The sequence below is a fragment of the Monodon monoceros genome, unplaced genomic scaffold (assembly GCF_005190385.1).
Source record: "Monodon monoceros isolate NGI ecotype Baffin Bay Population unplaced genomic scaffold, NGI_Narwhal_1 Super_Scaffold_19, whole genome shotgun sequence".
NCBI lineage: Eukaryota > Metazoa > Chordata > Mammalia > Artiodactyla > Monodontidae > Monodon > Monodon monoceros.
In genome coordinates this window covers 4,481,858-4,543,227 of record NW_021703775.1, presented here as the reverse complement: position 1 = coordinate 4,543,227, position 61,370 = coordinate 4,481,858, and the positions used below count along the sequence as shown (strand labels likewise).

Genomic DNA, 61,370 nt, shown 5'->3' with positions numbered 1-61,370 from the left:
TATGCGAGTCACTTGATATCTTTTATAGTAATGCTAGTTTGGGGGCATAAACCTTGCAAAATGTATCAGTACAGAGGAACCTCACTTAATGCTGATACCAGGGGAAAAGTAATAAAGATCTCCACTTCTGGCTTACCAAGGGGGCCTCAGAGTAGAGAGCCCTAGGGCTCCCTGAGGTCTTTTAAAAAGATCCCTGAAACCAAAACAATTTTCATCGTAATATTAAGACCTTCTTTGTCTTTTTTACTCTCATTCCCTCACCAGTGGACAGTGGACTTTCTCAGAGGCTACATGACATGTAACATCATAAGAGACTGGATATGAGAATCCAACTGTCTTCTGTTAAATTAAACATTAAATAAGAGATTTCCAAACACTAAGTATGGGTATGTAGAGGTGTGTAGAACAATACTACTTGTCTCAATAAGTCTGTTTGTTTTGAAAAGTAGAGTTATTTTTCATAAAATGTATGATATTTATATTAATGTGTAGAGAGTTTGTTATTTTAAGTAAATAAGAAAATAAATGTTTAAAACACTTTCCAGTTTAATTTCTAACATAGTAAATATCGACAGATATAAACCACATAAACAAAACCACTTTAGAATCCTCAATAATTTTTAAGAGTGTAGAAATTTGCAAACCACTGGCTTCCAGCTTATCCCAGAAAGCTTTGCTGTCATCTCCCCTTGCTGCTATGGCTGCTTTTCTCACTGTTGGGAATCCCACAAGGACCGCCAGAAATAGCTTGGCCAGAAATCTGTTGAATGGAGATTACATTTTATATTTTTTTCTAAGTCTCAGTGTCCTCCGGGATGTCTCTGGGTGTCTCCTGATGGCCAGGGCAACAAGTCCCTGTTGATATTGTCAGAGTTGGAAGTTTCAGACAGGAACAGTTTTCCTGCTCCGGGTATTTGAAGATCCCCGTGGGATGTCTGCTTTACAGAAGTTAACAGCACGACCCAGGCAGATAAATAATATTACTTAAAAGCCATCTGGGTCGGCGTCTACTCTGGGGGCATTCTATACAGGCCAATGCAGGGCATGTAATAACTGCTGGAATGGAGTTCGGAAAGGAAGGAATAGCTCATTTGGTGGGACAAGTTGGAATAGATTTCAGCAGACAATGGGGATGGAGGACTTCTTAGCTGCCAGAAAATCCGGCACAAAGCCTTCGAACCCACTTCCTAGTGCGATGGCACGCTTCTTCCTAAGCTAGCACTGGGAAGGTAGGGCTGCCCCGCCCATCGTAGTGAGGAACTAGCCTGGTACGGAAACGCCACGACAGGGCTCAGTCCCGGGCTGTCAGTCTCCACTTTCTACGAGTTGCTGCGCGCTCCGATCCAGTTCTGCAGGTACACACCCGGCTCGCGGAGTCTGCAGCTGAGCAGGGCGCGGGCGGGACGAGGAGATGGCAAAAATGTGCGCGACTGGGCGGGGGCGGCGATCGGGACTCCCGGGCGGCCCCTGACCTGCTGGGCGACCTTGGGGGAGCGGACTCCGTCTGTGGAAGAAGGTGTGGAGCCCGCGTCCACTGCCGGCCCGTCTTCCTCCCTCTTTTCCTGCCGGCCTTTGCCATATAGGCCTAAGCTGCCTTCTCCCGAGTGAGCAGGTTTCCGTTTAGACGGCCAGGCCCAGGAGGAACCTGAGGCTAAGGACGCCCAGGGAAGGCTACGCGCGACGCATGGTGGGCACCCGGGCGCCACCACGGGGGGCGGGGGCCGCGGGCTGAGGCGGGCCGGGTGGCGAGCTGCCTGGCAGAAGGGGATGGCCCTGTGCCCCCAAAGGAGGCGACCGGGCAGCCTGGAAGAGGGGACCCGCCCCGATGCCCACACCGCGCCTCCGGCCCCTCCCGACCCCTCCCACTGATGCCTCTCCCCCCGGATTCTGGAGGTGGGCGCTCGGAGCAAGGGTGGGGCAAGGGAAGGAGCAGTCTTTGGGGGCGCGTCCGGATACAGCTGGGGCCAAAGTTGGAGGGCTCCTCATGGAGCAGGAAAGGTCAAAAGCCTAGCTGGGATCTCTGAGATTCAGAGGTCGCAGAACCCTGGCCTCGTGCCGGGGGAGGGCGCGCTCCGCCCGCTGCGCCCCTTTCCAGGCCTCCCTCTTTCTTCCTCGCAGCCTGTAGGGGAATGCTGTTGTTGCTGCTCTGCGTCGTGTCCACCGCTCTTCCACGATTTATCAGAGCAGGTACGTTCGGTTGGTTCGGGTCTCAGTGGCACCCCTCCCTCCCTGCCACCCTGCCGCTCTGGGCGAGCCCCTGTGCAGACCTCCTGGGGGATCACGTGAGACCGGAGCCTGGCCGGTGACACTTGCCCCAGGGGTCCAGGCAGAATCCCGCGGGAGACGCTCAGCCCCAAGCATCCCCTTTGAGCTTTGAAGTGACTTGAAGAGGGGGAGGAGATGGGCAAATCTGCAAGTCAAGGCTCGAGTTAAAATGCTCAAATAGATCTATAATACCGTCTACTTTATATGACAAATGGACATGTTAGACCCAAGGTAATAGCAAAGAAACCAGCCACGGAACAAATTACTTCCAAGAAACACTAAGCAATTTGTTAGAAACGAACTTTAAAGCGAGCGGAATTGTTTAACAATCCTTTTGGGGAGGAGATACTTATACCTTTTTTTGGGGACGGACTGAATTAACCGGCTAGCAGAGCAGAAGGAAAACAGGTCAAGTGGGGCTCAGAATAGGAACGTTTACTCTGAAGGAGGAAGATGAAGGAATTGAGGGTCTTAGAATAGAAGGGAAAGAGGGGACTCATTCCAAATGGGGAGATCACTTGTTGAGGGGGAGGACCGAGTAAATTCCCTCTTATGGACAGATGTGAAGGACTTCGGGTTATGCTTTCACATCAGCAGATTGTTTCTAGGAAACTCCCATACTGAGAAAACTCTCACATGAAATTTCAAATCAGCAAGAAAATTGAGGTGTTTGTGGAAACTAATAATAACCAACACTAGTGCTCTCGGTTGTGATTATTTTTTTCCTTTCTTTCCCTAGATGCTTGCGAGGACGTGAGTATGCAGGATACTGTGTCAGTGGGCCAGCCTATGGCTTTTCACTGCATATACCCTCTGCCAACATCTGGGAAGGTAGACGCAACATGGTATAAATATCCTAGAAAAATCCCAGTATCCAAAAACATACAGTCTCGAATCCACCAGGACCAAAACTGGATTTTGTTTCTCCCTGTGAAAGGGGAGGACTCTGGGATCTACCACTGTGATACAAAGTAAGTTCCTCATTCATGAGAACTGTCTCTCTCATATATATATATATATATATATATATATATATATATATAAAATGTATAATATTTATATAATATATAATTCTTTTAGAAAAACTCTTGATAAACTCTTAATCAATGTAGAAAACAATGAGAAGAATATAGTTTTGGAATTGTTATGAGGTGGTTTCAATGAACAGACTTTTAAGCAGAACAGGTTTGTAAATCAGTTGTTGGACCGTGAAATGCATCTTTTCCTATCGAAATGATGTCCAAGGCCAGACCAGCTTACAAAGCCTGTTTAATCCCAATATGATTGCTGCCTTCTTTCTTGGAATGCCAAAAGTTTTTGTGACAGGTGGTACATCCAGATAGGTATAAGCCTCCTTCAAGCACTTTTTGTAAGGGTTCTGCTATAGGAATTTAACAGTGACCAAGCATCAGGTATGTTCTAGACCCCATGCTAAGCCTCATGCTAGTAATGTAAGTAAGTGACACAGGTCTGGGGGGAGATAGTTGAGCCTGGTTGGCACTGTGGTGAGCCAGAAAGCACATGTCACACCGAAGGCGGCAGTCTATGCAGCGGTTCAAGTCCATCTTCCAAAATTTCAAGGTAACCCGGAAATTGGAATGAGTGTGTATGGGTGTGTGTGTGGTTAACTTTCCAATAAGCTTTGTGCATGTGTCCTAATTAAGACACATCTGTGGACCAAATTTTGGCTGAGGGCCCCAATTTTGTTATCCTCCTTTGCTAATGTGCATGACCTTCATGAGTTATTTGACCTCCACAAGCCTTGGCTTTCTTATCTGTAAAGTGGAAGTAATGCCGGCCAGATAGGGTAGAAGTTAAAATGACCCCAGATCATGTGTGAAGTAGGTACTCCAGGAATGTAGCTGCATCCTCCCTCTCTTGCGGTTCCTTAGTATCTGCCAGCCTCTTTCTGTGTTTCAGGATGGCCACGTCCTTCTCTGATTCCTGCCAGATTCCTCATTTCTGTGTGATTGACTTGAAGTACATGGTTACTCAGTGGCACAGGTGGAAGTGCCAGTAGCCCCTTCCCCAAAATTTCACTCACTCTGCAGACCAGCTGCTGACGTCTTGAGGGGGTCTGCTCTCCTCTTTACTCCAGGTTATTCATTAACCAGAGTTGGAGATCGTATGCCGCACAAATCTGTCTGGACGTCCAGACTGGATTTATTTATTTTTTATTCTAACCGGGACTTCATTTTTATTTATCTTTATTGGGGTATAATTGATTTACAATGTTGTGTTACTTTCTGCTGTACAGCAAAGTAAATCAGTCATACGTATGTCCACTCTTTTTTAGACTCTTTTCCCATATAGGTCATTACATAGTATTGAGTAGAGTTCCCTGTGCTATACAGTAGGTCCTTATTAGTTATCTATTTTATGTATAGTAGTGTGTATATGTCAATCCCAATCTCCCAATTTATCCCTCTCCCCCCCTTTCCCCTGGTAACCATAAGATTGTTTTCTACATCTGTAACTCTATTTCTGTTTTGTAAATAAGTTCACTTGTACCATTTTTTTTAGATTCCACATATAAGCGATATCATATGGTATTTGTCTTTCTCTGTCTGACTTACTTCACTCAGTATGACAATCTCTAGGTCCATCCATGTTGCTGCAAATGACATTATTTCATTCTTTTTTATGGCTGAGTAATATTCCATTGTGTGTGTGTGTGTGTGTGTGTGTGTGTGTGTGTGTGTGTATACAGCACATCTTCTTTATCTGTTCCTCTGTTGATGGACACTTAGGTTGCTTTCATGTCCTGGCTTTTGTAAATAGTGCTGCAATGAACACTGGGGTGCATGTACCTTTTTGAATTATGGTTTTCTCCGGATATATGCCCAGGAGTGGGATTGCTGGATCACAGGCTGGATTTAAAATATTTAAATATGGGAGCTGTGAAATGGGGCAAAATAATCTTTCCTAGAATGTAGACATCAATACTGTCTGTCATGGAAGAAAGTAAACGTGAATTCTCACAAATCTTTAATATATAGATATGATACATGTTTAGTAAACTATATATTTTTACTTTGAAATAATTCAAATTCATATCACATTTGCAAGAATTGTAGAAAGAGCTCCTGCCTACCCTTTATCTAGATTTCTATTATTTAACATTTTGCCACATTTTCCCCATCATCCCCTGTGTATGTTACACATGGTATTTTTTCTAAACCATTTTATTCCAAATCATCTCAGTTGTCTGCATCAGGTCCCTTTACCCCTTAATATTTCAATGTGTCTTTCCTCTCAGCAAGAATATTCTCTTACATCATCACAGAATAGTTATCACATTCAGGAAATTTAACCATCACACAATACTTTATCTAGTAACCAATTTGTATTCTAAGTTTATCAGTCTTCTCAATGATGACTTTTATAAATGTTTTTCTTCCTTTTCCTGTGGAAGATTGAATCCAAGATCATTGCAGTGCATTTGGTTGTCATGTACTTTTAATCTCTTTTCATCTGGAACAGATCTTCAGCCTGTTTTGTGTGTGTGACATTGACATTTTTAAGAAGTACAGACAATTATTTTATATTGTATCTCTTAATTTGGGTTTGCCAGATATTTCTTTGTGAGTCGGTTCAGGCTGAGCCTTCTTGGCTGGAAGGCTATGGAAGTGGTTTGCATTCTCTTCAGACAGCACACTCAGAGACACCTAGCATCCGCATGTCCCTGCTTGGTGATATTCATTTTGATCGTTTGGTTAAGATGTCCTCCCGTGTTTCCACCATCCAAATACATCTTTTTTCCTTTCGTAATGAATGACTTGTGAGATGTATGCTGTCTTGTTTGAGGCAGAGGGTTTTCACAGTGCTTGGAAGAGGATTTGGAAATATTTGGAGATAAACAGAATTATTTGGTTTTGTGACTGTTTGAGTTTATGAGGTTTCAATCTGTTGTTTTCTTACAGTGATACAAACACCTGTCCCAGAATGCAAGTCAACCTCACTGTATTTGAAAAACATTGGTGTGGTACTTCTGGAAACAGTCAACCGCATGTGCCAGATGAGTACAAACAGATTTTATATGTTGGAAGAGATGACATTCTTGTATGTCATCTGAACTTCCCAAACAGTTTTGATTTGGATTCAGTAAAGTGGTATAAGGTAAAAAAAAAAAAATTTCCTATTGATATTTTCCTTCCTCTTCTTTAAAACCTACTTGTTTTTTTAGTTTAGGCTGTACCTTTTGAAGCAGAACTGGTAAAGAGAGAGATTTGTGTACATAAGATTTGTTAGCTAATTGCTATGGATAATTTAACGCTGCTAATTACTTATTTTTTTAATTTGTAGTTATTAGAGCTTGGTCATAGCTTATTATTAGAATCCACCCCTCCCCCAATTATTCTTACTTTTCAGACTATCCTTCGTTATTCTTTTTAATTAAGATTGATTAAGTAGTTTCTCTGAATGGGTAGTACACACATAGGGTTCAAGAATCACGAAGTATCAGAAGGTATGCCCCGGAAAGTCCCCTTCCTACTCCTGATTCATATTTGCCCAGGCCCATCTCACCTTCCATGACATGTGGCTGCTGTAATTGGTTCCTTGCAGGCCTTGCATTATTCTTGTGTAATGCCATGCAAGCAAATAAAACTATACCTCCTAGTCCTTTCTTTTTTTATGGAAACAGGGCATCCTATACTCACCTTCCTGCATCTTGTGTTTTCACCTTCAAACCTTCTCTTTTCTTGATTGCACTGGCAGATAATAATGGAAAAGGCATAATCCTTGGCACAGAGGTGCACAGGCGAGGTATTTAATATCTGAATTAGTTCTCCCCCAGCTCTGCTTGTTAGCGTTTGCCAGTACAACCATCTGGGTCATGAGTACTCTTTGTGGGAAGGTTTTTTATCTACTGTTTCAATTTCTTTAATGGTGATAGGATTATACAAATTTCTTATTTATTCTTGAATGGGTTTTTGTAGGATGGTTTTCTAGGAAATTGTTCATTTCATTAAACGTTTCAAATACTCTGGCATGAAATGGTTTATCATTTCTCTGCTTTTAATGTCTGCTTCTGTAGTAAGGTTCATCTTTTATCCCCATTACAATATGTTTCTCTCTGTCTCTGTCTCTGTCTCTCTCTCTCTCTCACACACACACACTTTCTTTCTCCTTCTCACTTGATTAGTCTTATAAAAGATTTGCAGTCAGTTCTATTACTCCTTTCAAAGCACCAGTTTTTGCCTTTGTCAGCCCTCTCTGTTATGTATTTCACATTCATTTAGCTTGTTTCTGTTTTCCCCTCTCACAAGGAAAGTGGCAATGAATGCCCTTATCTTGTATTTTATTTTATTCTAATTTTTTTCTTTCCCATTATGGTTTATTACAGTATATTGAATGTGGTTCCCTGTGCTCTACAGTAGGACTTTGTTTATCTCTTTTATATATGATCGTTTGTATCCGCTAGTCCCAAACTCCTAATTCATCCCTCCCCCCACCTCCCCACCCCTCTTTCCCCTTTGGTAACCGTAAGTTTGTTTTCTATGTCTGTGAGTCTCTTTCCGTTTTGTAAATAAGTTTGGTTGTATCGTGTTTTAGATTCCACATATAAATGATAGCATACAATATTTGTCTTTCTCTGTCTGACTTACTTCACTCAGCATGATAATCTCTAGGTCCATCCATTTGCTACAAATGACATTTTTTCATTTTTTGATGGCTGAGTAGTATTCCATTGTATATATGTACCACATCTTCTTTATTCATTCACCTGTCGATGGACATTCTTTCAGTGAAATCCTCATGTGGTGAATCAGATGGAAGGGCTTGAGTATGGTGCCACATTGATCATTAGGCTATTTCAGAAACTGAGTTAGGAAGCGGGGATCATCAAGAGAGCGTGTGAAGTAGAACGGATAGAATGAGGGGGAAGGGGAGGGTGAGCAGGGGGAGGGAACTCATTCCTGCTGCCCCCGATTGTCCCTGTCAAGTGGAAGGAGATGTGATGTGGAGAGTGTGAAAGAGCAGACAGGCGAGCAGGTGGGAGAGACAGTTGAAGGAGATGCAAAGACTTTCTACGGTGAGGACCATGGATTTGTTTATGTTTGTGTGTTTAGCTCCTGTCGTGCTCATCTGGTTGTAGGGGTGTAGGAGAGGGATGGCAGGATGAACTCAGCATGGGGTTTCTCTGGATAAATACACTGGAAGGATGAAGGGTTTCCTTAATCCTTGACTTGAGGACTTAAAAGGAGATCATTCAAGTGATGGCCACGTGAGTCTAGGTGGGACAGGAAAGGAAATGATGCCTGAAGGATACCGGTGATTAGGAGAAATTAGAGGGGTCCAAGGACTGATCCAGGTTAAGATGGAAAAATGGGCTGGATAGCTAGAAAGTTCACCATATCACATGATGGATGTGGTGGGTACAGGCTCCCCATCCATGGGGAGGCTCTTTATATTATAGAGGTTGCAAGGCTATTGATAAAAAAATAAGAACAAAGCACCCAGAACCACACCCTACGTTTTCCTAACCTATAGCTAAGGTTCTGGATGTGGTACAGTTTCTCCAGCTGGCTTCACTGAAAAGCTAAAGTGAGTATGGTGATCTGCTTTTCTACTGGATGTGGGCTTTCTGCCACAGTGTTCCGGGGCCCAGTCTCCAGCTTCGTGGGAGCTGAGAAGCAGTAGGCATGTCTTCTGACTTACTGTTGTTGTGGCTCCAGCAAACGTGCTCGGACTTCACTTGCTGCAGTTGTGTAAGTGGCAACTCCGGGTCCCTGACTTGCAGGTGGTATATCTCAAAGTCTCGATTCCCACCATCAGGATGGCGGTGGAGGAAGCAGCTATCATGCGAACTCGTTCTGCATTGTGCTTCAGCACCTAATATTCTGTTTTAAATCCTTTTCTGCTTAAAAGAGCTAGAATTTTTTTTTTTTTTCCGAAACAAATCCAGTCTGGGAGACATGGCCTCATAGAATTGTTTGGAAAAGTAATTGAAATAATCTATCCACTAAGCCCTTAGTTCAGTGTGGGTACATAGTAATTACTTAATAAATAAATACTAGATATTATTACTTAGTTAAAATAAAAGAAAGAAACAGGTGGAATAATAAGAAATTATCATCAGAATGGTATATTTTTTCTAAATTAACAATTTTTTATTGTGCTAAAATATGTATAACATAAAATTTAGCATTTCAATGATTTTTCAGTGTACAACTCTGTGGCATTAAGTACATTCACCTTGTTGTACAACCATCACCACCATCCATCTCCAGAACTTCTTTATCTTCCCAGATGGAAACTCTGAACCCACTGAACAATAACACCTCATTTTCCTCCCCACCCCCAAGCCCCTGGCAACCACCATTCTATTTTTTGTCTCTATGAATTTGACTATTCTAGGAATCTCATATAAGTGGAATCTTACAGTATTTACACTTTTGTGACTGGCTGATTCTACTTAGCGTAATGGCTTCAAGGTTCATCCGTGTTGTAGCATGTGTCAGGATTTCTTTCCTTTTTAAGGCTGGATAATATTCCATTGTATGTATAGACCACATTTTGTTTATCCATTCACTTTTCAATGGACACAGATTGTTACCATCATTCGGCTCTTGTGAATAATGCTGCTTTAAACATGGATGTACAAATATCTCTTTGGCCACTGCTTTCAGTTCTTTTGGATATATTATCAGAAGTGAAATTTCTGAATCATATGGTAATTCTATGTTTAAGTTTCTGAGGGATTGCCATAATGTTCCCTTTTCTCTTCTCTTCCTCCCTTCTTTCCTTCCTTCTTGTCATTCTAATGATAAGAAGTGAGTTTATGTGTTCAGTACTTATTCTGTACATGGTACATTACTTTCCCAATAATGCTTTTAGTGGTGTGTGTTTGTGTGTGCAAGACAGACACATACACATAAGCTGTCTGGCTATAAAGCCACGGAAGGGACTGTGTATTATTTATTACTCTCCCCCTAAGGTCTATCGTAGTGTCTTCACTCTATTAAAAAAAAGAATGAGGTCTTCCTGATTTCAGCTGAAGAGTTTGATTGATGTTTCTTCCACTGATGTTTGAATGATGTCTCCAAGTGACTGTGTCAGTGTTCAGACAAATCACATTTCACTGTTCTCACCAGACTGGATGAGGCACCAACGTGTGAGTGCAATGCAGTGAGATTTGTCTGTACAGTGACACAGCAACTTGGAGAAAGTATGTGACCATATGGTAGTTGCTATGCTCAGTATGTCTAAGTTCCTGACATTTCCAGTCCCTATTCATTCCCATCCGAGATAAGAACGGCATGAGGAGGGAGAACCACAGCAGTGTGTCCGAGTTCCTCCTCCTGGGGCTCCCCACCCTTCCAGAGCAGCAGGGCGTGTTCTTTGCCCTGTTCCTGGGCATGTACCTGACCACGGTGCTGGAGAACATGCTCATCCTCTGCTCATCAGGCTGGACTCTTGCTTCCACACCCCCATGTACTTCTTCCTCAGGCACTTGGCCCTGACTGATGTCTCCTTTTCATCTGTCACTGTCCCAGAGATACTGATGAACATGCAGGTTAATACAAATCTATCACATAGACAGGGTGCATTTCACAGGTGTATTCTTATATACTTTTTGGTTCTGTTGATAATCTCCTCCTCTCCATGATGGCATATGATTTGTTTTTGTATACAGCATTAGGAAGTGTTCTAATATCTTTCTTTTAAATGTAGCTGTCGAGTATTCCCAGCATCACTTATTGAAGAGGCTGTCTTTACTCCATTGTATATTCTTGCCTCCTTTGACAAAGATAAGGTAACCATATGTGCATGGGTTTATATCTGGGTTTTCTATCCTGTTCCATTGATCTATATTTCTGTTTTTGTGCCAGCACCATACTGTCTTGATTACTGTAGCTTTGTAGTATAGTCTGAAGCCAGGAAGCCTGATTCCTCCAGCTCCATTTTTCTTTCTCAAGATTGCTTTGGCTATTCGGGGTCTTTTGTGTTTCCATACAAATTGTGAAATTTTTTGTTCCAGTTCTGTGAAAAATGCCATTGGTAGTTTGATAGGGATTGCACTGAATCTGTAGATTGCTTTGGGTAGTATAGTCATTTTCACAATGTTGATTCTTCCAATCCAAGAACATGGTATATCTCTCCATCTGTCTGTATCGTCTTTAATTTCTTTCATCAGTGTCTTATAGTTTCTGCATACAGGTCTTTTGTCTCCTTAGGTAGGTTTATTCCTAGGTGTTTTATTCTTTTTGTTGCAATGGTAAGTGGGAGTGTTTCCTACATTTCTCTTTAAGATTTTTCATCATCAGTGTATAGGAATGCAAGAGATTTCTGTGCATTAATTTTGTATCCTGCAACTTTACCAAATTCATTGATTAGCTCTAGTAGTTTTCTGGTAGCATCTTTAGGATTCTCTATGTATAGTATCATGTCATCTGCAAACAGTGACAGTTGTACTTCTTTTTTGATTTGGATTCCTTTTATTTCTTTTTCTTCTCTGATTGCTGTGGCTAAAACTTCCAAAACTCTGTTGAATAATAGTGGTGAGAGTCGGCAACCTTGTCTTGTTCCTGACCGTAGAGGAAATGGTTTCAGTTTTTCACCATTGAGAATGATGTTGGCTGTGGGTTTGTCATATATGGCCTTTATTATACTGAGATAGGTTCCCTCTATGCCTACTTTCTGGAGAGTTTTTATTATAAATGGGTGTTGAATTTTGTCAAAAGTTTTTCCTGCATCTACTGAGATGATCATATGATTTTTATCCTTCAATTTGTTAATATGGTGTATCACATTGATTTGCATATATAGAAGAATCTTTGTATTCCTGGGATAGAACCCACTTGATCATGGTGTATGACCCTTTTAATGTGCTAGCATTTTGTTGAGGATTTTTGCATCTATGTTCATCAGTGATAGTGGCCTGTGGTTTTCTTTTGTGTGTGTGTGACATCTTTGTCTGGTTTTGGTATCAGGGTGATGGTGGCCTCATAGAATGAGTTTGGGTATGTTCCTTCCTCTGCTGTATTTTGGAAGAGTTTGAGAAGGATAGGTGTTAGCTCTTCTCTAAATGTTTGATAGAGTTCTCCTGTGAAGCCATCTGGTCCAGAGCTTTTGTTTGTTGGAAGATTTTTAATCACAGTTTCAATTTCAGTGCTTGTGATTGGTCTGTTCATATTTTCTATTTCTTCCTGGTTCAGTCTCGGAAAGCTGTGCTTTTCTAAGAATTTGTCCATTTCTTCCAGGTTGTCCATTTTACTAGCATATAGTTGCTTGTAGTAATCTTTCATGATCCTTTGTATTTCTGCAGTATCAGTTGTTACTTGTCCTTTTTCATTTCTAATTCTATTGACTTAAGTCTTCTACCTTTTTTTCTTGATGAGTCTGGCTAATGGTTTATCAATTTTGTTCATGTTCTCAAAGAACCAGATTTTAGTTTTATTGATCTTTGCAACTGTTTCCTTCATTTCTTTTTCATTTATTTCTGATCTGATCTTTATGATTTCTTTCCTTCTGCTAACCTTGGGTATTTTTTGTTCTTCTTTCTCTGATTGCTTTAGGTGTAATGTTAGGTTGTTTATTTGAGATTTTTCTTGTTTCTTGAGGTAGGATTGTAGTGCTCTAAACTTCCCTCTTAGAACTGCTTTTGCTGCATCCCATAGGTTTTCGGTCATCGTGTTTTCATTGTCATTTGTTTCTAGGTATTTTTTGATTTCCTCTTTGATTTCTTCAGTGATCTCTTAGTTATTTAGTAGTGTCTTGTTTAGCCTCCATGTGTTTGTATTTTTTACAGTTTTTTTCCTGTAATTGATATCTAGTCTCATAGCATTGTGGTCGGAAAAGATGCTTGATACGATTTCAATTTTCTTAAATTTACCACAGCTTGATTTGTGACCCAAGATATGATCTATCCTGGAGAATGTTCCATGAGCACTGGAGAAGAAAGTGTATTCTGTTGTTTTTGGATGGAGTGTCCTATAAATATCAATTAAGTCCATCTTGTTTAATGTGTCATTTAAAGCGGTGTTTCCTTATTTATTTTCATTTTGGATGGTGTGTCCATTGGTGTAAGTGAGGTGTTAAAGTCCCCTACTATTTTTGTGTTACTGTCGACTTCCCCTTTTATGGCTGTTAGCATTTGTCTTATGTATTGAGGTCTTCTGTGTTGGGTGCATAAACATTTACAATTGTTGTATCTTCTTCTTGTATTGATCCCTTGATCATTATGTAGTGTCCTTATTTGTCTCTTGTAATAGTCTTTATTTTAATGTCTATTTTGTCTGATATGAGAATTGCTACTCCAGCTTTCTTTTGATTTCCATTTGCATGGAATATCTTTTTCCATCCCCTCACTTTCAGTCTGTATGTGTCCCTAGGTCTGAAGTGGGTCTCTTTTAGAGAGGATATATATGGGTCTTGTTTTTGTATCTATTCAGACTGTATGTCTTTTGGTTGGAGCACTTAATCCATTTACACTTAAGGTAATTATTAGTGTGTGTGTTCTTATTACCATTTTCTTAATTGTTCTTGGTTTGTTTTTGTAGGTCTTTCCCTTCTCTTGTGTTTCCCGCCTAGAGAAGTTCCTTTAGCATTTGTTGTAAAGCTGGTTTGGTGGTGTTGAATTCTCTTCACTTTTGCTTGTCTGTAAAGGTTTTGTTTTCTCCATCAAATCTGATTGAGATTCTTGCTGGTTAGAGTAATCTTGGTTGTAAGTTCTTCCCTTTCATCACTTTAAATATGTCTGCCACCCCCTTCTGGCTTGCAGAGTTTCTGCTGAAAGATCAGCTATTAACCTTATGGGAATTCCCACCACAGCGGCTCAGGCCTGACACCAGGCTGGAGCAGCAGGACCCTGTCAGCCACACAGCTCAGAAGAAAAGTGAGACAAAAAGGAAGAAAAAAATAAATAAATGAAAAAATTATTTAAATAAAAAAATTAATAATAATAAAGGAGAGAGCCACCAAACCAATAAACAAGTCCACCAGTGATAACAAGGGCCAAAAACTAAACTAAGATAAACATAAAAATCAGAAACAAATCAGTCACAGATAGTAAAACTCAAGTTTACAGTTGCTCCCAAAGTCCACTCCCTCAATTTTGGGGTGATTCGTTGTCTATTCAGGTGTTCCACAGATGCAGTGTACATCAAGTTGACTGTGGAGATTTAATCCACTGCTCCTGTGGCTGGACAGAGAAATTTCCCTTTCTCTTCTTTGTTCGCACAGCTCCTGGGGCTCAGCTTTGGATTTGGCCCCGCCCCTGCTTATAGGTCACCCCCAGGCATCTGTTCCCGCCCAGACAGGACGGGGTTAAAGCAGCACTGATTAGGGGGCTCTTGCTCACTCAGACCAGGGGGGAGGGAGGGGTAAGGTAGTTATAATTGGAATGCGGGGCGAGCCTGTGGCAGAGGCCAGCATAACGTTGCAACAGCCTGAGTCGCACCATGTGTTCTCCTGGGGTACTTGTCCCTGGATCACGGAACCCTGGCAGTGGCAGGCTACACAGGCTCCCGGGGGGGGGCAGTGGTGGTGTGGATAGTGACCTGTGCTTGCACACAGGACTGTTGGTGGCTGCAGCAGCAGCCTTAGCATCTCATGTCCGTCTCTGGTGTCCATGCTGATAGCCGTGGCTTGCGCCCGTCTCTGGAGCTCGTTTAGGCAGTGCTCTGCCTTCTGTAGGCAGCGGGGAAGGAACCCCTTTTCCTCAAACACCTCAAAACAATGGTCTCTCACCTCTTAGGCAGTTCCAGACTTTTTCCTGGCCTCCCTCCTGGCTAGCTGTGGTGCACTAGCCGCCTTTAGGCTGTGTCCACGCAGCCAACCCCAGTCCTCTCCCTGGGATCTGACCTCCAAAGCTAGAGCCTCAGCTCCCAGCCCCCGCCCTTCCCGGCGGGTGAACAGACAAGGCTCTCAGGCTGGTGAGTGTGGTTGGCATCAGTCCTCTGTGTAGGAATCTCTCTGCTTTGCCCTCTGCACCCCTATTGCTGCACTCTCCTCCGCGGCTCCGAAGCTTCAGCCCCGCCACCCCCCCATCTCCGCCAGTGAAGGGGCTTCCTAGTGTGTGGAAACTTTTCCTCCTTCACAGCTCCCTCTCCAAGGGGCAGGTTCCATCCCTATTCTTTTGTCTCTGTTTTTTCTTTTCTCTTTTACCCTACCCAAGCATGTGGGGATTTTCTTGCCTTTTTGGAAGTCTGAGGTCTTCTGCCAGCGTTCAGTAGTTGTTCTGTAGGAGTTGTTCCACATGTAGGTGTATTTTTGATGTATTTGTGGGGAGGAAGGTGATTTCCATGTCTTACTCCTCCACCATCTGGAAGGTCCCCGCCAGAATGGTATATTTTTATTCTTAAGAATTTAGAGACAGAGTAGTTCTGGATAATGACAAAATCTGGCTTGTGGCAGGGAGAATTGAAGACTCATAGGAGTAGAGGTGGTCCTTGAGATTGGAGGTGTTCCAGAGGAGAAAGTTCAGGTGTTAGAACATCCACGCTCATAGACTCTGAAGTATCAACATTTGGAAAAACAGGAATGTCTCCTTTTTTTCTTCAATTCCAAATTACTCCTCAATACAATGGTTTCTGCCCTACCACCATACTGGATCTATAGTTGCTGAGTTACTACTGGCTTCCCAGCTGCTAAATCTAACATTCATTTCCAATCCTGATCCTGATTTTGATCTCTTGTAGTGTCCATCGCTGCTGGACGTGCCCATGAGCTGAGAGCTTCATCTTCTCTCCCTTCTGAAACTTACTCATTCTTTATCTCCCCACTCCCTGGCTTTTCCTTAGTAATCATTACTGTGTTCTCATTCTCTGGGTTTGGGTCTTAGATTTCAGGGGTTCCCAGTTTCAGCCATGGTCATCTTCAGTTCTTGCTTTGATTGCATTCAGGTGGAAGGCTCATAGGACCATCGCACACAGATGGCTCCCAACTCTCCTTTCTCCCATCTCCAGATACTTCATCCAACAACCTAACATACATTCCATGTAGACATTCCCATCACACAACTCACCAGATTCACCATGTCTAGAGCCACTTTTTAATGTTAACCTCAAATCTGATCATTCTTCTGTATTTTCTTTGCATTCCATCTCCTATCTAAGGACACTTTTGCATCCCTAAGCTGGGACCATACCGGTCCTGTTCCCTCTCCATAGTCCAAATTTGTCACTAAGGCTGTGAATTAGAACTGCTTAAAATCACTGTTTTTTGTTCCCTTCTGGTTATCCCCAGTGTACTGCCTTAGTTCATGTTCTATTCAGCCTTAGTGTGTGGAAATAACTTCCTAAATTGTTCCCTAGTCGTTAGGATTGCCCCGATTTTAATCCTTTCCCACAGAGCAACCAGACAGATTGTGCTCCAAGGCAAATATGCACACCTTGGTCCCTTGCACAGACAGCTTCAGATGCTCCTCCCCTTTTCATGGTTTTCTATGATTGGGCTCCTGACTCCCTCACCAGTTGCATCTTCATCACTCTCCTATGACCACTACAGCTTAGCCAGGATGCTGTCGTCTATTTTGTACCTGTGAACCATTGTACATGCTGAGTCAGAATTGTTCTTCTTGGTGCTAGAAAGACAAAAATTTTCAAATGTAGGCTGCTAATATTACTAATTAAAATCTTATTAGTGAGATATCACCACTCACTTTTAACTAAAAATCAAAGCCTTCTGAGAATTAAAACTCTAAAATAATGCAGCGGATTACAATAGAGACAGTTCTAGTTACTGAAAAAGGACAGAATGGCTCTTCAGCTGTCCTGGGTAAACTTTAATATGATTAAATATTTGTATGTCTTGAATGAGTCAATCAGAAAGGGGACTGATCAAGATCAGAGCATAGAAACAGAGTCCCAGAGCTTGCGCCCACACAAGCCCCACCCAGGAACGAGGTTTCCATAATCCAAACACTCACACTTTTTGTTTGTCCCTATTCTGAAGAAGGCAACATCACTCATATTACCAGCATCTGACTCTTACTAGTAATTCCCATTCTACTCAGTAAGCAATTATCTGATTATAATTTGGTTTCCCCTATAGAGTGTTTACAGAAAAAATAATATAAGACTTCTAGAAAGTTATTGTTCACATGATAAACAAATAAACAAATGTTCATTTTGGCATTATTGAGTTTCACCTTCCACGATGGAAGCATTCACACTGTTCCAATGGTGGAGAGTGAATTCTGACCATGGTTGACTCAGTGAGGAGAGAGCTCAAAACTTGAGTGATTACGTCTTTACATAATGAGGGGTTGTATGTTTGTCTTCTCTATTATAAGGATTGTGAGCTCTGAGGGACTTCATCTTACTCCTGCACGACCAGGGCCTCTCACAATGCTAGCAAAGAGCAAGAAAAATATTTGAGTGAATAAATGGACTCAGTTATCCCAGATGTTATTTTGTAGATTGGCACTTCCTGAAGAAACGGGAAAAGGTTTGAGAAAGAGTTCAGGAGTGGGCCTCTGAGATGGAAAAAACGATTCACACGAGAATGTGAGCTTATGACAGGACAGATGAATGGTGAGGCTTTGCCCTCTGGGTGGAAACTGAGGAGAACGATGAGAAAGGCCTTCCTGAGACTAACCAGCCTTCAAGTTGGTTTTGTGTGAGGCTGTTTCCTTGTTGATGCAGAGGAAGCCTGGGTGACTTAAGAAGTGACGTGATATCTGCTCCCCTTAACCTTGCCACATACTTTGACTATTGCTCAGGCCTCCAGATAGAAGGTTGGTGAAGAGTTATTTTGGACCTCGGCAAAATCCAACCCCTGATAGGTGGAGAAGGTGTGATTGGACCTGTAACACAGATGTCACAGTCCTTATTCACCTGGGCTTGCAGTCTTGCAAAGGGGCTTGGTGCCATTAGACGGTGGTCCATTGAGCGACGTGGAGGACCTTCCTGCCTGTTCACATCCTCCTGGCAAACTCCTTTATGGACTACGTCCAATCCTTCTCCATAAAGTCTTCCTTCCAGCCTTCATAGGCCTCTCTCCTCTCAACTCCCAGTAGACCTCATATTTATAGCTCTCACTGTAACCTGTAGAATATTCTTTATCAGTTTTCTGGGGAGATATGTATATATCTTATATAAATATACATATGTCTTCAATTAGATTGTAAATTACCTAAGGTCTAGAGATCACATAGTTTTCTTGTCTCCCCATGGTTCATAGAATGGTGCTAACTAGGAATGTAACTGATACCCCCAAATACTCTGAAATGAAAAATATATTTTTTAAATTTAGGACTGTAAAGAGATTGAAGGAGAACGATTTATTTCTCAGAGAGGAAAGCTTTTAGTGAAGAATGTCTCGACAGAGGATGGAGGGAACTATGCGTGTCAAGCCACGCTCACATACGCAGAGAAGCAGCACACTGTTTTAAACAGCATTTCTGTGAACATCAGTAAGTACACGCTTACCCATCACCTTGACTGCCTCTTGGCTTTGCGTGAGAGGTTGGCTTTGGGCAGAAGGGGTTCCTGATCTTGATTTTCCTGAGGGTTAGCAGTCCCTCAAACACGTCATTATTAGAATCAGAGGGTAGGAAGAGTGGGGCGAAAGGGCATAGGCTGTTTAGTTTTCTCATCTGAAAAAAAGGAAGACGAAAATTCTTGGTTTATTCATGAAAATTAAATGAGATCATGTCTATGGAGTAGCACCCAGGGTGCCTGGCGAAGTATAGGTATTCAGTAAAGGGCGGACATGAATACCTCAATGATCTTATGCTCTAGTCTTACACTGGTGGCTGAGGGAATTCTTTATAAGATGGAATTTCAAAGGCAAAATGAAGAATACCTTAAGAGATCATTGAGTCCAATAATCTTTATTTTATGTCGTTGCAATAAATGTTTATTTATAATCTGTTATATGCCCCAAATTGTTAAAACCTATAATTAAAAAATTAAAAGAATTCTTTCTTGTATTGAGAAGCTCTCAGCCTGGGTGTAGTGGTGCTAGAAATGTAAATGGATCATCTCAACATTATGTGGTAAGGAGAGTGTTATAGACAGTGTCCAGGGGAGCAGGAAAAAAATCAGAAGTAGCTGCATAGGTGGCAAGTAAATAAATGGTCTTGGAAGCTTTCCAAGAGGAAATGTCTTCTCAGCTGAATTTTGAAGGACAAGCAGGGTTTACAGAAGTAAAGAAGAGGGAAGAGGGGCAGAGAGAAATGTCTAAGGCAAAGCATGGAAGTGTCTACCATGATAGTTTATGTTGGATCTAAAAGTAATTTTGTTAGAGCATAAAAAACTGTGAGCTGAGGAGTGGTGGGAACTGAAGTCATGGAGTTAAACAGGGAAAAGGTCAAGGGGGCTGATTATACGCAGGTTTTACCATGAAGCACTGAAGAGCCCTTGGATGAGTGTAAATGCAGAGCCATGAGGCTGCATTTGTGATGGATGAGATCAGTCCTAAGATGGTTTGAGCAGGAGTTGAAGGGGGTCTTGAGGCCTGGAGACCACTTAGGAGGCTGCTGCAACATCTGGATGTAACCATCTGAACTTCGCTGGAAGTGGTAGGAGATTCTTCTTCAGGCAGTAATTTAGTGACCCTTTACTGAGTGCCCATCAAGGTCAGGTCCTATGCTGGGCAGGGAGAACATGATGGTGAGGCAAACAGCCATGACCACTGCTTGGATGGAGCTTTGAAGTCTGAGTAGAAAGGAAAATATGCTATCAAACAGACAAGGATCTGTTGAGAAGGAAGTGGGTCAGGGAAAGCTTCCCAATAATAGTGATGCTGATGGTCAGGAAGCATTAACTGCTTAAACGAGTGAGGTTTTTTCTAGACTGAGGGGGCAGCCAAAGCGAAGGCCCTACAAGTCAGACCATGGTATGTCTGAAGGACGGGAAGTAGGTAGGTTGGTGGGATGGTGCTGAATAAGGGAGATCACAGTAGGTAAAGAGGTTGGAGAAGCAGTCAGGGGCCAACGTTAGGTAGGAACATTCAGTCCAGTGTGGGAAGCATGGATTTTCTCCTAAGAACAATGGGAAGCAGCCAGAGCAGTTGAGAGCAGGAGAGTAGCATGGTGTAACATGTTTCTGAGAGCTCACTGTGGCCACTGTGCACAAAACGATCCCTATAGATAAGAATGGCAGTTAGGAGGCAGGTGCAGAAATGCAGGTGAGACATCAGCTAGGCACAGGTGGATGGACTCCAGGCATTCTAGGAGGTAAAATCCACAGGTCTTGGTGTCAGATTGAATGTGGGGTGAGAGATATGGCAAGATCCAGGAAGCCAGGCCTTTTGGATGGTAATACGATTCAAGGAAAAAAGATAACTCTGGAGGAAAACTGGATTTAAGAGTGAGATCATGAGTTCGGTCATGGGTGAGCTGAGTACTTGGTGACTTGAGATGTCAAGCAGGTCATGGCCTATGTGGGTCTGGAGCTTAGAGTTATACCTTTTTGCAAAGTCATTGAACTTCAGACGGTAATTGAAGAGGTGGATGTGAATGAGAGTGCCTAGGGAAAGAGTAGAGAGTAGAAAATAGGGTTTAGGTGTCAAGAAAGAGGCACAGACTGAGAAACGCTAAGAGGTAAAATTAGTTTGGCTGGGTGATGATCATATGAAGAGGGTGGGAGGAAAGCTGTTACTTAGAATGACATCTAGATTTTCCATGTGTGTGATTGAGTGGGAGATGGTATATTGACTGGCTGGTGATGACTTCTGTTTGGGACATACAGTAAGTCCCCTACATAAGAACAAGTTCCATCCCAAGAGCATGTTTGTAGGTCCAACAAAATTAGCTTATGTACCCAACTAACACAATCGGCTATATAGTACTGTACTGTAATAGGTTTATAATAATCTTCACACAAATAATACATAAAAAAGAAACACACAAAATAAAGAAAACATTTTTAATCTTACAGTACAGTACCTTGAAAAGTACAGTTGTACAGTACGAGAGCTGGCATACAGGGGCTGGCATCGAGTGAACAGGAAAGTACCAGCTACATCACCGCTGCTTTTACACTTGCTTCTGGACATCCTGGGCTTGAAATAAAGATACTCTACTTTATACAGTACTGTACAGTAAAGTACACAAAAGCACAACCACTTGTAGAGGTTGCACACATGTGACAATGTATGCCAGACACATGAACTAACTTATGTGGACATGCAAACGCAAGTTAGCATCTTTGAAAGTTCACAACTTGAAGGTTTGTATGCAGAGGACTTACTGTACTGAATTTGAATAGTTTGTAGAATGTGCAAATATTATTGCCACCATAAAGGACATACGGTTTTGCATTTTTATAGCTTCCCTCTTATAACTTTTTCACCTCGCACCCCAAATGGAGAGGAGAAATGTGGGATCCAGAGGGTGATTGCTAAATATTGGTAGACAAATGGGGGAGGGAAGGTGTGGAGAAAGACAAAGGGGTGGGGAGTCAATACAAGGAAGGCAGTTATAAAGTGGGGGGGGAGGGATGAAAAAGCTGGAGAATAAGGAGGGTCTGCGAAGAATATGGAATAGCAGGGTTGGAGGATGGAGGAGTGGAACTGAGGACAGACCATTAGGGTCACTCTTTCTTTCTGTCTAGGACCCAGGCCAGAGCTTTGCTTATCACCACTGCTTAAGACGTGTACTGAATGACTAGGCAATGAGAAGTTATTACACAATCTCATCAGTTTATATTTATGTCAAATATTTAATGATGATGTGAACTCTCTTGGTAGCCCAGCTTTTAGATTTTCCCCTTAGCAATTCAATTATTTCTGGTTGAAAAATATGCACTTATGGAGTGATACTTTGTCACATCATGGGTATTGTTTTTTCTTGACCAACGTTTATTGAAGGTCTGCTCAGTACCAGGTTTTCTTTATGTTATTACTGCATTCAAGTAGTTGGGAATGTTTCTAATACAATTTCATGTGGGTATGATTTCTTAGCAGAAAAAGTGGGAAATGGAAGAAGAATCCCTAAGATCATTTATCCAAAAAATAATTCAATTGAAGTAAAACTTGGTGAGTAAACTTATTGAAGCCACTGAAATCCTAAGGGCAGGAATCAGTAAGTCCACACATCCTTGTGAATGTTTTTGAGTTTCAGGAATGAAGACAAATCCCACACAGGTGTATCCAGTTTCCAGCTTTGGATATACCTGAGTTCATCAGGAGAGGTATCAAAATAAAAAAATCACAGAGCAGAAGGCTGGGGAGGTTGTGCTATGAAAGGTCTGGCTGCAATCACTATGGGTCTGAAAGATTACTGTAAATCTGTTCACACAAAGACAAATCCTTCCTGAAAGACATGATATGTAATATCAAACTACTATTAAGTAATGTTGATCAAGAGTCCTGGGTTATATTATCTCACACTAGGAAGGATCTGAAAGGAGCAGGGGGAGTTATCATGCTCTTTTCCTTATTTTACATAGGAAGGGATCAATAAACACTGCCTCAGTTTGTGATCTAAGTGGAGAAAAAGGGATTCAAATAATTTTTTAAAATTTAAAGGTAATCACTAGTAAGGTAAAAATGTGTTGAGTACCTTCTAAAGAAGAAATAAATTAAACAAAGTTTTTATTAAAAGACAGATGCTCGGGACTTCCCTGGTGGTGCAGTGGTTAAGAATCCTCCTGCCAATGCAGGGGACACAGGTTCAATCCATGGTCTGGGAAGATCCCACATGCCATGGGGCAACTAAGCCCGTGTGCCACATCTACTGAGCCTGAGCTCTAGAGCCTGTGAGCCACAACTGCTGAGCCCACGCTATACAACTACTGAAGCCCACCCGCCTAGAGCCCATGCTCCACAACAAGAGAAGTCACTGCAATGAGAAGCCCGTGCACCAGAACAAAAAGTAGCCCCCACTCGCTGCAACTAGAGAAGGCCTGCGTGCAGCAACAAAGAGGCAACGCAACCAAAAAATAAAATAATTAAAAAAAAAAAGGCAAATGTTCAGGTTGAGTCAAATATTAAAATCCAATTATATGCTCTCCTCAAAATACACAGATCTAAAAATACATGTCCTAGAAGATTAAAAATCAGTGCCTAAGCAAGATATGCATAAGATTTGCATACAATAGCAATACAAAGAAATCAGATTCACAATATTAATCTTTCAATCTGATAATATATCTTTCAATGCAAAAAAGTAAATGACAAATTGAATCATTTCATACTAATAAAAATTATCCTTCCCCAAATAAAAATGTTTTTGTGTCAAATAACCATGCATCAAAATAAAATATATAAAGCTAAACTCTCAGAAGTACAAGGACAATACAACAAGACAGTACAATAGTTTCAGTTATAGTGGGAGGTTTTAACATACTCTGTCTTTGACAAATTTGCTAGTCAAATAAGGATCTAAAATACTCTAGTAATATATTAAGAATAATGTATTTAATGGATAGCACTCATAAACATCTATGAAAAACTCAGAGACCCAAAAGAGGAAATTATACAGACCACGTGGTATAATCCCCATGTAGGTAATCTAGAAATTTACAGCTAAAGTCAAAACAATGATAAACCCAACAAAAAATAAATCCACTAATTAAAAAAAATAAGCAACAAAAAATTTAGCTTCTAAGTATTTACTTTCTTGGTTAGATTAAGCCAAAGCCATTGGTACAGAATATTTAGAAAATAATGGCAGAGAGAACATATCAAATTTCATGGAATGTGACCAATGGTGAGTTCTAAACAAGCATGTATCTTTAAATGATTAATAATAAGTGTAGAAAACATTAAAATCCATCATCTAACCATTTAACTCTATAAAAAAGAGCAACTAAACAACTCCATGGAAGGAAATAAAAAAGATAGGCGTAAAAAATTATAAAGTTATTATAAGGAAAACAACCAACAAATAGAATTGATAAATTCCAAAGTTGGTTCTGGGATAGAAGGGTTGGGGCGGGGGTGGGGTGGAATAGAAAAAGAAGATAGAGGAACCTCCAGCAAATCTAATCCCCCCAATGCAGAGAAACTCAAACATTAAAGACAGAAATGAGAAAGCTTACAAAGCAACACATGGAAAGGAGATGAAATCTACTCAATACTTAAGAGACTCTGGACCCACATGTTTCAAGGAGGGTTCTGAATTTTCAAAGAAATAATAATGCCCATAATAAAAGATAGTTGTCTACATATCACTCACCATGTGAATACCCTAGTGGATTTCATAAACACCTAGAAAGGATAAACATACCTGTTATTAACTCTCTTAATTAACGTTGTTCCCCTCTCCTGTCTTTGAAAATTCTAGCCATTGTGTTTAGATAATTAGAAAGAAAATATAAGCCATGAGAGAGGAAGATAATCATATAACTATTAAATAAATTTAAAATCTTCCCACAAACAAAATTCCAGATTCAGTTGGTTTTACTGGTGAATTCTACAAAACATTTAATAAAGAGATAACATCAATTTTCAACAAATTGTTTCAGAGAGAAGTAAAAGAGGAAATAGTCCTTATCTCATTTTATAAGGTCAGGAAAACCTTGACACCCAAACCCAACAAGGACATTATTAATTTTTTTTAAATTTATTTTTGGTTGTATTGGGTCTTCATTGCTGTGCACAGGCTTTCTCTAGTTGCAGCGAGCTGGGGCTACTCTTCACAGTGGTGCATGGGCTTCTCACTGAGGTGGCTTCTCTAGTTGTGGAGCACGAGCTCTAGGCATGCAGGGTTCAGTAGCTGTAGCGCACAGGCTCAGTAGTTGTGGCTTATGGGCTGTAGTACGCAGGCTTAGTTGTGGTGCATGGGCTTAATTTCTCTGTGGCATGTGGGATCTTCCTGGACCAGGGATTGAACCTGTGTCCCCTGCATTGGCAGGTGGATTCTCAACCACTGCACTACGGCCAACTCTCATTCATAAACACAGATGAAAAATGTAAAGCAAATTTATTTTAACAACATACATAAAGGACTAAATTGGGGTTATACGGAGCAATACGAAGTTGTTTCGTATTAGATAATTCACTCTTTTATTTTGCATAAACAAACTAAAGGAGAAAAATAATACACTTACCTTATAGATACAGAAAAGTCATTTAGAAAACTTGAACTAGGAATTCATTATTTAAAAAAAAACCAACTCTTTTATTAAGAATAGAAGGGAATGTCCTTAATCTGATTTTTAAAAATCTATTTTTAAAAACCTATAGAAACAACACAGTCAAGACTGAATTATTGAACACTTTTTCTTTGTTTTGAGGAAGAAGACAGTCAAAATCTTAACAGATTTTGTTTTTTGTAGAATTTGATATATTGATTATAACATTGGTATGAAAACTCAAAGGCTGAATAATAGTTAAGACACTTTCAATGAAGAAGAACTGAATGGGAGGATGAGTGACACCAGATTTCAAGATTTGCTAAAAAGCTGTGGTAATTTAGACACTCTAGTCCTGGTATGAGGATCGACAATAGAACAGAATTGAAGGCCCAGAAATAGATCCATGCATGCAAAGCACTTGGTTTTGACAAAGATGACACTACAGAGGAATAGGGAAAGTGCAGTCTTCTCAATAAATGTTCCTAGACAATTAGATGTAATATAGAATAAAACAACACTTTCCCCCTTTCTCATGCCTTTTATAAAAATAATTTCAAGTGAATTGTAGACCTAAACATGAAAGTCAAAACCACACATTTCTAGAAAAATACCTTTATGATTTGGGGTAAGGAAAGATTTAAAAAATGAAGAACATACAAATTACTAGTATTGAAGGAAAAAATTGGTAAATGAGGCTACATTAGAAATAAGAACTTCTGTTTATTCAGAGAGTGGAAAGACAAGCCACAGAGTAGAAAAAGATACTTGAAATAAGTGAGCAAAGGTCTTGTATGCAGGATCTAGCCAAAGCTCCTCCGAAATAATGAGAAGAAGGCCACCTGGTAGGAGGACAGACAACCACTTGGACAGACAGCTCAAGTAGAGGATATCAACACAGCCAATAAAAAGGTTAAAAAGGTGCTCGATCAGGTGCAATCTAGGGAGATGTAACTTAAATTCGCTAGGTGATATCAGGACACATACATAAAGATGGCTAAAATAAATAGACTGACAATCCCAGGCATCATGGAGTCTGTGCAGTAACAGGAACTCTCACACTGCTGGTGGAAGTGTCAGGTGGTACAACTATTAGAAAACAGCTTGGCATGTCATTTCAAGTTGGAGCTAGGCATAATCTATGATCTCCCAATTTTACTGGTAGATAATTCTCTATACTCATCATGTACACGGGTGTGTATACATGAGGTATATATACACATGTGACCTGGGAGACATGCAGAAGAGAAGAGAGTTCAAATAGGCCATAGGCGGTAAATAATAGAAACCATGCCAGTGCGTATATAGCAACAGTAAGAGAAATGAATAAGAACTAGTAAGTTGGAGACCTTCAAGATCGTGGCGGCGTGAGATGTGGAGATCACCTTCCTCCCCACAAACACATCAAAAATACATCTATGTGTGGAACAACTCCTACAGAACACCTACTGAACGCTGGCAGAAGACCTCAGACTTCCGAAAAGGCAAGAAAATCCCCACGTACATGGGTAGGGCAAAAGAAAAAAAAAAAAAAGAGACAAAAAATAGGGATGGGACCTGCACGTCTGGGAGGGAGCTGTGAGGGAGGAAAAGTTTCCACACACTAGGAAGCCCCCTCACTGGCAGGGATGGGATGGGGAGCTTTGGAGCCACAGAGGAGAGCACAGCAACAGGGGTGCGGAGGGCAAAGTGGAGAGATTCCCGCACAGAGGATTGGTGCTGACCAGCACTCACCAGCACGAGAGGCTTGTCTGCTCACCCGCCTGGGGCAGGTGGGGGCTGGGACCTGAGGCTCAGGCTTTGGTTGGAGCGCAGAGAGAGGACTGGGGTTGGTGGCGTGAACACAGCCTGCAGGAGGTTAGTGCACCACGGCTAGCCGGGAGGGAGCCCGGGAAAAAGTGTGGACCTGCCGGAGAGGCAAGAGACCATTGTTTCAGGGTGCATGAGGAGAAGGGCTTCCTACTCCGTGAGCCTGCAGACAGCAAAGCACTGCCTAAGGGAGCTCCAGAGATGAGCACGAGCCACAGCTATCATCTTGGATGTCAGAGGCGGGCACAGACTGCTACCTCTGCCACCACTGCCATCAAGAGTCCCGTGTGCAAGCACAGGTCACTACCCACACCCTCAAAGGAGCCTATGCAGCACACCACTGCCAGGCTCCTGTGATCCAGGGTCAACTTCCCCAGGAGAACACACGGCACACCTCAGGCTGTTGCAACATCACACTGCCCTCTGCCACTGCAGGCACTCCCAGCATCCCATTTGTGACTACCATACGCCACCCTCTCCCGGGCCTGAGTGAGCAAGAGAGCCCTAATCAGCCACTGCTTTAACCCCGTCCTGTCTTGGCGGGAACAGATGCCTGAAGGTGACTTACACGCAGAGGCGGGGCCAAAACCAAAGCTGAACCCCAGGAGCTGTGTGAACAAAGAAGAGAAAGGAAATCTCACTGTGCAGCCTCAGAAGCAGTGGACTAAATCCCCACAATCAGTTTGGTAAACCCTGCATGTGTGGAACACCTGAATAGACAACGAGTGTTTCCAAAATTGAGGCGGGGGACATTGGGGGCAACTGTGGACTCAGGGTTTGCTTTCTGCATTTGATTTGTTTTTGGTTTTATGTTTACCTTAGTTTAGTTTTTAGTGTTTGTTTTCATCTGTGGGTTTGTTTATTGGTTTGGTTGCCCTCTTCCTTTTTTTTTTTTCTCTTTTTCTGAGTGTCTGTGTGTATGTTTCTTTGTGTGATTTTGTCTGTTTAGTTTTGCTCTTACTGTTTGTCTTGGGGTTCTGTCTGTTTGGGTTTTTTTTTTTTTCTTTTTGTGAGTGTGTGTGTGTGTGTGTGTGTGTGTGTGTGTGTGTGTATGTATGTTTCTGTGATTTTGCCTGTTTAGTTTTGCTTTTATCATTTGTTTTGGGGTTCTGTCTGTTCTTTTTTTTTTTTTTTTTTAACCATCCTTTTATTCTGTGCTGTGCGGCTAGCAGGGTCTTGGTGCTCCGGCTGGGTGTTGGGCCTGGACCTCCAAGGTGGGAGAGCCGTGTCCAGGATGTTGGACAACCAGAGACCACCCGGCCCCATGTAATATTAATTGGTGAGAGCTCTCCCAGAGATCTGTCTCAACACTAAAACCAAGCTCCATCCAATGGCCAGCAAGCCCCAGTGCTGGACGTCCCATGCCAAACAACTAGCAAGACAGGAACATAACCCCACCCATTAGCAGACAGGCTGCCGAAAGTCATACTAAATTCACAGACCACCCAAAACACACCACTGGACACGGCCCTGCCCACCAGAAAGAGAAGATTCAGCCCACCCACTAGAACACAGACACCAATCCCCCCCACAAGGAAGCCTACACAAGCCACTGAACCAACCTAACCCACCAGAAAAAAGAGGAGCTACGAACCTGCAGGCTGTGAAAAGGAGACCCCAAACACAGTAAGTTAAGCAAAGTGAGAAGACAGAGAAATATGCAGCAGATGAAGGAGCAAGGTAAAAACCCAAATATATGACCAAATATATGAAGAGGAAATAAACAGTCTACTGGAAAAAGAATTCAGAGTAATGATAGTAAAGATGATCCAAAATCTCAGAAATAGAATGGAGAACATACAAGAAATGTTTAACAAGGAATCAGAAGAACTAAAGAGCAAACAAGTAATGATGAACAACAAAATAAATGAAATTAAAAATAGAAAGAATCAATAGAAGAATAACTAAGGCAAAAGAACGGATAAGTGACCTGGAAGACAGAATAGTGGAAATAACTTCTGCAGAGCTGAATAAAGAAAAAAGAATTGAGGACAGTCTCAGAGACCTCTGAGCCAACATTAAACACACCAACATTCGAATTATAAGGGTCCCAGAAGAAGAGAAAAAGAAAGGGTCTGAGAAAATATTTGAAGAGATTATTGAAAACTTCCCTAATATGGGAAAGAAATAGTCAATCAAGTCCAGGAAGCACAGAGAGTCCCATACAGGATAAACCCAAGGAGAAACATGCCAAGACACATATTAATCAAACTATCAAAAATTATATACAAAGAAAAAATATTAAAAGCAGCAAGGGAAAAGCAACAAATAACATACAAGGGAATCCCCATAAGGTTAATAGCTGATCTTTCAGCAGGACTCTGCAAGCCAGAAGGGGGTGGCAGGACACATTTAAAGTGATAAAAGGGGAAAATCTACAACCAAGATTACCCAGCAAGGATCTCATTCAGATTCAATGGAGAAATTAAAACCTTTACAGACAAGCAAAAGTTAAGAGAATTCAGCACCACCAAACCAGCTTTACAACAAATGGTAAAGGAACTTCTCTAGGAGGGAAACACAGAGAAGGAAAAGACCTACAAAAAGAAACCCAAAACAATTAAGAAAATCGTCATAGGAAAATACATATAAATAATTACCTTAAATGTAAATGGCTTATATGCTCCAACCAAAAGACACAGACTATCTGCATGGATACAAAAACAAGACCCTTATATATGCCGTCTACAAGAGACCAACTTCAGGCCTAGGGACACATACAGACTGAAAGTGAGGGGATGGAAAAAGGTATTCCATGCAAATGGAAATCAAGAGAAAGATGAAGTAGCAATACTCATATAAGAAAAAATAGACTTTAAAATAAAGACTATTACAAGAGACAAAGAAGGACATTACATAATGATCAAGGGATCAATCCAAGAAAAATATATAACAATTGTAAATATTTATGCACCCAACATAGGAGCACCTCAATACATAAGACAAATGCTAACAGACATAAAAGGGGAAGTCGACAGTAACATAATAATAGTAGGGGACTTTAACACCCCACTTACACCAATGGACAGATCATCCAAAATGAAAATAAATAAAGAAACACAACTTTAATGCACATTAGACCAGATGGACTTAATTGATATTTATAGGACCTTCCATCCAAAAACAACAGAATACACTTTCTTCTCAATTGCTCATGGCACATTCGTCAGGATAGATCATATCTTGGGTCCCAAATCAAGCCTTGGTAAACTTAAGAAAATTGAAATACTATTAAGTATCTTTTCCGACCACAATGCTACGAGACTAGATATCAATTACAGTAAAAAAACTGTAAAAAATACAAACACATGGAGGCTAAACAAGACACTACTAAATAACTAAGAGATCACTGAAGAAATCAAAGAGGACATCAAAAAATACCTAGAAAAAAATGACAGTGAAAACACGATGACAGAAAACCTATGGGATGCAGCAAAAGCAGTTCTAAGAGGGAAGTTTATAGCAATACAATCCTACCTCAAGAAACAAGAAAAGATCTCAAATAAACAACCTAACCTTACACCTAAAGCAATTAGAGAAAGAAGAACAAAAAAACCCCAACGTTAGCAGAATGAAAGAAATCATAAAGATCAGATCAGAAATAAACGAAAAGAAATGAAGAAAAAAATAACAAACATCAATAAAACTAAAAGCTGGTTCTTTGAGAATATAAACAAAATTGATAAACCATTACCCAGACCCATCAAGAAAAAAGGGAGAAGATTGAAATCAATAGCATTAGAAATGAAAAAAAAGTAACATCTGACACTGAAGAAATACAAAGGATCATGAGAGACTACTATAAGCAACTATATGTTAATAAAAGGGACAACCTGGAAGAAATGGACAAATTCTTAGAAAAGTATAACATTCCAAGACTGAACCAGGAAGAAATAGAAAAAATGAACAGACCAATCACAAGCACTGAAATTGAAACTGTGATTAAAAATCTTCCAACAAACAAAACCCAGGACCAGATGGCTTCACAGGTGAATTCTATCAAACATTTAGAGAAGAGCTAACACCCATTCTTCTCAAACTCTTCCAAAAAATTGCAGAGGAAGAAACACTCCCAAACTCATTCTACGAGGCCACCATCACACTGATAACAAAACCAGACAAAGATGTCACAAAAAAGAAAACTACAGGCCAATATCACTGATGAACATAGATGCAAAAATCCTCAATAAAATACAAGCAAACAGAATCCAACAGCACATTAAAAGGATCATACACCATGGCCAAGTGTGGTTTATCCCAGAAATGCAAGGATTTGCAATATATGCAAATCAATCAATGTGATACACCATATTAACAAATTGAAGGATAAAAACCATGTAATAATCTCAACAGCTGCAGAAAAAGCTTATGACAAAATTCAACACCCATTTATGATAAAAACTCTCCAGAAAGTGGACATAGAGGGAACCTCCCTCAACATAATAAAGGCCATATATGACAAACCCACAGCCAACATTGTTCTCAATGGTGAAAAACTGAAACCATTTCCTCCAAGATCAGGAACGAGACAAGGATGTCCACTCTCACCACTATTATTCAACATAGTTTTGGAAGTTTTAGCCACAGCAATCAGAGAAGAAAAAGAAATAAAAGGAATACAGATTGGAAAAGAAGAATTAAAACTGTCACTGTTTGCAGAGGACATGATACTATACATAGAGAATCCTAAAGATGCTACCAGAAAACTACTAGAGCTAATCAATGAATTTGGTAAATTTGCAGGATACAAAATTAATGCACAGAAATCTCTTGCATTCCTATACACTAAAAATGAAAAATCTTAAAGAGAAATTAAGGAAACACTCCTAATCACCACTTCAACCAAAAACATAAAATACCCAGGAATAAACCTACCTAAGGAGACAAAAGGTCTGTATGCAGAAAACTAAAACACTGATGAAAAAAATTAAAGACAATACAAACAGATAGAGAGATATACCGTGTTCTTGGATTGGAAGAATTAATATTTGGAAAATGACTGTATTACCCTAAGCAATCTACAGATTTAGTGTAATCCCTCTCGAACTACCAATGGCATTTTTCACGGAACTAGAAAAAAATTTTTTTCACAGTTTGTATGAAAACAAAGAGACCCCAAATAGCCAAAGCGATCTTGAGAAAGAAAAACGGAGTGGGAGGAATCAGGCTCCCTGACTTCAGACTATACTACAAAGCTACAGTAATCAAGACAGTATGGTACTGACACAAAAATAGAAATATAGATCAATGGTACAAGATAGAATGCCTAGAGATAAACCCACACACATATGGTTACCTTATCTTTGTCAAAGGAGGGAAGAGTATACAATGGAGAAAATACAGCCTCTTCAGTAAGTGGTGCTGGGAAAACTGGATGGCTACATGTAAAAGAATGAAATTAGAATACTTCCTAACACCATACACAAAAATAAACTCAAAATGGATTAAAGACCTAAATGTAAGACCAGACACTATCAAACTCTTAGAGGAAAACATGGGCAGAACATTCTATGATGTAAATCACAGCAAGATCCTTTTTGACCTTCCCCCTAGAGTAATGGAGATTAAAAAAAATAATAATAATAAATGGGACCTAATGAAACTTAAAAGGTTTGCACAGCAAAGGGAACCATAAACAAGATGAAATGACAACCCTCAAAATGGGAGAAAATATTTGCAAACAAAGCAATTGACAAAGGATTCATCTCCAAAATATACAAGGAGCTCATGCAGCTCAATATCAAAAAATCAAACAACCCAATACAAAAATGGACAGAAGACCTAAACAGACATTTCTCCAAAGAAGATATGCAGATTGTCAACAATCACATGAAAGGATGCTCAACATCACTAATCATTAGAGAAAGGCAAATCAAACCACAATGAGGTATCACCTCACACCGGTCAGAATGGCCATCAACAAAAATTTTACAAACAATAAATGCTGGAGAGGGTGTGGAGAAAAGGGAAACCTCCTGCACTGTTGGTGGGAATGTAAATTGATACAGCCACTATGGAGAACAGTATGGAGGTTCCTTAGAAAACTAAAAATAGAATTACCATATGATCCAGCAATCCCACTACTGGGCATACACCCTGAGAAAACCATAATTCAAAAAGATACATGCACCAAAGTTTCGCTGCATTTACAATAGCCAGGACATGGAAGCCACCTAAGTGTCCATCGACAGATGAATGGATAAAGAAGATGTGGCACATATATACAATGAAATATTACTCAGGCATAAAAAGGAATGGAATTGAGTTTTTTGTAGTGAGGTAGATGGATCTAGAGTCTGTCATACAGAGTGAAGTAAGTCAGATAAAGAAAAACAAATACGGTGTGCTAACACATATATATGGAATCCAAAACAAAAACGGTTCTGATGAACCTAGGGACAGGACAGGAATAAAGATGCCGACATAGAGAATGGACTTGAGGACACAGGGAGGGGGAAGGGTTAGCTGGGAAGAGGTGAGAGTGGCATGGACATATATAAACTACAAAATGTAAACTAGATAGCTGGTGGCAAGCAGCCGCATAGCACAGGGAGATCAGCTTGGTGCTTTGTGACCACCTAGAGGGGTGGGTTAGGGAGGGTGGGAGGGAGGGAGACGCAAGAGGGAGGGGATATGGGTTTATATGTATACATATAGCTGATTCACTTTGTTATGCAGCAGAAACTAACAGAACAGTGTAAAGCAATTATACTCCAATAAAGATGAAAAAAAAAAAAAACTAGTATGGTCCATTGTCTGTATGGACTATGGTGACAGCATGGGTGTCATGCAACAGCATGGGTGAGCATCACCAACTAAACATCGATCATTGGATGCCAGGGTTCAGGCATGAGTAGGAAGTGATAAAATATAAAATAAGGACAGCAAGTGAGCGGCTTCTGGCGTTTTGGCAATATAGTATTTTCTTGATGAGGTGAAGGTGATATGGATATTTGATTTTTAATAATTCAGTAACTCTACACTTATACTCTATACTTTTTACCATAACTGTGTTATATTTTACAAATTAAAAAAAAATACCACCTAGAGTAAAGAAGCTTAAAGTAGACTGTTAGAAGTACAGTAATTTTTTTACTTGTAGTAAATAGATCGAATTTATTAGGCTTTGGGGGCAAAATAAGATGAAATGTAAATTTATTTAATATGATTTTTGAATGCGTGTGGAGGCAGGATAAAGAGAAGAGGGAAAGGGTAGGGGTCACAAATGCTAAAGTAGAAATATCACTGGATTCGGAATTAGGAAACCAGAGTCACATCTCGTTCCTTCCTCTAAGGTGTGACCTTGGGCAAAGCACTTGATCTGTCTGAACCTCAGTGTTCTCATCTATAAGATGGGGCTAATAGCTCTGCCCCTTTTCTGCCTTGTAGGAGTGTCTGAAAGATAAGAAGACTGAATGAGAATACGTGTGTGAAATACTTTGTAAACTTTGCTAAGTTTACTGAGAGTAGAAGCAGTATGTGTGCCCCTGATATTGTGGGGAAATTGGTCTCAAGCTGGTGACGTGTGACAGCTTATTCCTGTCTCTGTACAATAGGCATCCTGGAAGATCATGTGTCCTTGTCATCTCCATCCAGGGAGAGAATAATGTACAGTAGATGAACATTGACCTCAGGGGGACATTTTTGGTAATTGAAATATATTCAAGGCTCAGAAGAAAGGTGCCTTTGTTAAGCAGGTCACTTTGGTAGCGTTTTCATTGTGTGTTTATGAATTTGCTTGCACAGGCTCCACCCTCATCGTGGACTGCAATATAACAGACACATGGGGTAACACAAACCCGCGCTGCTGGAGGGTCAATAATACATTGGTCGACGTTTACTACAGGGAATCTAAACGAATTCAAGAAGGAATCGAGTAGGTGTTTTGCTTTTCTGGCTTCCCTAAAACCTAGCAAGAATTTCTCCATCTAAATGATTTTGGTGCTGGTACTGCTTTATTTGAGGTGGCTTTCACTGTCTCTCCCCTCACTCCTTTTGGTTGTAGCTTTCAAAGCCCTTTTCAGTACTGTGGGGTCAAGCCTCTGGTTCAGAGAAGATGCTCATGTTATTAATCCTGCTTGGATCATAGAGAGAGGAGGCAAAACAACAAAGTAAGGCTTCAAGCAGCAAGATCGGTTTCTCTCCGCTACTCCTTTCAATGAGTCTCATCCCTATTTAGGAAGGCCCTGGGCCTTCAAGGCTTAAATAGCAAAATGGCCACAACACAGGGATTCTTGGGAGAGACGATGCATGATCGTTAGCTAACGGAGTGGCGTAAACCCAATTTATGGTGGTTTAAGTGGAGTGGTATGAAACGAGACTGATGAAGCCAAAAGGCAGAAGAACTTGTGTTGGGCTTTGCAGTGGAGGTAGGTTAGGATGAGTGGAGAGGGATAGGGGAAGGCGCCTTTGGGCTGAGGATGGTGTCTCTAATTAAAAGGACTACACTTCTGCATCGCCGTCCAGAAGAAAATGCAAATTTGGTGCTACACAATCCATCACCTCATTGAGCCAGCAGGGTATATTTAGGGTGCAATGATGGCCCCAAGCGTTCTCCAGGAAAGAACTTTATTCTCCAGACAAAAGGTTATAAAATATGTTGGTTAAATACAACTCATGTACATATTAATGACTGGTTCTTCTTTCATAGAAACTACACTGTTTCTCAAGGACACATGTTTTACACGATGAACATAACCTTCTTAGAAGTGAAAATGGAAGATTATGGCCACCCTTTCACATGCCATGCTGGAGTGTCTGCAGCTTACGTTATACTAAAACTCCCAGGTAATACCCTAGTGGGATGCATTCTGCTCAGAGTGTTACAGGTGATGGCGAGGAAACACAAATGAAAGAGGAGTGACTTTAAATGTTTGGTGTGAGGCAGCAGAGTGGTATTAAATAGGGAAACTCAATATGAAATCTAGATAAAAGCTGATACCCTGTCTGATCATGTTCTTGGAGTCAGGCTGTGGCTTCACTACAGTGTCATTAGAAAGCTCCCTATTAATACGCATTGAGACTTTAGGCATCAGACCTCTAGAAAACAGAAGTATTCCTTTATTAAACCTGCTTGCTCAACTTTTATAATCATGTACTTGTGATTTTCAGCTTTTAGGTTGTTTATTATAAACCATGTGATGTAAAAACAAAGTGCTAATGTATATTTTTATCATGTAACTTTGTAAAATTATCTGTAGAGGCTGAATTCTGATATTGGAGCAGGAAGGCTTCCAATTCCATGTGCGTACACAGATTGTGCACTTAACACTGTACAGAGTGTGTTGATTATCCATTGGAGGTGATGGAACCAGAGAGTAAATAGTGAAGGATGAAATCATAATCTCGAGAAAAACTTTCAATTCTTAAATGTATCGGGAAAGGTCATAGAAAGTCATTTGGGATCACTTTCCCCCAATCAGTCATGTGCATCCCATCTCCCTCTATGGCACATCTGGGTGATTCTTGAGATTCTATCCTCAGAGCCACTCTTTCTATACACTCCTCTCTGATACTATCCCTTTTCCTCATGGTTTCAACTGTCATCCCTGTGTGTGTGAAAACGAATTCCACATCTCCAATGACATTTTCCCTTCCCATGTGGCACCTCTGCATTTCCAACTGCTTACTGGACAGATTTTGAACTTTCTATAAAGAGAGTTACATAGTAGGTTTTCTTTGATGTGTTGCTTCTCTTCTTAGGTTTATGGGGTTCACTGAGGCAATGGTGATGTAGCGTGTAGCAGAAGTTCATTCATTTTCAGTGCTGAATCCTGTTCCATTGAATAACTAGGTTACAGTGTATCCATTCTACTGTAACTGTGTGGTCATTTGAGTTGTTTCCAGTTTGGGACTGTTAACAAATCATGATGCTATGGAAATTCTTGTGTGTTGGTCCTGGTGCTTATGTAGAAGCATTCCTTTGTGATACATCATTAGGAGTAAAATCACTGGAGAGAGTGCCTCAGGGTCCACACCAGAGAAAAGAGGGGAACCTGATTGTGGGAAGCCTTGAAAATTGCACAAGACCTGAAGTGGTTATAACCGAAATCTGCCCCAACCTAGACTGAGGAAGATCAGTGTCAATTTCTATGTCAATACTGCCTTATAGGTAATAACCACGTGGAAGCACTGTGTTCAGAAGGATTCTGAGGCAAAGTCCAGGCTCAGAGCAACTAATGATGTTATCAGTTAACACCTGCTGATCGTACAGGAGAGGGGACATGTCCTTAATCTCCTTTGTTTTAGGTTAGTTAGGAAACCTATGCTTACTAAATTCATCTTTGTTCCTATCAACACTTATTTCATATCTCACATGCCATGTATATTTGGACATGTGCACTTTGTTTTGTTTTCCCTAAATTCTTAGGAACAAACCCTCTTAAATCCAAGCCTCTTGGGCTTCCGTGGTGGCGCAGTGGTTGAGAGTCTGCCTGCCAATGCAGGGGACCCGGGTTCGTGCCCCGGTCTGGGAAGATCCCACATGCCTCAGAGCGGCTGGGCCCGTGAGCCATGGCCGCTGATCCTGCACGTCCGGAGCCTGTGCTCCTCAACGGGAGAGGCCACAACAGTGAGAGGCCCGCGTACCGCAAAAAAAAAAAAAAAAAAAAAATCCAAGCTTCTTGTTGGTTTCCTTGGGACCTGAAGTAAGGTTACAACTTCTCCATTGGACTTCCTGATTTTTGTTGAAGACACCTTCAGATGTGAATCATATTTGGATTATCGGAAGCAGGCTCTCTAGAGAGTTGTTTGGGTTGGGTGTGCTCTTCTATGAATTTCCTTTAATCACTTGTTCTCAGCTACCATCTCAGTTTAAGGCTGGTGGTAGCCATGTGGACCCAAAAGGCAAATACCCCTTAAATAGGGCCTTCAATAGGACACCTGATGTCTCAACAGAGAGTTTTCCACTTATTTCAGTTTCAAAGCCAATACTTCCTTTGAACTTATTCATTAGCTTCCTGTTTGGAATTTCATTGTCTTTTAGCTCAATTATAGAGCAGAGGGTATCGACACTCCTGAATGCAGTGAATGATCAACCCAAGAATTTCAGGCCAACACTCCTGTTTACTTACCAGAGGCTTTGTGAACCTCATAGATATTGTGGCCGTGGTCTTTTTATCGTGATCCCTGATGTGTACAGCAAAGGTCCCCGGACACAGGTCTTCCTGAGGGGAGAGGTAGCACTGTTGCTCCAAGAGCTGGTAAAAAGCATAGAAGCGGGAGGTGGCAGTGGGGAGGAGGTGATTCCATCCAACAGATAGAAGCTAGAGGTTCAAACACACGGTCAGGACCAACTGGGCACCAGCGTGCAGAGCAGATCCACTTGGCTATGCTGGGACTTAATCAATGGATTAATTTTGGAGACACAGAGTGTGTTTTTAGTTATTGTGCTTTATTATGCCATGTATTTGAAGACATACAAGCACGCATAGAGATTTCTTTGCAAAATGTTTGCAACGTGGTGTGGCCTAGGGCAGGTTGTGATCAGCTCTTTAGTAAGCTCCCCTCCCCCCTCCCGCCCACCCTCCTACGCACACGCACTTTCCAGTGGGGACCGGAGGACCAGGGAGGGGGCCAATGAAGGAAGTGGTGGATGTGTGGTGGATTCTAAGAATGGGGAGGATTTCTCTTCCACTTTCCCACTTCCTCTTTTCTAGTTCTCTCCTTCCTAGAGCCTCCTTCTTTGACAGCAGCGCTCTGGGCTGTGGTGAGGCAGAAAGCTGTGCTGTTCCTCTTTTCAGATATGTAGGAGCATGCTTTGAGGGGACTTGGAGTCGCAGAGAAACTGGTTCTTCTCCTTGGTCATCTCTTGCCCACTGCTTTTGCTTTAATTGCTTGGCAATGTGCTCACAAAAGAGAGCAGGGTGTAAATGCCCTTCCTGAGACCATGTCTTGCAGACAGGGGCCCAGCCTGGCCTCTGCTGGCCCAGAGGGGATGAGGTGGGAGTCTGGCTCTCGGCCAGTCTTATGAAGCCACGGAGATGGCTTCCAAGGGAGGCAACTGAAGGTTCTTTATTTATGACAGGGGTCCTGCTGTTCAAGTTTGAGTAACTGGGAAGGCGGTTATAACAGTAATATAATCAAGAACATGAAACAGAACCACCTGGGGAACTTTCCCAGTAAAGGTTCTCAGGCTCCACCTATGGAGAGTCTAGTGTTGAGTAAGGAGGACCTGGCCATGTGTGCTTTGATAGGTGAGCAGTCTTCCTGCGGTCAGAGCCATGCCACATCCACCGTCCGGAGCTAGGGGTCTGCAGAATTTCCCTCTCCAGATTCCCAAAAGCACATTTTCTTCCCCAAATTCAAGGTCAAGACCAAATTATTCTACTCCCCATACCTATTACTTAACTGTAAAGGAATAATTAAGTGTTCCCTTCTCTGCCATCTAATACCCATTTGGCGTATGTAATGGGACTTGTGTAAGTTAAGTGTATAATTGACTCTTTGTAGTATTATTATTTTATTATTTATTGGGTTTTTTTTTTTTTTTTTTCTGTCATTTGTAGTTCCAGATTTTCGAGCTTACTTGATAGGAGGGCTTCTTGTTTTGACCAGCGCGGCGGTGTCTGCCGTGTGTATCTACAACGTTTTTAAGATCGACGTTGTACTTTGGTATCGAAGTGCCTTCCATTCTGCAGGGCCCATAGAAGGTGAGTAGCCATTGAAACATGCATTGTCCTGGAATCTGCTCGTCCGCATAACCGTTGTAAATATACTTGGCCATCTTTACTAGCTTGCCTTTCGTGTTGTCGGCAACTTTAGAGGAGAGCGTCTCCCTGGGGCTTCTCGTACTTTAGAGAAAGGATTTGCCCATAGCCACCAGCACTGTACAATCGCATAAGGCTTGCAAGCTAGGAGTGACCTGGCAGATCACCTTCTGGCTCCCAGTGCAACTGTTTTAGGAAGGTTCTCATGTCCACTGGTGTAGGCAAAAGACAAAAATTTCTCTTGGAGCAGCGTGAGCTCTGTCCACGGTACATCTTCAACACAGCACACGTGCATGCAGAATTTATGTCACAGAGAGCAAGGAGTTGCCTGTGTTTGCAGCTCCTTCTGGGCCTGGGCTGGGGGCCCAAAACGATTTGTCTCCAACTTTCAGGTTTGGAGAGAGACAGACCTGGGTTTGAATTTGAGTTCTCCACTTACTCCCTGTGTGATTTAGGTATTTAATTCTCTTCTCTTTCTCAGGTATAGGTGGAAAGAAGGGAGGGAGGGAGGAAGGGGAGAGGAGGGGAGGGAAGGGAAGGGGAGGGGAGGGGAGGGAAGGGGAGGGGAGGGGACCATGATCAGAGCCTGCCTCACAGAAGTCCTGTAGGAATAGCAGAGTTGAAGCTCAGGAAAGCACTGAGGGTCCTGGGGTGCAGGGGGCTCCCATGTCTGAAGGTCCAAGCAAGCTGCCCCTGCTGCTCTGCCTGGGGGTTCATTTTGGCGTGGGGAGTCGCGTCCTGCCAGCGCTAGTCACCAGAGAAGTGCCCGTGTGATCCCAAATCTGAGGATCCGGCATTTCCCATCACTGTGCTGCTTTTTTTTTTTTTTTTTTTTTTTTTTTGCGGTACGCGGGCCTCTCACTGCTGTGGCCTCTCCCGTTACGGAGCACAGGCTCCGGACGCACAGGCTCAGCGGCCATGGCTCACGGGCCCAGCCGCTCCGCGGCACGTGGGATCTTCCCGGACCGGGGCACGAACCCGTATCCCCCGCATCGGCAGGCGGACTCTCAACCACTGCGCCACCAGGGAAGCCCCCATCACTGTGCTTTTAACTCTGTGCTATTTTCTTTGTATCTCAGAATAGATGTGATCAATCAAGGCCTCACAAAAAAGTAATGCATCTGCTTTAACGTGTCCTAACTGGATAAAAAAAGTCACACATGGCTGAGAGAGGTCTGTGCGGCTTTCCTGCACAGAGATACACAAACGTGTCCCTTTCAAGTCCATAGACTTGCAGTGTTGCTGGGAACTCAAGGAGGTGGGGTGGGTCCCAGCACGTTTTAGGAATCCCTATTACACAGAAGGGTGGTAGTCATACTAAGTGCCTGCTTGGCATATAAAACCACGTGTCTGTCCACATGTTTGATAAACCATAAGTATCCTAACTTGGAGTTTAAGTTAAATTTCAGAATTCAAAATTGGCGGCCCTTGAGCAACCTGGAAAAAAACAGATTCTGTTTTTTTTTTTTTTTTTCTTTGATGTAACAATTCACTTGTGGAAATCGGCGTTGCATGTCCAATGCAGCCTGAAGCTCTTTTAGCGTTGCAGACGCTGAGCTGGGCCGTGGCCCCTGTAGAGCCTACTCTGCGTAAGCCCACCTCTGGCTGTGGTCCTCCTGCATCTGTTTGAGAAGACACCTCAGGGCAGCACTGCTGCTTGTCTTTTCTGACACAGAGATGCTTTGTTTGTTGACTGACAGGGGACTGCGTGGGTTCAGTGTTGTCCCCGGAACTCCCTCCCTGACCTACCGGGATCCCCGGACCGTGAATGCTGAGTGTGTGGTGAAACCACCACGAGTGAGGTCAAGTGTAGCAGGAAGAGAAAAAAGGAATTGTGCCTCACCCTGAGCAGGGGAAGCTGGACAGTTGATTGACTCAGGGAGCCCCACCCTCGGCTCAGACCGGGCTGCTGCCCAGATTTGGTACCGGCGGGCTGAGGATTTGGAGATGGGAACCTACAGTCAGCCAGCGGTCTTCTTCCTTTTAAGTCAGAAAAGTACACACACCCTTGGTGATTAAATTTCCTCCAGCTCAGGCTCTGAGAACTGCACTGTGAGTCCTCTTTGAGTGTGACTTCAACAGTGAGTTAGTGATGAGACCTTGAGATGAGTCCCAGATGCTGTTTCCACTTTTGTGTCCCTTGAGGATATTTTCTGGTTAGTTGAGAACATGTGGAGTAATGGACAACAAATACAAGTGAGGGAGAGAGAGAACATGTGTCCTTCTCGTGATAAGTTGTTTATTCCAACCAGATTAGTCAAGCAGCAGCTGTGATTAATAGTGAGGTGTGTATAACTCACAGTTTTATTGAGTCATGGACAGGCCTGGCTAAGTCCACGAGCTCTGTGTATTGTCTGTTAACTCACAGGAGGGAGTTTAAAAATTCTTATCCCACGTGTGCATGTGTGTACACAAATATAAGAATTCGTTTACAAATCTACGTGAGCGATGTGTCTATGCCTCACCTTATTCCAAATAGGTTTGTGGGGGTGGCTCAGTGGTTGGGAATCCTCCTGCCAATGCAGGGGACACGGGTTCGAGCCCTGGTCCAGGAAGATCCCACATGCCGCATAGCAACTGAGCCCGCGAGCCACAACTGCTGAGCCCGCGTGCCACAGCTACTGAAGCCCATGTGCCTAGAGCCCATGCTCGGCAACAAGAGAAGCCACCGCAATGAGAAGCCCATGCAACACAGCGAAGAGTAGCCCCCCGCTCGCCGCAACTAGAGAAAAGCCTGCGTGCAGCAACGAAGACCCAACTCAGCCAAAAATAAAATAAATTAAAAACAAAACAAAAGAGGTACAGTGAACAAAGGGTAGAATGATAACATAAGCAGGGCAGGGGACAGTTAATGACCCACCTTGGATGGTTTTTAAAGATGCTCTTGCTTTAAAAGTGAAGGCAAAGCCATGACAAGGTTCATGGCACTGTTTACACAAACTTTTCATTCGCTCATGAGAGCACATGGCTTTTTCTGGGCCAATTCCTCAGGAAAATTGTTTTGGAGTGAGATCTTGTCTTTAAAGCATGTGATGTAATGAACTTTGCTTGCAACAAAATTCCCATGGTAAATGTAAAAGCATGTTTAATGTGCCTTTTCTCCCAGTGTCTTCATGCTAGGGCAAAAATGCCAAAAATTCATGCAATTCAGTTAGCGCACTTACCTGAAGGTCAAATTGATTCCATCTGATTTTTCCACGGGACCAGTTTGATCAGGTTTAAAATTTAGCAGCATCGTATTGAGAGAAGTAGGGAATCAAATAATCTTTAGGCAACTTTCATAAACATTAAGTTGTGCAAACAAATGACTGTATTTTTGCCAACAGCCAATGAGGGTGTGCACAGATGCTTTAACATCAAAAGTAGGGATGAATCTCCTTAGAAAATGAAAGGAACTTCACCAGAACCTGGGTGCCCTGTTTCCCCACCATTACACAGAGAGAGCAGGGCCCACTTTCCTTAGGAAACTCACTAGTAGGTCTGTGTCTCTGTAATTTTCTTGATGATGTAGACAGTTGCGGGGAGTGGTCCACCTCATTGTTATTTGTTGCTATTCATTGTTATTTCCCCAATTCCGGCCCAGTTACTGTGGCTGGGAATCAAATTACCTCAAAACTTTACGGCATAAAACCACCACTTATTTTGCTTATGGATTCTGTGGGTCAGGAGTGTGGACGGGCAAAGCGGAGGTGGCCTGTCTCAGCCCCATGATGCCTGGGGCTTCAGCTGAAGGACAAGCCGCTGATCTGGGATGTTGACTGGTGGCCTGGGCTCCTCTCCAAATAATCTCTCAATGGGGGCTACTACACTGGGCTTCCTCACAGCATGCGATGGCTTCCAGGGGCTAGTGTTTCAAGAACAGCAGAGCTAGGTAGAAGCCATTATTTTTTTAATGACTCAGACCCTGAATTTCTAGTATCAATTCTACCTTGTTCACTTGTCAAGGCAGCTGCAGAGTCTTACCCAATTCTAAGGAAGGCGAAATAGATTCTGCCTTTTTGCGGGGTGTGGCAAAGTGCAGAGGGAACGTATGGGACTGGAAATACCGCTGGGGCTATTTTTGGAAAATACCATCTGGCACAGCTGCACAGGATGAATCAGGGATGAGCTTTGTGAAGCTTCCTTCTCCTAATTTGATCAATCAAGCCTGTGTAATGAAGCCTCCATAAAATCTGGAAGGACAGGCTCTGGAGACCTTCTGGGCTGGTGAGCAGGTAGAGTTTGGGGACAGTGGTGCCCCCCAGAGAGGGCATGGATGCTCTGCACCCCTTCTCCATCCGTTGCCCTGTACACCTCCTCACCTGGCTGTTGATTTCATACCCTTTAAAATCCTTATATAATAAGTCAGTGGTCTAGTAAGTAACATGTTTCTCTGAGTCTGTTCTAGCAAATTAATCGAACCCAAGGAGGGGGTCGTGGGAATCTGGTCTATAGCCAGTTGGTCCGGAGTACAGGTAACACCCTGGACTCGCTACTGGTATCCTGAATTAGCATTACCAAACTCAGGTTTGGCTGTTCATCGCTCGAAAGCCAATACTCGAGAGACAAGGGTTGGTTGGAAAAGGAAATGTTGCTTTATTCAGGAGGCTGGCAACCAGGGGAGAAGGTGGACTGGTGTCCCAGAACCAACTCCAAAGATTCTGCGCGGCCATGAAAGTGTTAAAGGGAAAAGGGGAAATAATCTCAGTTAATCACTGAGAAAGGGGGTCAGATTCTTCACCATCTCCCACTGCTTGCAGGCTTGTTGACTCCGCATGATCTTTCTTTAGATGCTATCTTGTGCACACAGTCTGCTTGTGAGATTACTGAAGGGGAAGCTGGGGAAGAGATGTAGTCATCTGTTAATTATTTATTCTTCATTTCTACTTCTAAGAAAAGAATCAACAGGTTAGGCGAAGCCTTGTGTGATCAAAAGATTCGAAAGGTGTGCTTTGGCCAGAGGTTAGTTAAGCATGGAGGCACCTGGTGTAAAGGTTAAGTTAAAATATAGCTTTGCTAGAGTGACAGGACAAAAGGGCCTCCTGCAAAGAGCTGCTTCCTGCAAGGAGCTGCTTACATTGGGGTGGGGGTGGGGGAGTCGTTGGAACCTCCAGTTTGGAGCGCCTTGGTCAGAAGCACAGGTAACAACTGGGCGTCTGAAGTGGAATGTGATCTTGTGGGACTGAGCCCTTTCCCTGTGCAATCTGATTCTATCTCTGGGTAGAAAGTGTCAGAATGGAGTTGAATTCTTAGACACCCTGCTTGCATCCAAGAATTGCTTGTTGGTGTGGGGAAACCTCCACACACACACATATTGCAGTTGGGTCTGGGAACCCTCTTCAGGGACCCAATCATAAAGGGGCCCTCACACTTTCCTGAGTTTTACTTCCGGGAGCCTGACCAAGCTCTGATAGTAAATATCAGAGAAAAATTCCTTTATGTGCTTCCAGCAGGGAGAGGGGGAAAAAGAACCATTTTGAAAGACACCAGAGCATTCTGTTCTTAACAAGGACTGCCCTTGGGATACACTAGTTAATGAGAGCCTAACCTGCTGGGGTTTTATCAGGGGTCTGACTGGCCTGAGCAAAGGGAAATAACAAGCTCCAGCCCTCTCTAGCCATCCTGCCCAACCTAAGGGCGGAGAAAACACTGAGAAACGTTTGTGAATGTCATAGTCCAGAGGCATAGGCTCACTAAAAGACTGAGATCTAATCATAGGACTAGAGAATACTTCCCCTCTTTCCATTCCTCACCACATGTTGCTAAAGACCTACTTAGAGCAATTCCTTTTACCTGGTAGATCACATCCAGCTATCAAGAAAAACTATAAGGCCTATTAGAGGACAAAAAAAACCCCCACAATTTGAAGAGACAGAGCAAGCATTAGAACTAGATATGGTGGGGATGTTGGAATTATCATACTGTGAATTTAAAACAACTATGATTACTATGCTTAGGACTCTATAGGATAAAGTAGACAGCATGCAAGAACAGATGGGCAATGTAAACAGATGGGAATAGTAAGAAATAACCAAAGAGAAATGCTAGCAGAAAACAAACAAAAATGAAGAATGCTTCTGATGGGCTTATTACTAGACCAGACACTGCTAAGAAAAGAATCTCTGGGCTTGAGGATACCTCACTAGAAACCTCCAAAACTGAAAAGCAAAGAGAACAAAGACCGGAAAAAATAAAAAAATACAGAACAAAATATCCAATGACTGTGAGACAACTACAAAGAGTGTAACATACATGTAATGGGAATACCAGTAGGAGAAGAAAGAGAGGAACAGAAATATTTCAAACACTAATTACTGAGAATTTCTCCAAATTAATGTCAGATACCAAACAACAGATCCAGGAAGCTCAGAGCACTCCAATTAGGATAAATACCAAAGACAAACAAACAAAACTACAAAACTACATTTTCAAACTACAGAATAAAAAATTCTGAATGAAGCCAGGGGAAAAAGACACCTTACCTCTAGAGAAACAAAGATGAATTACATTCAACTTATCCCCAAACAACCATGCATGAAAGAAGAGATTGGAGTGAAAATTTAAAGTGTTGAAAGAATGAGATGCAGTGCTTGGCAATGAGTCAGCCAACTGGGCACCCGGAAGTCATTGAACCCAAGGAAAAAGACATCATGATAGCAACTCAGATTTTCACTTTGTTCACATAATTTGGTAGCAATAATTTCACGAGCTTGTCCCATTTCCTTTTCAGATGGGAAGCTGTATGATGCATATGTCTTGTACCCCAAGCCTCAAAGAGAAAGCCACAGCCATGATGTGGACACTCTGGTGTTGAAGATTCTCCCCGAGGTGCTGGAGAGGCAGTGTGGATACAAGTTATTTATATTTGGCAGGGATGACTTTCCTGGACAAGGTATGTTTTAAATGAGGTATAAAAATAAGAAATGAATAAAATAGAAAGGAACTGAAATTCCCTGGTGGTCCAGTGGTTAGGACTCCACGCTTCCACTGCAGAGGGTACAGGTTTGATCCCTGGTCGGGGAACTAAGATCCCGCATGCTGCAATGCAGCCAAAAAAAAAAGGAAAGGAACCTCTCTCTTTTTGACTTTACAAACAGAAGGAGCTATGCTTGCCTTTCCCACAGAACCACAGGGAGCCTTTCACTCCCCTGCCCACAGCACCAGAGCTGAAGAGGTAGGACCAGGCTCTCTTCTCTCATTAGGCTCATCCCTACAACAGGATAACGGGGATTCCTGGTTGAAATCATGTGACTTTCACTTTGGGTAAGGATATGGTTGACCCATTTGTATGAACCGCTGGATGATGACATACACAGCCTTGGCCAAGAGACGAAAAAGGGACAACTGGTCATTGGCTGTCACATCCTTGAGACTAACCACTGAGTATTTTCTGTCAAATTGAATTTGTAAAAGAGCTCATGTTTAAGGCTGGTTTTATAAACTTCAACTCTCTCCAGCCCTGCCCTACCTAAATAAAATAGAAGTTATTTATTTCCCCCTTTTAATAGGAGAGTAGCTTTGGGAAATGCAGTTAACATCACTGAACCTCAGTTGTCTCGTCTGTCAAATGGGGTTGAGAATGCTTGCCTGACTCAGTTGAGAGAATTAAATGAGGTAAAACCTGAGTAGGGACCAGTATGGAGCTTAGCACATATTAGATACTCAATAGATGAAAACATCCGTCTTATCCTATACCTTCTCTTTCTTAGAAGGTGATACAGTAAACAGCTGACATTTGAAATATCACCAGGAAACCAAGATTACTACCTAGTGGCCTGTTCTGGGTCATTTTAAAAGGTTTCTAAGAACTTTGGATTTGTAGGCTGCTCCTATCCATAGCTTATCACATCTTTTCAAGTTATGAAATCATCCTCCATGAGGAAATGAAAATGTGATCCAGTGCTTGTTATAAACCTGCAGAAGAGCTCTCATTTCATAAGCATATCAATATTTATTCATTCATTCACTTCTTCAACAAATATTTATTGAGCACCTGCTATGTGCCAGGTAATGTTGTAGGCACTAGAAATATTAAAATAAACCAAAGAGAAGAAGGAAGTGCTCTTGGGGAGGTTACAGTCTATTCTTATATCCTAAGCATAAGGAGGATATAAAACTTGGCCTTTGTTTTGAAAAAAGACCAAGTTTTATCCATAGTTGGATATTTCAAGAACTTTCCCCTCCCCTTCCCAAGAAATCATTGGGATATGTTATTTGGTTTCAAGTTAGTCTTTTAAGTCCTGGTCATTTAAATAGCTATGAAGCACAAGAGGAAAACACAAATAAAGATTAGTACAACATTTGAGCTAACTACATGTGTCCTATCCTTTAAAAGTCTGCTACTTTTTAAAAAGTATTTATCCTCTAATATATACCAGACCTTTAGCTAAGTTTGGAGATACAAAGTTAGACATGATAAGATCCTTGTTCTGAGTAGTGCAGGGTCTGTGGCTCTTTTCATCATGAGATGTTCCGCATCTTCTTTCTTTATTTCCAGCTGTGGTCAGTGTCACTGATGAAAATATTAAGCTGTGCAGAAGACTGATCATCATCATAGTTCCCGAAGCGCTGAGCCTTGACCTGTTAAGGAACATGTCAGAAGAACAAATTGCAGTCTACAATGTTCTCATCCAGGATGGGATAAAGGTCATTCTGATTGAACTGGAGAAGGTCAAGGACTATACAACCTTGCCAGAGTCCATTCAGTACATCAAACAGAAGCATGGGGCCGTCCAGTGGAGTGGGGACTTCACAGAGCAGTCACAGTGTGCAAAGACCAAGTTCTGGAAAAAAGTGAGGTATCACATGCCACCCAAAAGGTGGCCACCTTCTCCTCCTGTCCAGCTGCTAAAGCACACGCCCTTCGACCTCATGGACAGCAAGTGGGAGGCCAACGTGGGGTTCATCACCCCGTGATGGAGAGTTGGTTGTCATGTGGTGGCTCACATTTAAATTAGGGTGCATTGCATTTGGGCCATTCGCTTGAAGCTTACAGTTGTGTACTTGTGGAAAGGACTGTGTTTATTTGCTCATTTTGCTCAGAGCTACTTCTTTAGGGAAAGACATTACCTCTCCCGAAGCCCTCATTAACTGACTGGCACTGAACACTCATGAACACTGATGAGCATGGAGCATTAGCGTTTGAGCCCCTGGGGATGGGACGTGGAGGGTTGTAGAGTGGCAGTTCAGATGTCAGGTGGTTTGGCATGTGGTGTGGACCTGGTGGGGCTGGGTAGCCAGGATACAGGAGGGCAGTGTGGGCTTGGGTAGGGCTGGCAAAGGTAATGGCCCTCACTCATCATGCCTGACCAGTTGTGCAAGGCCCTTGTCCTCAGGGAATATTTGCTGTGTCTCTGAGCCCCTCACTCCTCAAATGCAAATAAATACCTGTGACCCCACAGTCTGAGCACCTTGGCACTGGAAGCAACTTTGGGGTCCCCTGTGGGGACCAACTCTGGTGCCACCGAGATTGCCCGTTAATCACCCTGCTGGTGGGCCCCATGCTTTGAAAGACTTTACCTGTCAGACCAAAATAAGTAATAACTCACTTATTTTTCCAGCTGGCCTACGTCAGCCAGAATTCTGAGCCACATATGATAGATGCAGTTACCACACCAAGAGGATGTACTTCTAATCCAAGCAAACAAAAGCCGTCTTTCAGTTAGCCAGCACACTCTCATCACAGGTCAGTTTATGATTTAACAAGTCACAAAGATTTCTGACACTAAAATTGAGCTGTAAACTCTTATCATTACTTTCAAAGACCCAAACTGTTGGAGCTTAGATATAGTCCAACTCTCTTATTCTGTGGTTGACAACAACAGCATTCAAAGGTGGCTGCTATGATGAGAATGTTCCTGTCCGCAAAATTCATATGTTGGAATCCTAACACCCAATGTCATGCTTTAGGAGGTGAGACCTTGGGAGGTGATTAGGTCTTGAGGGAGGAGCCCTCATGGATGGGATTGGTGTTCTTTTTTTTAACATCTTTATTGGAGTATAATTGCTTTACAATGGTGTGTTAGTTTCTGCTGTATAACAAAGTGAATCAGCTATACGTATACATATATCTCCTCCCTTTTGAGTCTCCCGAAGCACTTTTAAAAGCCGGGTGAGGGAGGGGTGTTGCAGGGTCTGTGATCAGCTTGTGCATTATTCTCTGATTAGCTGATGGTAAGGTAGCAGGGTGGTGTCACGGGGGTTAACATTATCAGTCTTGGGACTTCCCCGGTGGTCCAGTGGTTAAGACTCCATGCTCCCAATGCAGGGGGGCCAGGTTTGATCCCCGATCAGGGAACTAGATCCGCATGCCGCAACTAAGACCCTGAACGTCCAAATAAATAAATATTTAAAAACAAAACAGAACAAAGCATTATCAGTCCTTAGGCTCCAGGAGGCCTGGGGCTATGTGCTCACGGTCATCAGTTCACATCTTCCATTTGTTGGAGAGGAGGAGGTTTTTTACATCTCTAACAACAACTGAGGAAATGTGCATCAGATACTGTTACCTGGGTACTTCAGAGAGGAGCTACGGCAGAGGATATGATGGCGGGGGAGGTCTGTCCCGGGAAGGCCCCATGGGGTCCTGCTCGGTTACAGTGAGAGGTGAATAGGTGAGAGTGAAGGTGAAATACAGGTGCTGCGCCCCTCATTACCTTTTGGTTCACCTTCCTGTAATGACTGAGCTGGCCACGAGACCCACTTCCTTTGGTCTCCCACCTCAAACGCCGTAAGTCTGCCCATGAGAAAGGGCAGGGTAAAGGCTGAGTCACATCATTTAAAGGGTCCAGGGAGGGCTGGTCTTTTCCCAAAAGACTGAGATGCAGATACACACGTGTAAGTGCTTGGCACGCTCTGTGGTTCCACGAGGCACTGTCTGACTAAGGTGGGGAGTGGGCAGCGGAGCCCCTGTCCCTTCGTGCCTCCTGCCATCCCCCATGCCCCCCCGCACAGTGACTCACAAGGCTTCCTGCTGTGTCCCAGGCCGCTGACCTTTCCTCAGCTCTCCATCCTGCTTCATATTTATAAACTTTCCTTCAACACTCATTTGTGTGGTTGATTTTTCCAGGGCTGTGTCTGGAAAGTTAAGAAAGTGGATAATTCCTCCCTGGTTTCCTTTTTAGAGACTATTCTATAGACGACAAAGCCACAACATCTGGAATAAGTGACGGGCTGGGTCGGGTGGTGACCCGGGCTCTCAGAGCGGCAGGACATTGGGCCTGAACTGCTGGAAGCCACAGATCTCAACAGGAATTCTTCTGGGGCGCTTCAAGGAAGGAAACTCTGAGTGCGTCCATCCCTTCTCTCTTGCCAAACCCAGGCAGCTTCTAAGGGATGCTGACGTTGTCGTAGTGAAACTGAATCCTCGTCCTGTCCTCTTCCCCCTCTGAGAGGAAGGGGAAAGCAGACCTTGTAGCCCTGGGTCTTGTCCTGAGTCACCTCTCCCCAAAGGCTCTTTTATTGGTATTACTATTTTTTAACTCAAATCCACAAAATCGAGAAAGCCAACACAATGCCTGCCTGTGAGTGGTAAAGGGAAGTGCGGAACCCATAATCTGCATGTTTGCCAGCACAAAACCAATCCATTTAGGTAGGTTTTGCAGTAATGTGTCTATTTTTTCCTAGATAATCTGTTGGTTTGGGTCAACCATTGACTCAAACTCTGACAAAACACAAAAATTAGCTCTTTTCTACTTCGGCAGGGTGTAAGCAAGCTGCTTTAATATGACAAGCAGCTGTTTTGTTTTTCCTGCCTTTCTTGACTGCTGTGGAAGGGTTTGCATTCTAAGCGGTCTTTGTCAGAGGCTCTCTTATTAATGACAGTGGCCACTGCTCACCTTTGATGCTCTGGCCTAACCATTCTTAGGAGCAGAGCTGACACTTATCTGCAAGGACCCAAAAGCTTTTACCGAAGAAGGGAGAGCAAGAGAAAAGGGAATCCACCGGGAGACACCATCAGATGATTGGACCACAAGGTGGAGGTTTTCTTGTCTTTATCAGGAGGCTGCCCAGCCCCCATCTCCCACCCCCCTCGGAAGACACGTAAGTGCATCTTTTCGGATTTCAGGCCCAAAATGGAGCCAAGGGGGTTAGGAGTGCACTCACACCGACCGAAAACAGGCGGCACTAAAGTGTTTTGCTGGATGGGTCATGCTGTGTTTTGGTCTGTCTCATCTTCTCTGCCTGCTTCCAATTTCCTGCTGCAGGAGGGGCTGGGGGTTTGATTCTGGGGACCCGGCTGGGCTCAGCCACAGAGGAGAGCTGGATGGGGTGAGAGCCTGGCGTCTCGGTGGGCAGGAAGCCTGTGCGTGTGCCCCTTCCCCTCTGTGTCCACAGTGAACGAATAAGCTATAACTGTTGCAAATGTCAGCAGACCAGGAAGAAAATTTCATTCTCAATTTTGAAATATACATAATAGTTGTATTTGTTGAGCACTCATGAAAGTGATCAAAATTCTATTTTATCCACTGAGACAATTAAAACCTATTTCTATTACATCTAAGTAACCAGCTGGTCACCATTTAAGTATTTATACCTTGGTGCTGGTGTCAACTGAAAAACTGGCAAAACCCGAAGTGTGGTTACAGTTAATAGAAAAATGTGAGGATAATGTGCAAAAGAAAAAATGTTCCCCCTTACTCAGTGGATGTATTATTTCTTAATCTGCATCACTGGGATCTACTGTTTTATTGATTTATTCATGTTGTCCCTGAACTTACCTGGAAAACCCTGGGGATGGAAGATTCATATGGTGATGGTGCTGTGGTTCCCGCGGGCCCTCTGACCCCCATTTCCCCCCATTTCCCTCTGTTTTTACTCGCCCTCCCCCCAAACACCACCATCTCTGCCATCACTCCCCTTAGCATCTTTCTGGAAAATAAAAACAGTAATAAGGACCGAGGCTTGGGCAGGGGCTGGATGATTTTTCAAAATATCTATCAAACATGGCCAGCTCCCCAGACCAAGCCACGTGCAAGACAGACTAGGGCTGCAGAGCCTGGATTCCCAGGATTTGGCTGAAGGACTCACATCATCTACCAGCAGCTTTCACATTTTTTAAACTGAGAACTACAGAATTAGATATATTTTACATTGCAGCCCAGTAAACACACGCACGCACACAAAAGAATGAAAAAATTTTCTGTTCTATTATTGGTTCCATTCTGTTCTGTTTAGTTTTGCTCAATTTTTTCGAAATGTGGAGCCCAGTCCCTCGATTGTTTAATGACCCACTTACGTGTTTCCAAAGCAATTAGACAAACACAGATCCAGCTTCCCAGCCTGCGGGTCACCACGCAGGAATGATAGTCCGCTTTCTTCAATCGACAGGCTTTATCAAGTAGCGATTTCGGCTCCTCTTTGATTGCCTAACTTCTGGGTCAATTCGTTTTATTTGTTGTTTTGTGACCGCAGGGCAGGAGAAGTCTTCCCAACAGCCAAGTGAACAGAACTTCCTGCCTGTGTAACAGGATGACCTCAAGAGGAAAAGAAAGTCGCCCCGTGGGTGAAGAACCTTGTGAAAGAGAAAAGCATTTCCTCTCTTGAGACCCACGGAAAGCGAGGTTCACCCCCCCGACTTGGAGACATCAGACGACACGTGGGTCCTCCCCACGGCGCCACTGCGCCCTCTGCTGGTGGCCGAGACGCTGCTCTCCATCCCTCGGCGCGGAACCCCCTGGGCCAGGGGCTGCATCGCTGGGCCGAGAACGCATCCTCTTCTTCGCTGGCGCTCGCGCGCAGCCTGTCGGGGTCTCCACCTTAAGGCCAAGAGTCTCCTTCTTCTTCTTAGGCTGTGGCAAACGTTGAGAGAGTGCCATTTTCTAAATCTGTCACTGTGTTCCTAATCCTTGGGCTTCCGAGACTGCAGCCATCTGTCCACAAGTTGTGACGGGGAACAAGAGGTCCTGATTATATGCCCACAAGGCAGGGATCTAAGGTGGTGGCTCCAGAAAGGTAGCCCTGCCATCAGACTGCCTGGATTCCAGTCACAGCTCCACCACCTAATAACTGAGTGCATTTGCTAAACTGGTGACGTCTTAGCTTCTCAGGCAAGTCACAAACACTGTGCCTCAGTTTCTTCCTCTGTAAAAAGGGGATAATAAAAGTACCTACCTTGTAGGATAACCAGCAAGTAAAATGCTTCTTGGTGCCTAGCAATACCTCAGTGAACATTGGCTTTTATTATTATTATATTGTAATAATTAATATTATTTATACTCTATTCGTTTGCACTTATTGTTTTTGTTACTACAGTAATGATGATGAAGATGAAGGGTAACATTTATGGAGCGCTCACAGCATTTCAGACACTCTTCTGTATGCTTTATACTTATTGATTCATCGTCAGCTCTGTGAGGTGGCCCCCTAAGGACCTTCCTCACTTTGCAGGTGAGGAAAGAGGCATAGTCTGGTGTTCGAGGGGCTTGGGAGGCAGATAACCTGGGCTCAAGGTAGCTAATCTCTCTGTTCCGTTAGCCCAGTGTTCCATCCCTAGAATCCAGATGAGAATAATATCTCCTTGATAAGAGGATGGTACGTATTAAATGCAATATGTGGAAAGCACTTTAAGCCCTAGACAAAACGGCTAGTTGGCATTACTGTGAATATGGTAAACCCAAGAATACCTTATATCACTGAGTACATATCTAGAGTAGTTCCACCTTAAGAAAAACCTGATTCTACCAAAAAATATATAAGCTCATGAATTCAGAGAGTGATTATATTTTTGCTTTTTTAGTGAAAGTGTAGATTACAGGGCTCATTTGATGAGTGATTCTCAAAGTTTATATGAACCAAATTAAAAAAACACGAAACCACAAAACACTGAAAAAATATAGATGTATATTATATTGGATCCAAAGGAAAGGAAGGACATATTTTACTACATAATCACAAGTAAAGTAGAAAAGTGTAGAATAACCTGAAAAAGAATGTGAGCAAGCATATGAAAGATAAAGGTTGCCATTCTTAATGCCCCCTAGAAAAAAGGCCAAAGGATATGAACAGGAAATTCACAAAATAAGGGCTAATTCGTGCAAATGCCTAGTGAATGAGAAAGTGGAAAACATCGCAAATCACCCGTTGCTACTAGTTTAGGACAGTTGCAATGTGCCAGACTCTATGCTAACCTCTTTAATATACTCTCTCATTTATTACTCTCAATGATCCTATATTTTCTCCACTTTAAAAATGAATTAATTAAGGATGGAAGAGATCACCCAGGGGTAATGCAGTTGTAAGAAATGCCCTAGGAAAAGTATCACTAAGTGTTTCATGATACCGTAACATTACCATTAAATTTTTTGGTGTGATAACAGTAGCATTGTTAAGTTTCCAAAAGAGTCCTTGTGTTTTAGATGTGATATAGTGAAGCATTTATGGATGAAATACTAAGATGTCTGAGATTTGCCTCAAAATAATTCAGTGTAGGGAGAGGAGGAGCCCTTTAGAGAATGGAGGAAACAAGATGGCCATGAATGAGGCTCATGGGGGCCCATCATATTATTTTCTCTATTTTTGGATATGTATGAAATCTTCTCCAAAGTAAGCTTGAACATTAAAGTAGTTAAAAAGATTTTTAAAAAAACAACTAACTCTCAGACGCTTGAGCAAATTTGCCTATGAAAAAAGAAACACATTTTTCTTTTCTAGCTAGGGGAAAAGGCATTTGGTTGTCTTTTGTTTTCAAAATATAATCAGCTTCTTCTTTTCCTGATTATTTGGTCATTGGAAAAATTCATAAAAACATGAAATTATTTTAAAAACGATATTTATTTGCATTTTGGTGTATATATGGCTATTTACATGGATTTGATCTTGCAATACATATCTAATTGTTCCCCAATAAAATATGAATATATCAGCATAATAACGTATCATGGACATAATTACAAGCCAGTAACATAAAACCACACCCTTTTTTGTTGAGATATAATTGACATATAGCATTATGCTAGTTTCAGGAGTATGACATAATGATATAATATTTGTATATATTGTGAAATGATCATCACAGTAAGTCTGGCTAACATCCCTCGACATACATAGTTACCATTCTTTTTCTTGTCATGAGAACTTTTAAGATCTACTTTCTCAGCGACTTTCAAATATACAACACAGGGTTATTAACTGTGGTCCCCACACACCATTTTTAATGGTTGCACAGCATTCCCCTGGATAGATGTATTACACTGTTTAAACTAATCCTTGATTTAAGGATGTTTAGGTTGTTTCCAATTGGTTACTTTTGCGAATGTGGTGCATTTGTCTGATGATTTGCCTTGAATTGACTAGAAATAGAATTTCTAGGTTAAGACATCTGAAACATCCTTCCAAATTCCCCTCCAGAAAGTTTGTGGTTGTGACTCATACCATACGTTGGTTGAAGATGACAGAGAGTTAAGTATTTATTCTAAGGTGTCCCAGTGAAGAATTTCAGGCTCATGTTTGAGTTCCTATTTTGGTCATAACAATGGGAGATTTCTTGTTTCATATGTTTTTGCATGTTTCAAAAGAGGTGATCAACAAGATACATGGGGTGGGATGTTTGGGGCCTTGAAGGATGCAGTCACACACTTCTCGGTGCTGGGGTGCAGCTGTGCAATTCCCAGGCCCGTCTCCCTGGAGCGGGCACCTGTGGGATCCAGTGTGCTTTGTTGCTGGTGGCCCTGGAGGGTGTGGTCTCAAGCAGGACTTTGACGTGGAGGCGGGGCCACTCCTGCAGGTTTGGGCTCTGTTGCTGCCCCATCCAATCGACTGCATCCTAAACCTTGAGGAGCCATAGTATTGGGCTGAGGAGAGGCCCGGGGCTCCAAACGAAGGGGAGTGGCATCTAGGCTGCCGCTACCGCTACCCACTCTGGTAGCGTAAGTTACTGCCACAACAGCAAGTTACAACCCAACTGTGTTTTCTCCTTTCCCACCCCACCCCAGGTGAGAGAGGCCAATGTCTTTGGGGTCTTTGGTTTTAGGGCCCCGTGGGGAAGAGGACGGAGTTCGGTCAGATAGGCTGCAGTGGTGAGCTGCTCCCCTATGAGGCAGAACCCCTAAAACTAACAGGAGGCTTGTTATTTCAGGATGTCCCTGCCCTGCTTTGATGTCACCCTCTCTGAGTTCATTTCACACACCATAGTTGATAGGGCACAGACGTTCTTGAGAAGAGATGCTTGGGCCCTTGAGAAGGCTATAGGTCTTGTGTGTAAGTATTATTATTTGCTTGTTGGAATAAATCAACAAAACCAAATCCTTTATTGGGGGAGGGGTGGGTGCACAATCACAGGATATGTACTCCTAGCCTTTGTGCTTGAAAAACCATTCCCTTCTCAGTTTTCCCCCTTTTCGGTTTCAAGTAACATCAGTCAGCTTGGAAAATCCCCACAAATGACTAACTGAATGAGAGGCAGGCTCTGTCCGTCTCATTCAGGGTAAAAATAAAGCATCCACATCCCTTGACTCTGACAGCGGCCATGTGTGCCCCCGGGGACACAGCCATTGCCTCTGGGGGAGTCAAGGGCCTCCAGCACAGCATGGTGCTGGCAGATCGGCGGACGAATGAGCAATGGGAACGTGGGACGCAGGGATATTTACTTTTGGCCTGGTGTTCTTTGTATCTATAATCTGAGACTGTGCCAGATTTCCGTTGCACTGCTGCAGTGCTGGTCTCCCTTAGGAAATTTTGCCCAATGTGGCTCCCGGGGAAGCCGGGAACAGGTGAGCAGCCCAACACTGGGCGGGAGCCCCTCCCAGGGCTGTGCTTGCCCCGCCTCTCAGGGTGTGGCCAGGGAACCCGGAAGATGTGCTTTGCCTGTGTTCCTAGAAGTCCCATCTTTCACACACACACACACACACACACACACACACATACACACCTGCTCCAGCCTTCACCTTCCACACCAACGGCGAGAGTCCAGTCTGTAGACACTCAAGAGACCAGGAAAGAGCCCTGGGAGGTCGTTTGTCAGAGCTACTGTGCTCCAACACGTGTCCCAAACAGGACTTTTGTGGTTTTATTGTCATCTTCTACCATGTGTTCATTCAGCAAATGGGCCTCCTACGTAGATACAAAGATGAACAAAACAGCCCGGTCTGTGCCCTGATGGTCTGTGCAAGCTAGTGGACAGGTGAGGTAGCAACAAGAAGGGGAGAGGAGGGACTTCCCTGGTGGTCCGGTGGGTAAGACTCCGCCCTCCCAATGCAGGGGTCCGGGAACTAGGTCCCTTCCCGCATGCATGCCACAACTAAGAAGGCCGTATGTCACAGCTAAAGATCCCGCATGCCATAAATAAATAAATAATAAATAAATAAATATTTTTTAAAAAGGAGGGGAGATGGGCAGAGGGTGCAGGGGGGTGCAGAGCAGAGGGAGAGAAGAAAAAATCATGGGGGAGAAAGTTAACTGATTGGAGATCGTATATCTTATCTGTATCTCTAGCTATCTGTATCATCTGTAATATTTTAAATGCAACAAAGGTCACAAGGGGACATGGCTGGCCTGGATGTTACCTTGCTAAATGAAGAGGCTGCGGGGACCCAGCTGTTTTCCATTGAGCACCCCCGTCCCCCATGGTCCGGCTCCCCACGGCCATCAGGCGTCCACGTGGGAAAGAGCTGAGGCTAGAAGCCACTGGGATCCTTGAACAGGGCTGTGGCGTCTGCCAAGCTGGTTGGTTTAAATTAAACCTAAGACTAAGCCCTCCACCAGACATGTCCGTTTCGGAGAATGGAGAATAAATCATTTAAAGTGGTTTTCCCTTAGTACTCGGGGAAATTGTCCCGAGGTTGGGGAGGGTGGCGGTAGCTGCGGGAGGGGGGAAGATTCAGCCTTGCTGATGACAGAGAATCTGGAGAAGAATGGCTTGTCCTCAGGGCTGCTGTCCCCTCCTCTGCCCCAGGGCAACCCCCAGCCCCCCGGCCCCGCCCCCAATCACGGCTGGCGGGTCGCTGTGGCGCAGCCCCTCTTGGGAACGCCACCGACTCCCCTGGGAGGTGGCTACCTGTGTGCCCCCAAGGACAAGAACGGACTGTAAAATCCCCTGCAGACAGCTGCAGGAAAGTCCCAGACCCTTAAAGCTGGTGCTGAAGCAGACAGCCCACGTGGCGCCCGCGATTGCTCCAAGTGTCCTGCAGGGGGCGCCCTGGCACTTTTTTCTTCAATTTCTAAGGGTTCCTGTAAAGAACTGTAACGTTGATTTGACACAAAGCAATAAAAATCTATGCTAATAAAATATGGGGAGAGAACAGACTGGCTAGCTGATTCTACATTCCTCCTCCTTGCCTCAGAAACACAAGAAACGTCCGCTAGAGACACAACTCACAGCTTTAGCTTCTGGTACGGTTGGATGGGTAAGTGCTTCGCTGGTGATTCTTCTAGAGATGGCCCATCAAGGATGGAAAAGTGCAACATGAAATCTCACTCCATCATCCCAACCACTCCCTAAGACTGGCAGGAGGTGGAAGACCCCAGGTAACTGAGCTACATGACTGTGGTACTAATGTGGTCGCCCCGCACCCGCCAATGCTGAGCCCCCTTCCCCGTCAGCTCCCTTAATGAGCACTTGGCAGGATTTGATAGCTTCGTAGTCACTTTTGGTGCTTTGAAGTGTCATTTGGGGTCTAGAGGATGCAGCTCTAATCCAGATTACGTCATCATCTGAGTCAGAGCCTTTCTGCTCCTCTCTGCCGCTAGGGCGAGATGGGAGCTGAGCCTCTAGTGGTCGGATTGACGGTGGGTGTAGGTCATGCCCCCCTCCTCTTGCTCTCTCTCTCTTACCTTAGTTGGAGCAGTGAGATGGAAAAGGTAGAAGCCTGTATCCTTGACTGTACAAGGTGGCAGCCCCCTCCCTGGGGCATCTCAGTGGCTGTCCTAGCTCGTTGCCCACGGGACTGAGGTGGATGGATGGTGAGCTTCATGTCTTACCTACAAGGAGCTCACACCTGGCTGCCCTTCCAGGCCGGCATGCAGTGTGGGCCCTCACACCACATACCTTGGTGTTTGTGCTCCCGGCTCAGCTTCCTGCCATGGTCCCGCACGCGCGGGATCCATCTCTCCAACTGCTTGGAAGCCAGAACCCCTGGTGCTGTGGGCACAGGTGGGAGTGGGCATCCCTGGCCTGCTCCACCTGGCAGTGCCCACCAAGCCAGCTCTTCTCAAGTCAACTTTTATCTAGCTCAGAAGCACAGGGGCCCTTCAGTCAGTCTACCAGCGAAGCGGACACACAGCAGGAATTGAGATCCCGTCCCTCTTTCTTGCTGGCACTCTTAAGATTTAGGAACAATTCTCTTGGGCTTCCCCCACCAGGAGAGTAGAGAAGAAATAGTCTCTTTGCATGAACCAAATACTCGTAGCAGAGGTGGCCCATGACTGCTCTCCGGACGTGGGGTGGTTGCTCCTCGGGGTGGGGTGTGTGCACTGCTGAGCAGGGCTTGGGCCAGCTCCTCTGCAGCATCCCTCCCTCTCAGTGGGCCTGCGGCCGAGCTGTCTGCTCTTAGATTATGGGGAATTAAGCACATTCTCTCCTCAGTCTTGAAAATCAGGGACAAGAGAAAATAAAATCTGCTTGGGTTCCTTTTTCACAGATTTTTAGATGAGGAAGACGGAAGGTTTTAGGTGACGAGGTCGACACTCCATGAGCAGAGTTAGGTCCCTTAATTCAGTGCTCTTCCCAGAATCACCCCATGAGGCACGATGCTAGAGGCATCCCCTCGCCTCTGTTCACCCAACTCTGACCCTACACACCTGTGAATCGGTGTCAGGGAAAGAAAGGAGATGGAAAGGCTGGAGGAAAGGGCCGTGAGAGGCATTTGGGGTCATCCTGACATGGACTGGAACAGGCTTTAATGGGAGAGAGCTCTTAAGAGAAACAGTGAATCAGCTATATGTATACATATATCCCCTCTTTTTTGGATTTCCTTCCCATTTAGGTCACCACAGAGCACTGAGTAGAGTTCCCTGTGCTACACAGCAGGTTCTCATCAGTAGTCTGTTTTATACATATTAGTGTATACATGTCAATCCCAATCTCCCAATTTATCCCACCCCCATTTCCCCCGTTAGCGTCCACATGTTTGTTCTCTACGTCTGTGTCTCTATTTCTGCTTTGCAAATAAGTTCATCTGTACCATTTTTCTAGATTCCACATATATGCATTTATATATGATATTTGTTTTTCTCTGACTTACTTCACTCTATATGACAGTCTCTAGGTCCATCCACCTCTCCACAAAAGACCCAATTTCATTCCTTTTTTATGGCTGAGTAATATTCCTTTGTACCACATCTTCTTTATCCATTCATCTGTCGATGGGCATTTAGGTTGCTTCCGTGTCCTGGCTATTGTAAATAGTGCTGCAATGAACATTGGGGTGCATGTGTCTTTTTGAACTATGGTTTTCTCAGGGTATACAGCCAGTAGTCGATTGCTGGGTCATATGGTAATTCTATTTTTAGATTTTTAAGGAACCGCCGTATGGTTTTCCATAGTGGCTGTAAAGCAACTATACCCCAATTTAAAAAAAAAGTCATAGGTCACTAAAATATTTAGAATAAGAAAACTATGCTAATTTTAAAAATAGCATACATAAACTTGGCCCAAATCCAAAAGAAAATAAGGACAGATATTGGTTAAATAACTCTTGGTTTC

General features: G+C 43.0%; 1 protein-coding gene and 1 long non-coding RNA gene across 5 annotated transcripts; one reads left to right on the top strand and one right to left on the bottom strand.

Annotated features, from left to right (window-relative positions):
• Positions 1-1,277: 1,277 nt before the first annotated feature.
• Positions 1,278-51,669, top strand: IL1RL2 (interleukin 1 receptor like 2). Of its 4 annotated transcripts, XR_003794994.1 has the most exons (12): positions 1,278-1,355; positions 2,119-2,187; positions 3,005-3,236; positions 6,189-6,384; positions 18,469-18,628; positions 22,123-22,197; positions 34,794-34,923; positions 35,698-35,834; positions 39,554-39,697; positions 46,464-46,625; positions 48,231-49,418; positions 51,600-51,669. XR_003794994.1 is itself a non-coding variant. In XM_029232636.1 (11 exons), the coding sequence occupies exons 2-11, from the start codon at positions 2,130-2,132 to the stop codon at positions 48,647-48,649; spliced, it is 1,713 nt and encodes a 570-aa protein (XP_029088469.1). In that variant the 5' UTR covers positions 1,278-1,355; positions 2,119-2,129; the 3' UTR covers positions 48,650-50,768. The 4 variants fall into 4 exon arrangements, 3 of the variants coding, with proteins under 3 accessions (XP_029088469.1, XP_029088470.1, XP_029088471.1); XM_029232636.1 differs by lacking the exon at positions 51,600-51,669 and having other exon boundaries at positions 48,231-50,768; XM_029232637.1 differs by lacking the exons at positions 1,278-1,355; positions 51,600-51,669 and adding an exon at positions 1,416-1,516 and having other exon boundaries at positions 48,231-50,768.
• LOC114901040 lies at positions 44,318-53,252 on the bottom strand. The gene is made up of 4 exons (XR_003794995.1): positions 52,971-53,252; positions 50,695-50,809; positions 48,114-48,313; positions 44,318-44,571 (listed from the first exon to the last, which is right to left on the bottom strand). It is a non-coding gene; the product is annotated as an uncharacterized LOC114901040 (long non-coding RNA).
• Between the last annotated feature and the right edge of the window lie 8,118 nt (positions 53,253-61,370).

What these genes read in the sequence shown, in the direction of transcription:
- IL1RL2 (XM_029232636.1), top strand. Translation starts at nt 2,130, where the DNA reads ATGCTGTTGTTGCTGCTCTGCGTCGTGTCCACCGCTCTTCCACGATTT. An exon ending in TCCACGATTTATCAGAGCAG is followed by an intron (nt 2,188 to 3,004) that starts GTACGTTCGGTT and finishes TTCTTTCCCTAG; the next exon opens with ATGCTTGCGAGGACGTGAGT. An exon ending in CGTTATACTAAAACTCCCAG is followed by an intron (nt 35,835 to 39,553) that starts GTAATACCCTAG and finishes TGTCATTTGTAG; the next exon opens with TTCCAGATTTTCGAGCTTAC.